Here is a 72,089-nt window from a genome sequence, read left to right on the forward strand (position 1 = left end):
CATCTGCCTTTTGGGGCTCCACTCCTAGACTGATTGCTAACCAAGGCTGGAGAGCCCAGTCCACCCTGCCATGGCAACTACCTTTTGGTGGCATTTCCTCCACCAGGGGTAAGGACTAGTACCTGCTTTAGAGTGCTCCTCTGCCCAAAGACATTGGCATCATAGATATTGCTACCTTATTTCCCACACCCAGCTCTTGGCATTAATAGCTGCAGGTAGTACCTTCTACTGTCATAACAGTAGCAGACTTGGCCTGGTCTGACCTAACAAGTCTAGGACACAACCCTGAAAATAAAAAAAACATTTTAAGCAGTGAGGATAATTAACTTGCTCAATTTACCAAGGACTGCAGTCAGTTCACCATCAACTAGAGAATTTACAGACTGTATAGCTACCTAAAAGATATGCTTTTGTTCCACTACAAATTATTAGTTTGTATATAGATATCATTGGTTGAAGTCTGATGACCTCTCATGCTGAGAATCTAACTAGATTATTTTAATGATTTTTTATGGCCTAAAATCATTATATATAGGATATTTTAAAATGCTTATGGCTTTCAAGGGTCTTTCAATAGGTTCAAGGTTCAGTTGTTTATGAAGTAACAGGTTCAGGGAGATTAGGGGGAGGTTAGATCATATTAAAAATGGTCACCTAATCTAACTTAGTTCACCCAGGGGGAGACCTTACTTTATACTTAGATCCCTAGTTAAGTCAATCTAAGTGCAAACTGTACAGAAGTTCAGGAAGTTAGATCTCTCTGAAACTGAGTGACCTGCCCTAAGTTAACTGTACCTTGGAGGTAGCTTCATTTAGATGGGGTGTGGCAAAAGTGATCTAACTGAACTTCTGTACAGTTCCCAGCATAGCCCCAGGGCTTGGTTTGCCAGGGGGTTGTTCATTTGGGGGTAGGGGATTTCATAGAAATCACAGAATCATTTGTGGGGTTAAAAAAAGCTCCTGGTGGGGAGGAGAAGTAGAGAGAGCCTCCCTATCCCCTCAAGCCCCCCCCACAGACCCAGCTAGCCCCCCGATCCTGTCAAACCCTTCCAGACCCCACCAATACCCCCACAGACCCTGTTTTCCCCCTCCCTCCAATCTACCCAAGCCTCCTATAAACACTGTTTTCCCACCTGATCCCTCCAAATCCTCCTGGTCCCTGCAACCCTCACAGACCCCACTAGCCATCCAGTCCCTCCAGTGGACCCTGCTAGCTCTTCTGATCCCCCCAGTCTGTCCTGTAGACCCTGTTTGCTCCTCCAATCCCTCTAAGCGCCCCCATCCACAGACTCCACTTGCCCCTCCAATCCCAACAAGCCTCTCCGCTAGTCACTGCCATCTTGATTTACCTTAGATTGGGAAGCCATTTTTAACTCAGTCTAACCTCCCCCTAAGCTCCTTGAATGTCTGTATACACCCTCAGAAATTTGGATGATTAGACAACAAGGTAGCATTTAATGCCAGAGGACATTAATAACTAGAGGGAGGATTTTCTAAGATGCAGGTGTGTTCTTTCTGAGATTTTCAAAAAACATTTTTACAGTTTGGAATCCCAGCTAGCTAGATAACAGTCTAGCTTAGGGATGGCCAACCTGTGGCATGGGTACCACAAGTGGCATGGGCAGCCTTTGTGTGTGGCACTCAATAGATTGGGGAGGGGACAGACAGCACAGTGGCAGGTAGGGCAGAGAGCAGAAAGCAGAGGATCAGTGAAAAAGGGTAACAATTCATCTTATCCACATGCATACCCAAACACTTAAAGTCTACTTCTCATCTCCTTGTATTACAAAATCACTCCTGTGTTGGCTTTATATTGTACTTGAGGTAAGACTAATATTGATATATTTAAAAACTCTGTAAATTAATTCTCTGGATGAATTTATGTAGCATAACCCTTGATTCTACAACTCTTACATTTAGTGGGTGCGCAGCTGAACTCACAGTAAGGCATAAAGGGATTTTTGGATACTTTTTCACTTATGTCTGTAAATATACCATATAAATAATATGCTAGGTCATCATGTCAGTATCTAATGGAGAGGCAAACCTGAAGCTGTTCAACGTTTTTTTATGGGTTTATGCATTTAAACTGAACAGTTCTCCATAGGGAATCCAGTTATGCTTTCATTTCCCTCTCAATTATTCCTCATTTAAAAACACCTCTTTTACTTCCCAAGCCTTTTTTGCACCACATGAATTTGAGTGTAGATATCTTTCTTTCATGAAATAACTGTTTTAAAAGATAGGCTTACCTCCTGCAGACTTCAATCTTCAGCATAATTATTGTGTTCAGCAGGGGAACTTTAAGCTTCACTGTTGATAGTTTTGATTTGCCATTTGGGAAATGTAACTGGACTGCCACCAGCAGCCTTTCTGAGAAGAAACGAGTTGGAATTAAAATACCTGACACATTCACCCTGGTAATTACATAGTTAGAAGTCTGTATATATATTTTTGTCTGCTATAGAACTGTGACCTCATGAAACAAACACTTAACTATATTATATACACAAAAAAGGCTCATCAAAGAACTACAAACTGTACCTCCTGGAAACACTGGGTGTGTCTACATGAGATGCTTTACTGCACATTAGATTAATATAATGCACAGTAAAGCATCACTGTCTACACATGAATAGCAATTATTGCACAGTACATTAGTCTAATGCATCATTTTCTAGTACCTGTAAATACAGGTACTAGAAATTGGCTTATTAAACTAATGTGCTGAAGCCCACATGTAAAGACATTGACTGGAAGCAAATTGCTCCTGGTCAGCCTAGGCAGCAGGGGATCACAGGGGGTGGGGAGAGCTGTCTGAACTTGGTGGGACATTGCCTGCCTGCCAAGTGGAGATTGGGACCCACTCAGGATGGGTGAAAAAATGTGAAACAAAGTGTTTTAGTTGATTTTAAAAAAAGGGAGAGACCCAAATTTTGCAATAAAGTGGGAATGAGAATGTTTGTAGAATTTTTGTTCACGTTTTTTCTGATCAACAGTATGTATGGCTGTTTGAATTGACAGGGCATTCTGCTCACGAGGGACAGGACAAGTAGTAATGGGATTAAATATTAACAAAGGAGAATAACTTTCTAACTATGAAGGTGGTTAAATGTTGAAACAGATTACCTAGGGAAGTTACAGAATCTCTGTCAATGGAAGTTTTTAAGTGCAGGTTGGACAAATATTTGTCTGGGCTGATTTAGACAAGATGATCCTGCCTCATGCAGGGGGTTGGACTAAATGACCGCCTGGAGGTTCCTTCTAGTCTTATTTTTCTTATTTCTGTTGCAGAATTTCACATAATAAAGCATTGTCCCTGGACACAAGCTCAGTATACAACAGAACATGTATTAACAAATGAGGTAGAACAGCAATTCTCAAACAGAGTGCCACACAACCCTTTTGAATGTGCCATGCAATATTAACTCTGTTAAGCATGCACTTCCTTGCACCAGAGATTTCAAATAAAAGTCTGTGGACTGTGTCCAGACGTTCAGGGCCATGTGCTTGCAGTGGCACAAATTGCCGCAGTGCATGGCCCTGCATGTACACTTAATTGTGGGACAAATTGTCCCATAACAGGCAAACTCCCTTTTCCCAGCTCCTCCTGGCTCTTCAGTCAGGGGGAGTTGGAGGCTGTGCACAACATCAGTGCTGGCCCCAGCAGTCGTACTTGGTGGCCTGGAGCCAGGGTTGGTCCAACCATTAGGCTAACTAGGCGGTTGCCAACATTATATGCAGAATAAAATAACAGGAACATCATTCTAGATAACAGCCCTGGCTGGCTATGGCTCTACCTTGGTCTAAGACCTTTGGTTTGGTAAGGGGAGAAAAACTTTTAATGAAAAGTGTGAAGAAATCAATTAAAAAAAATTGTTTTTATTATTTATTGTTCATTTTGAATATCAAATAAGTACATGTAAAAATTCATTCTAGACTTCTTATTTTCCTCTATATTGCCAGTGGTGGAGGCGCCGAGGCACCCAGTTTGCCTAGGGCACCAATTACCCTTGGACTGCCCCTGCCTGGAGCAGCAGGAACATAGGTCGGGTAGCACAGAGGCCTGGTTGGCAGCCAGAGTGTTGCGCTGGATGGTCTGGCCTCTGTGTGTGCTGGTCAGTGTACACTTGTTGCACCACTTTTTGCGCAGGGTTTTGGAGGGTTTTTTTGCTACTGGGAAATCCTGGTAGCAAATTTTGGCCCTGTGTTGCACAAAGAAGTTTGAGCAGCTACAAACCACACGTGCCTGCATGTCTGGATGTGCCCATAGTTTCAAAAACGTTCTGACCTGTTGTAGTCTTTATAAGTTCTTTGCAACAGAATAATTGCCCTTTTATTTTTCCTTAGTTAAGAAATGATTGAAAGCTAAGAACTGACATTTTCCAAGGGGTACCTTAAGTTTAACAAGGGGTGCTTTTAAAAAGCTTGAGAACCACTAGTATACAAGCAGATTCCCCCTTGTGGGTGGTATAGCTGGATCCAGAAACCATTGTTGCTTTAAAGTATACAGCCTCTCAATTAACTTCCTGGGAGTGGAGCCCTTCTCTGGAAAGAGCTACAATCTTAAGGAAGTATCTGAGCTGCAAGCACATGCCCAGCTAGCATGCTAACTCTGTAACGCCATTTAACTCTAAAGTGGGACCTACAGGACTTCTTCACTATTGTAGTCAACATTCATAACTGAAGCTTCTGTCAATACTAACTGTTGATGAAAGGGTTACTTCAGTGTGGGTGTGTCTACATGTGCAATTAATGCGAAGCAGTAAACTCTGGAGTTTATTGCTCCCAGCCACGCTGTTTAAACGTGTGCCCAGGAGCAATAAACTCTGGAGCACATTGAGCTGGGTTGGAGCAGCCCTAGCTGGCAGGGGTCCCTGGGGTTCAGCCTGCCAGCCCGGGACTGTTGCTCCCCACCCGGCTCAACATACTATAGAGGTGCTGGCTGGGGCATGAAGGTGCTTCAGCACAGGGTTAGCTGGTAAACAACCCCCACACTGAAGCACCCTTATGTCCCAGCCAGGTAGGGCAGTGTCTACACGTGTGCTGCTGTGCAGTTTTTTACTCTACAGCAGGACAGTCCTTGTAAATACAAGGACTATCCTGCTATGGAGTAAATTCGTTTTATTCCAACCTAATAGGAACACACACATAGACACCGAGACATTTATTGTGCAGCTAATTAGCCTACTGCGCAGTAAACATCTCACGTGGATGTGCCCTGTAAGGGCCACTTAGTTGTCCCTTTAGCTCTGTAGGCAAAACATAACCACAGAGAGGAAGCCTATATAACCATCACAGAATAGATTGTCATGAAAGGAGCTGCTGGACATTAATGACATGAAATTAGTAAACTAGTAAGTCCATAGAAGGGGCAACTTTAACCTGTCCACAGATCCAGCTTGTTTGGGATGGAGTTCAACTACTCAAACCTTTTTGAGTAAATGGTGAATTGTACCCTCTTTGCCTTTAAAAAGTTAACAATAATAATAATAATAATAATAATGTTTGTTGAATAACATTCCTTATCTGATAGAAAAGGGGAAGAGCAGGAATGAACCTCGACATATATACCATAAATTTCATAGCAGAAATAGAGACTAGTTTGTGGGTGTGCACTAGTTTGCTTTTTAACCTCACCCTGTCCATCTTCAAAATGGGATAAGCTTTATTCTGCCACACTGTTGCTGTGTTATATTGGAAAAGGTCTTGTGACATTACATGGCTAATCATGGCTCCCTGCTAAATAGGATCTGCCCTTTCAGCCCTACTCTGAATGTGCTACTGACTTACTGACAGGAAGCCCTGTTGCAATAACAAAGAAACAAATGATTCAGCCATCACAGGAAAGCTTCCCTTGATTCCACATCCATCCAATTCCATGAAGATAAAGTGACCTTCATATTTGGGGAAAGTCCAGTATTTTTTTGCCTTTAATTCTTTCCTCATTTGTGTGTGCACCTTCAAATGTCACAGATTTTCCACATTCAGTACTAAAGAAAAAAGAAGCAGAAGACAACAAATCACACATTGGGATGTCCAAAAAAATTAACTGCTACTCTGGTGTGATAGCAAATAAATAGCTCAGGACTAAGCCCTTTTTATGAATGTCAAGACAATTTACATAATTACTCTTAGAAAGTCTGTAGGGTTGGGTTACCCTCCTACTGATTTGCTGTAGAATTGTCATCGCCTCTAGGGAGAATTAAAGACAGTACTGATATATATATATATATTAATTTATATATCATTTTTAAAACATTGCTTTAAAAAAATCTTTTTTCATTTGTCTAAACAAGTACCTATTATCAGCTCCTGCTATAAATTATCAAAAAGCGACAGATAGCAAAGCACTAAGAAATAGTGTTATAAAGAGATTGCAATCTATTTGCTAATACATTTTTTAATTAGCGCAACATATTGTAATAGGCTTAACATTGCTATGACCATAGTTTTGCTTTATTTGGGCAACATACAATTGGCCAATTTTTTATACTTATCTGACTTAAGAGGAAATTAATTGAATGTTCTTGTCCTGACTTTGGAATCCATCCAAAATTAAGACGTATGCTATGCAATAGGCTCTTCTACATTATTATAAGACAAACTGTGCATCTATGCCAGCAATGGTATAAATCCTGTAAGCCAGAGCTAGGATTAAAAATGATTATTGTAAGAAATGTGTGACTGCTATCAAACCCTAGTGACAGTCAGGTCCAAGCATGTTATAAAATAGTTATGATATAGTAATATATGAATTTCTATATGTGGCAGCTGAAAACTATGTCTGTGTGATAAAAGTGCTTGCTGAAGGCTCTATGAAGATTAGACCAAGCGTTTTTTTGTATTTGTTTAGATATTAAGCTGTAAGTTGTTGCTAAAAGCCTAATTATAGTTTAAGATGTAGTGAGGCCTTGTATAAAGTAAGGCCTAGTAAATTTAGCAAAGCCTAGAAGTAGTAAGGCCCTGTGGCGCAGTTAAAATTACCTTATCAAAGGAATGCAAGGCTTGTATTGCTATTAGTCAGTCTATGGACAGTTGAAGAAAAAGGAATCTAAGTGGTTGTACGTTATCAGTGTCCTTCAGAAGCTATAAATTAACTGAAATATCTGGAAACCATTCAGAAGGAAGATGCAGCTCTGTGAAAAGGATTAGTTAGCTGTTGCCCGGATCAGTGGGCCCATGGACCTTGAGGAGCCCAAGAACTGCATTCCAGGATCCTTCCCGGCACCCCTCAGACAGCGTTGCTTGAGGACGCCTGACCTCGCTGAACTTTGTGGAAAGGGAAGCTTGCTGTGTATCAGGCATCAGAGGGACTGACGATAAGTTGCTGACGCGAATTGTTTTTGTCTGTCATCGTTTGTCTTGTTACTACGTGTAGTTGTGTTTTTTTTAAGTCAATAAATCTTTCTTACCTTTCTACCCTTGACCACACTCTCAATCTAAACCCTCCACAGGCGGCTGGGACATAAACTGACGTCACGAACAGGATTGAGAGGCTCTGGTCCGAAGAGAAAGGTCAGAATGGAGGGAGTTACATGGGCTCTATTAGTGGCTTTGCTTAAGGAGGTGATGGGGATGAAGAATCCTGGGTGAGATAAGGATAGATTGAGACCTGCCTGAAATGACCCAGGAGCTGTACCCATTCATTGGGCTAGGTTTGCTGCTGCTGCCCAGGGTAAACCCAGGAAGGGGTGCCTGTCATGGCTGCTGGCCACATGCCTGCAGTTAGGGGCCAAAGAGAATGCCCAGCTCCAGGAAGAGGTCACCCGGCTGAGTAAGGAGTTAGAAGACGTGAGAGATTCCAACAATGCGGTGTGCGAGGCAGCGCAAGCGGCGCAGAGCTGTTTGTAAACATTAGAATGGAGGAAAGGAAAAATTACAATTGCATGCATAGCCGCTTCCCCCTAGAAGAAATGCAATTAGCACAGGCTGTGAAGCCATCCTCCCACAAGTGTCTGTATAGAGATAAACCAGAAGTTGAACTTTGAGAAGATCAAAGGAATAAGATTAATGGAGAGGAGAAAATTAATGATAAGCTTGGTGCTGAAACACCTCTGTATGTTCCTGCCCAGAGGGAGGAACCTAGCCAGGCTTTCCCCACCTCAAGGGAGAAACTCAGACAGGTTTTTCCCATGGTAATAACTTATTCAAGGCCACAAGGAGAAAATCCCTGAGCAGAGCTGCAATCCTTTACCTATGCGAAGATTAAAAATATTCAAAAGCAGCAAAAGTCCAAGCTAGAAGAGCCAGTAATAAACTAGCTAGTTCAAATGCAGAAGCCAAGGCTTACCAAGCTGATGAAAATTGCCAAGACCATGGCAGTAGCCTCACTGAAAGATAAACCCCTGACCCCACCAAATTGTTGAGAAAAGCTGGAAAAGGCCGGCCAAAGACTCCGCAAACAAAACTGTGGAAAGGCTTGTTAGCTGCCTGTTTCAATAAAGTGCAAAGCAATAGACTGCCTTCCAATGTCTTGAGAGGGCTGAGGGCTAAACGCTGTATCAAAGGAGCAAGACCAAAAGCAAAGCCTTCTGTCCCACCAACTGTGTCACCAAAGAGATTCTCTGCCCTAAGGGCAGAACTGTCGACATTGTCCCAGGTACCTGCAGGGCCGCCAGACTCTACCCTGCCTGATCACATGGCCTAGGGAGTCTGGCCGGCCCAACCCCCAATGGGGGCAGTAGGGAGTCCAGCTGCCCCAACCCCCAGTGGGGCAGTAGCCAGCCGGGGACCAGTATCTAAAGTGAATATTGGCCCCTTAATTCAGATACCTACAGATTCAATTAGGTAAAAGTAAAAAGTCAATTGATATGCTATTAGACACTGGTGCCCAGATTTGCATTTTAGATTCTGCAAATTAAAAGGGGAAGAAAGGAACCCCTTATCAAGTAATTGGAGTCAGAGACACCAGATGACTAGGACATCTGGTCCAAGCAACAGAAGAAACCACTATAACAGCTGTAATTCAATGTAGCATGATCCCACTAACCCTGCCTCCCATGAAAGGAGTACACAGACCCCAGTATTGAACTCCCCTCAAGGCCACCCAACCTATCCAATGTATCATAAGTCAGCAGCTGGAAGATGGAACTATTATCAGAACCCACTCTCCGTATAACAATCCAGTGTGGCCAGTGCACAAGCCAAATGGAGGGTGACAGCTGACTATTGACTTTCGAGCTTTGAATGCTAATACTGGCCCCTTAACAGCTACTGTGTATCCACCACCTATAGAAATACAGAGTGATAATGGCACTCACTTCTGCAACCATCTTGTGTATGACTGGACTGCCAAACATAGCATGTTATGGACCTATCACATCCCATACCATCCGCAGTATAACAGATTGGGAGAGCAAGCCAATGGCATCCTCAAATGCAATTTGTGGTTAGCCACTGGCCCAGCTCTTAAAGACTGGGACTTGCACCTAGATTGAGCTATCAATTGAACCAATAACCGACCCCGTCTGGGAGGTAGCCCCATGCAGCAAGCCTTTGGATTGGGTGGTCCACACGAGCTGGCAGTAGAGCGACCTAGAGGTGGTGACCTGGGAAAGCTCCAGGCAGGAGATCAGGCAGTAGAAGCATCCTCAGGGAGATAAATGAGAGGGAACATTATTAGCCAGAGGTAAGCATAATACATGGTGGGTATTTAAGTCAGCTTCACCTAATGAGAGCCAAGCTCCTTGTTGTCTTGTTCCTACAGATTGGATTTGTCCACAAGTGCAGCCATAACCATTCCTAATTGAGCCTGCCACTGAAGACGAGTCCTGCTCTGTCAGTGGTCTGAATCGACTGGCACCATGAAGTGGTGGACTGTTATGAATGTACTCTTTTTATTAATGCCTTATTGTGTTTCCTGGGTAGGGTGTGTCTACTATCCTCCTTATTACCCAGATATTAATGAACTTGCTCCTGAAGACCTCAAGGAGTGGCCTGACTCTGAAGAGCATCCCCCAGAAATGCGCTCAGATAGCCTTCACATGGTCCAGCTGCAGTATCCATACTGGAAGAAACCTGCCACCCTGGAGCAAGTGAAGTCCTGGTCTCTGAGTAAAACAAACAGGATAGTTGACTGGCAAGGTGGTAACTGTCAGTGCACCTGTGGCACCAGTTATTATCTTGGGTTCATTTCTTACCTGAAGGCTGGAATGGCTGACTGTGGAAGGGGAGGTGATTGTTGTAGCTCTGCTCATTTGGGAATTCGTTATTACATACTTCCTGAAGGGAACCCTGTTAAGCTCAACGCCCCTGAGTTTGTTTCCCCAATAGTGCATTCTGCATCTGTTCAGCCTCTCAAGCCACTGCGTTTATAGGAGAATCTGCCCCCTCCCATTCCTATGGTTGATCGCACTCTCCAGCGGTGGTGTGAAGCCCACCGTGTGGAAGAGCACATTACAAGTCGAAACAGTTATTACATGGTTTGTGACTCATACCTACACAGAGGCATGGTGGAATAGTACCCACTTTAATACAACCAGCAAAAGGCTGTATCTGCAATTCTCTACCACTTATCCTCATCCTTTCATACCAGTGGGATTATTAAAGCAAATCAGTGCTATGATTCTGCCAGGACAATGCTGTTTCATCAATCCAATACAGCATCATCCCCATGAGCGACAATAGGAGCTCTTTCGCTCTCTGGAAGGTGAAGCATGGCTACAAGCTCTGTGAGAGGGAAGGATAAATGTAACTTGTAAAAAAACAGGTTGCTCACTACTATCTCTGGCCGTTCCCCCACGAGAGGCCCCGACATCGCCCGTGTATAACTCCACACCCTAGTGGAGGTCACAAGTTAAAATTGCAACCTTCCTAAATGCTTCATTGTTCACTGCCTGAGTGTTGTTCAAACCAGAACAATGGTATGTCCAAATAACTTTTCCAAACTGCTCAGCAGAAGCCCGAGTAGCTGAAGGGTTGCTCAGATGGGAATGGCCAGTCATGTTCCGTTCCATTAGTGCACTTAAGTCCCGCAGACAAAGAGATACTCCAGGTTATCTTTGGGACGGACTTAACTCAGCTATGAATATATGAAACTTGAATAAATCCCAGAAAAACACTGAAGGAGTAGCCAATCTCCGACAGGCGGTAGGGCTACTCACTAGAAAAGTCATGCTCAAAGAAAAAATGTTAAAGCACACTGACGAATTGCTAACTGATGTAGAATTAAAGACAGCCCATCTTGCCCAGGTCATGATGAACACTGCTTTTAAAGTAAACAAAAATCAAATTTGAAGTACTGCTTGTGCACAAGTCCAGTTATCATTGAATATGCATTTTTCCCAAGTAATAAACAACGTTAAAAATAAAGAATGGCCCCCTGGCTTAAAGCATCATGGGATGCCTGCAACAGTTAAAAAGAAATACCCCTATCAAAGTACCTGGGTTACTACTTGGGAAGGCTGTGATAAAAAAAAAAAGGTCATTCCTGGTGCAGGGGGTAAAAGAGAGAAACTGGACCACTGCTTATTTGCTAAACATGGAGCTAGGAGGAGGATGCCTTTGGGACTGGAATTTGCATCACCCCATATAGAAAATAGTTACCCCCAATAACCCATGGTATATGGCACAGTCCCCCTTGGTTCAAATTAGTAGCACCTTGATTGGATTAGAGACCCTTTGGAGAGGCTGGCCTCTCAGCCCACCTAACATTACCTATGTATATGAGTTACCTAATGTGTTATATGTAACAATAGGGCAACGTGTTTGTTGGGAGGGACCAGGTGGTTTGCTGCATAAAAATGGTACCACCTGGACTCTGTGTAATTCGTGTTGCTTAGGAGCTAAAAGTGGAGTTGTTGCTTTACTGCAATTAAGTAACTGCACTATTGCCCTAAAATGGCCAGCAATTTCCTCTGAAACTATATCTCTCAACTTCACGATACCCACTTCATGGGTATCAAATGTAAACATGCCACGGTTAGAAAACTGAAATAATGTAAAAAATAAGCTGCAAAGCCTTGAAGCAAAGGCACAGCGAGGCACTCAGTTAGCTCTCCTTGCTTGAAAGGATGGGTGAATCATCAGTCTGGCTGTCAACGTGCCTGAGCCATGTAAATGGTATGACGTAATCTGTGCTATTCGTGTGTCACCAAGTGTCACCTCAACTATGTGGCTAACCATCTTGAGCATCATAGTATTCTGCATTGCCCTAGTGACAACCACTAAATGGTGTTTCAACTGTTGTTGTCGTAAATCTGTTCATGCTATGCATGTTAAATTTATAGATCCCTCCCCATTTCCCAATGTAGCACATGTGGCTTTGGCATCTCAGTTGTAGCTATCATAGTGCTTCAGCAAGCAGGTGGTGGAGTGTGGCAGCTAAAAAGTATGTCTGTGTGATAAAAGTGCTTGCTGAAGGCTCTATGAAGATTAGACCAAGCGTTTTTTTGTATTTGTTTAGATATTAAGCTGTAAGTTGTTGCTAAAAGCCTAATTATAGTTTAAGATGTAGTGAGGCCTTGTATAAAGTAAGGCCTAGTAAATTTAGCAAAGCCTAGAAGTAGTAAGGCCCTGTGGCGCAGTTAAAATTACCTTATCAAAGGAATGCAAGGCTTGTATTGCTATTAGTCAGTCTATGGACAGTTGAAGAAAAAGGAATCTAAGTGGTTGTACGTTATCAGTGTCCTTCAGAAGCTATAAATTAACTGAAATATCTGGAAACCATTCAGAAGGAAGATGTAGCTCTGTGAAAAGGATTAGTTAGCTGTTGCCTGGATCAGTGGGCCCATGGACCTTGAGGAGCCCAAGAACTGCATTCCAGGATCCTTCCCAGCACCCCTCAGACAGCATTGCTTGAGGACGCCTGACCTCGCTGAACTTTGTGGAAAGAGAAGCTTGCTGTGTATCAGGCATCAGAGGGACTGCTGATAAGTTGACGACACGAATTACTTCTGTCTGTCATTGTTTGTCTTGTTATTACGTGTAGTTGTGTTTTTTTTAAGTCAATAAACCTTTCTTATCTTTCTACCCCTGACCACACTCTCAATCTAAACCCTCCGCAGGCGGCTGGGGCTCTATACTATATGACAGCAGCTATCCACTAGATTTGGCATCTTGTGCCTGCCAGAGACCCATATCTTCCTGTACTTGCTCATCCACAGGATTCGCTATCCAGTTACTGTTCACTATTAAAATGAAAAGCTCCACACTGCTCACGTCTACATGTTCATTAATGCACTTTTGCTAATGCACGTGAAATTTAGTACTGCCATGGAGTGGTACTAGAATAGGGGTGGGCAAAATGCGGCCCACCTGGCCATTCTATCTGGCCCATGGGGCACCTAAAAAAATTAGAACATTAATATTTATCTGCCCCTGGCTGCCTGTCATGTGGCCCTCGATGGCTTGACAAAACTCAGTAGGCGGCCCTCTGCCCGAAATAATTGCCCACCCCTGTACTAGAAAAAGGTATGTTAGACTATTTTAATGTGAATTAGCAAAAGTGCAGTTTTTTATGATGCTTTAATTTGCATTAAAAATAGGCTAATACACATTAAAGTGCACAGGTAGATGTGCCCACTGAAATGTGGATTACTCTAATGGACTTTTTTCCCCCTAATTAAATCAAAGGAAATCTTCCTTCCTACTCAGCCTACCTATTTACAGAATGCACTGCTCGATTCAAGGACAATCTGGTCTAACCCAATGCATAGATTCAGGAAAGGCACAGGTGCCTTCTACTGCATTTAACTGCTTTCCATTTTTTGATGGCTTGAGTGACCTCTTGTACCACGCAGTATTCAACCATTCTGTCTTTTTCTTATACTCTGGGTTCCCTTTTATGCCTTCTGTAGATAGATATAAGGATAAGACACTATTATGCACATGCAACTGATAGGGAGGACATGCGGGGGGGGGCACATGCCCCTCCTAAGATTGGTCTCCAATTTGGCACCACTCAGGACAGGGCACTTTTTTTGCTGTGTGGGCTGGCGGCAGAATCAAAGGCTTTAGTGAAGTCTAAGTAGATGACATCAACCTTGTGTCCCTCGTCCAGATGGTTAGTTACCTGGTCATAGAAGGACATCAGGCATGATCTACTCTTGACAAAGTGATGCTGGTTGCTTCTTAGCACCTGTAGTTGATGGCCTCCTTAACTAACTTTTCAAAGATTTTACCCAGGACCGAGGTCAGACTGACTGGTCTGTAGTTTGTGGGGTCATACCTCTTCCTTTTCTTAAAGATGTGCACCACACTGGCCCTCTTCCAGTCATCTGGGATGACTCCCAAGTTCCATGATGCTTCTGACAGCTTGGCCAGCGGTGCTGCTATAAGTTCGGCCAGTTCTTTCAGGACTCTCAAGTGCAGGTTGTCTGGCTCAGCCTTGAAAATGTCCAAGCATAGTAAAATATCCCTCACCTGTTCTGGGCTGATTTCATGCAGGCTGCTACCTTCTCCCTGTTCCCTGGGCCTCTGGTCAGGTGAGCAGCCCCCATTGGATTTCAGAAATAATGATGCAAAATATGTATCCAGGAGTTTTGTCTTTTCGCGGGCATCAACTGTGGGCTAACCCTGGGTATTCAGTAGGGATCCCACAGTGGAGCCTGCTTTTTTCTTGCTCCCTATATATCTGTAGAAGGACTTTTTGTTGTTTTTTATACTGGGTGCTAGTTTGATCTCCATGTCTGCCTTTGCTTTCTGTATTTTGTATCTTCAGGCCCTGTCGATACAGGTGTATTCTTCCCTGGTTGCTGAGCTGTTCCTCCATTCCATATACACTTTTTTCTTTTTCAGCAGTTCCCTAATGTCCCTGGTGAGCCAAATGGTCTCCTGGCTCCTTTCCCACTTTTTGCCCATGTGGGGATGGCTTTTTTTGAACCATGAGAATTGCCTCCTTAAAGAAGCACCATTGTTCCTGCACTCCCAAATCATCCAATTGCTGGCTGTAGAGGGCCTCTCCAAAGAGCCTCTTAAGTTTGCCAACATCTGCTTGCTTGAAATTTAGGACTTGTGTTCTGGTGACTAACTTTCCAGTCTTATGGTGGATGGTGAACCTTATCAGGTTGTGGTCACTGTTGCCCAGAGTACCACCAATCCTCAGGTTGCCTATGATGTCCTCCCCTTTGGTCAGCACTAAATCCAGAGTGGCCTTACCTCTAGTAGGCCCTTCCACAACCTGTGTCAGAAACAGATCATATATCATTGCGAGGAAGTTGTCTGACTTGCTGGAGGCAGCTGAAAGATCTTCCCAACAGATGTCTGGGTAGTTGAATGATGATCATGTCTTTAGTGCTAGCTGCCTCTGTCAGTTATCCTGAGAATGCTTGACTGCTCTCCTCCTCTTGGGAGGGAGGCCTGTAGTTGACTCCCACCATCAGGTCTCCCTCTCCTGGTCCCCTTTGTAGCCTGACCGAGAGGGTCTGAAGGAACCGTTCCTTGCTGTCAAAGGTGACCTGAAAGGAGGGGTACTGCTCTTTCATGTGGAGGGCCACACCTTCCCCCTTCTTCCCAATCTGATCCTTCTTATAAAACCTGCAACTCTCAATATCCGCTGCCCAGTCATGAATATCATACCACCAGGTCTCTGTCAGTCCAATCAAGTTAAATTTCTTCTCAGCCAGAAGGAGTGCCAGTTCCTCCAGTTTATTTCCCATGCTTCTGGCATTCCCATAAAGACATGAGCACTCTCCTAGTCACCTCAGGTTTTCCGTCATGTTGTCTCTGCCTCAAGATGTCAGTACTCATCTGGACATCCATTGTTGAATGCCCTCCTGTGTGATTGTGGCTAGTGGATTCTGCTTCAGTAGTGGAACCTTCTCCCCAGCCCCTAGACATGCCTAGTTTAAAGCCCTCTTCAGTAAATCAGCAGCTTTTGTGCCAAAGAGCTTCTTCCCTCTGCTTGTGAGATGAATACAGTCCCTTGCGTGGAGGCCACTGTAGTTAAACTGCGTATCAAGATCAAGGTATCCAAAGCCCATGTGGTGACACCATCTTCTAAGCCTATGGTTGACCTCTTTGACACACTTCTCCCTCCAACGGCCACAGCCCCTGACTGGGAGGATTGTGGAGAAGACAGTTTGTGTTCTTAGGTCCTTGAGCTTTGCCCCCATGATCCTGTAGTCTCTCATGATCCTCCCAGGGCTACTTTGTGCTGTGTCATTGGTGCCCACATGGACAAGAAGCATGGGGTAGCGGTCAGTAGGGGGGACCGGTTTAGGGATAGTTTCTGTAACATCATGGATCTTGGCTCCTGGAAGGCAGCAGACCTCTCGAGCAAAGGGGTCTGGCTGACAGATGGCTCCCTCTGTGCCTGGCAGCACAGAGTTTCCTGCAACTATCACTCCATGTAGTTTCCTTTCTGGGGTTGGTTAATCCCGCATGAGTGCATCATCCACTGATGGTGAGAGGGCTTCCTAACTGTTGTACAATGTTATTGGTGGGACAATTGATGCACATCACGGCTTCAGTCCTCACACGACCAATTTCCACTGGCTATCGGTTGGGGTATCTTGTTCAGGCCCTTGATCCCAGCATCCAATAGATGTGCCAGGCAGTTGCAGCAGGCTGAGTCAAGGGTTCTGTCTGCATGGAGGCTGGGGCCATACGCTCTGTCTAGGTGGAGGCCTCCAAGGCACTGGGGAAGGTGGGGGTGGGCTCCAGTCCAGGAAGCCTAGGGGTGTGGTATGTACTCATCACCATAATGCAGGGTGACCCTGGTTGCATGGCTGCCTGAGTGTTTATATGAGTAGGAGACAAGGTGGGTGCTCCCATGAGGTCCTAACCAGCTGCTGCTGCTGCTGCTGCTGTTGCTGCTGCTATGGTTAGGCAAGCCGGCTTGACCAGCTGCCTGTAGGGGGATCCCCTAGGTTCCCGGCTTCCTGAGTGGCCAGGGGGTTCCCAAGGTCCTCAGGGAGTGGGGAGGGTTGAGCCTTGGGTGGGGGAGGGTTGAGCCCCTGTCCCCTTTACCTAGTGTCCAGCCTTGGAGCACTGGAGGACTTCCTGCAGCATGAGGTGGGGCTTCAGCTGCCTGGGGTGCAGGGATGATGCATAGGGGGTATAAGTGGGTGTACGTGCACCCCCTGAGTTTGGAGGTGCACCGCTACAAAAAGTGCCAACACTGTCATGGGGTTGGGACAGACTGCCCTTAGAGCAGGCTGCAGTGATGCTGGGAGGGAGGCTTGGGAGGATATGGCAAATTTTCGGGTTGCTGCAGCCCTCCCCGTAGTCCCCCTTCCAGTGCCACTGCCACCTGCCCCGAGCCAGGCCAGCCCAGTCCCACACTGGGAAGAGCTCGGTGCAGCCCTGACCCCAGCCCACAGCCACAGTCCACCCCACCTCACACGCAGATCTGGTGGCACACACCCCCGTACCTCCTGGGGTGCACATAGCAGCAGAAGCCATGGCCCCCGGATGAGCTGCTTGCAGCTCAGTCCTATGCCCCACCCCAGGTATGCAGTGCCTGCCTGCCCCAGCCCCAGCCCCACTCTCCTTCACCACTGTGCATGCACCCCTCCTCACCCCTGCTGCAGCCACCAGAAGCCTGCAGGCGGGCTGCTTTGTGGCCCTACATCTACCCTGCATTCAGGATAATAAGCCCCTTTAGCCTCCCCTCCGCCTATGCCTTACATCCAGCACGTGCAACATAATTGAATCCATCTTTTATAATCTAAAATAATATAGAAATATTATGTAATTTTCCTCTGGTTTGGGCCCCAACAGCCCTCTTCCCAAGGAGGGCTCCAGTTTGGGCACATATGGCAGGAGGAATCAAAGTACAGGCTTGGTCTGCAAGAATCTGGAAGGCATAGAGAATTTTCTACCTGTGAACTATCACAGCTCCCAACAGGACTCTCATACAAGAAGCTGTGTTTACAAAAAGCATTATGAAACAATGGCAAAATCCTTGCCAAAGTTTTAAAGAGGACAATGTGAAAAAGGAATAGAAACCTCCATTCAAGGACATCTTCAAGCTCTGGCTTTGTTAATTAGAGTGCAAAAAGCATAATTTTTATGCACTTTGGGACTTATTTCATGGTATCTACAGGGGTTTTGCTTGAAGTACCTAGGCTCCTTCATGGAGTCTCACATCACATCGTAAATGTGATTCTTCCTTGCCCCATATTTTGTGTAGTCATTTATATCTGTTTGTTAGCATGTCCGTGCAGAGTACCGCCTAATTCCTTGGTTCTCGCCTGCCACAACTTTGATCTTGTTAAAAAAATAGGGAGGGAAGAGATATTACCCTGATTAGTACCCGTGGAAGGACCACGCTTGGTCTAATTTACAATCCAGGTGCTTTATTATTCTGTCTTTTACGGGTAACTGGATGGGAGGCAGCAGCTCATCTGGATTGTTCCTCTCTTCTCTTGTGGTGCCAGAGCTCCTCTCTTCTCTTGTGGTGCCCATAGGCGCACTTCTCTAGACTTCCTCCTCTTCATATTCCTAGGCGCCAAGTCCCATTGGCTCTCAGTGGGCATGGGGCATCTCCTTGCCCCACCGGGCCGTAATTGCTTCCAGCTGCAAGATCTCTCAAGTAACAGGGTTTCAGTTGGGAACCCTGTTACACTGTACAAAAGAAGGGGAAGGGAGCAAAATGCTAGCAGATTAAAACAGCAATATTTTGTCTCCACACTAAGCAGGTGCACAAGACCATTCAAGGGTTAGGAAATGAAGAATCAAGCTTTTAAGCTCTTCCTTGAGCTGCAAAGGTTTATCCAAAGGAGGTATAATTTAATACTGCTCTTAGGTGAATCTGGGGAGAAACAGAACTTTGCCAAATCTACTCATAAGGAACTTACTAGCTGAGCTGGTGCTTTACTCACAGCGCACTCTCAGACCTAGACACTAGATGGCAATGCTAGTACTGTTGCACACCACCATTAGCTGCCAAGCCACCCTAAACTCTTGAGATTGTGTGAAACAGAAATAAGTTAGCTGAAAAAACTCTTAAAATTAACAGTGCTAACAATGCTATAATTAGCCCCTTGCTCTAAAATGTTACAAAATGCTGCACTGCTGAGTCATTTTCGTACTTTAATGGAAAATGATATTTTTAATTTTTCCCCCTCTTTCTCAAGCACTCTAATTACACCTTGGGGAGGAAAACAGTAGCAATGGCACTAACAATACAGGAACAATTGTAAGTTTTAACACTGGACTGTAACTGTTAGAGCACCGTACCACCTTTTAATGATCTCACTTTTGCAAGCATAATGTCTCCACCAGATGATGACTTTGGAGCTGTTGGAACCTGTCAGCTGCATTCCTCAGATTGCCTAGAATGGGTCTGAGTATGATGCTTTGTGCTGGGGCAGAGATGAATAGACAATCTGTGAATCAGTCTATTGATTGACTATTGACTCTCCCTTATATTAATAGATTGACTATTGATCAATACACTCACATGTAAAGAAGGCTCTTACCACTGGAACACTGCCCTGTCCCTTGATGTACATGTCTTGGCCATGTCCAATTTTTTTTAATGATATAGGTAACTAAATCTATAGAGACTACTGTGTTCTGTATTTCTTGTTCCTGTGTTCTTCAAGATCATATTTCTAGCAGCCTACAATTTGCTGGAGGTAGCTGCCATCTTGTGCTTCCTTTCATACACAGTCTATTCATAGACTCTTTACTTTTTGTTCTCTTATTCTGCTGCTTTTCCATTAATCCCAAATAAGTCATTTGGCTGAATGTTTAAGGCTGGTTCTGATAAACAAGAAACATTACACAGTTCAGTGTCCATTTGTTCCACTGCACAGGTTTTCTTTGCTTATCCTTTTTGATGAATATGCATCATCAAAATGATAGGTTGGTTATTCAGTTGTACTGTACAGCTTCCTTTCTGTACCTTTGTTGTGTGTGGTCTTGTAACTTCATGTAGAGGAACTGAGGCCCACTTGCCACAAATACCCTGAATTTCTTAGGTAGTTGAAGGTTCCTATCCATATCCTATTGAAAGAAGGTTATTAAGGATGAAGGTTAATGACCCCAGCTGACTTCCTGCCCTTAGGGCAGGGGGCTGGACTCAAAGATTTTCTGAGGTCTCTTCCAGCCCTAATGTCTATGAAATCATTAAAATTACATTTTTAACCAGTGTTTCATTAATATTCAGCTAAGCTCTATTCTTTCCTTGCTACCCTGGTGCAGGAAAAGGCAATAACGTTGTAGACCTAGTAACATCTTTGGACTATTTTCTATAGAAGTAATTGTTACATTTAAGCACCCTGTGTTTCTGAGACTGCTCTTGCATATGTCTTTCTTTTTTTCTCTTGCTGGATATTTTATCTGTTTTTAACGTTTTGTGGTATGCACCCTCTTCACCTTAAAGTGTAGCTATGTGAAATTCTTTCCATTTCTACATTTGTTAAGGTCAATCAGTCCTCAGTGCATTCAGTTTATATGTTTGGGAAGGAATTATTCTCTTGGCTACTGCTTACTATTAACAGTATTAACTCAAATGTCTATAAACCCCCCTATTTTTGAGAGAAATCTGATCGACTGACTACAGGCCTGTAGTCAGTGTAAGTATGTGTAAGGTTTACTTATATTAGTAAGGTTCTGTAGGAATAAGATGTGCTCCCTGTCTCCTTTTTTTAGCCAGTAAATGAGTTACTCATTCTCATACATACTGTAACAGGGCACCCTTTAAGCCCTATTGCAATGGAGGGAGCTTGCATTGGCAGTTGCTGAGAAGTGGGTAAATTACCTGTACCTACTAAAGACGTTAAAGGAATGTGAAGCAAAATGGTCAAGTCCTGGTATCATTAGTTAACATTGGAGGTCATGGTGGGAGGCTGCACAGAGATGAAGCCTGCCCTTATTGGTGCCAGTTGATGAACCAGAAGTTAAAACCCACATGGGTCATTGCCCCAGGGAGGAAGCGCACACAAGAGCTCAGGCTTGTGCAAGCCACATGGAGGTATGGTGATTTACCTGGTTCCAGGTGGGAAGTTAGCTGAACTTAATTAGGGGGAGAAGGAAGGGGAAACGTACCACAAATGAAACTCAGCAGGAGCTCTGGATGTGGAGTCAATGTTGCACCTGTCGGCTAGTAACCTGCAGAGAAGGGAGAATCATGTGAGCACTAGTGAGGACAAGCCTGTCTGGGTGATCTTGTTGACACTGGTGAAGTTCCCTGCAGCCATGAATTGGAATAAACATTGTGGCTAGGGACAGAAATTACACATAAACCAATTTAAGTGATAAGAAACTGGCTTAAACCTGTAACAGACCAGATGTTCAGTGCACATAAACCAGTTTGAAAATGGCTAAACCCAGTTTGAGGTAAACCTGGTTGAATGTAGTATCAGACTTAACTGATTTGGCTCAAACCTGTTTATGCAATGTCTGTCCCAGACCTCTTGCTGGTTTAAGATAAACCAGACACCCCCAGCATCCTGGCATACTCTCTGGGCTGGGTGGGGCTCTTTGTTTCACAGTAGGGTTGGCCCTTCCCCTCTGCTTCCTGGACAGAGCTCCTCTGGCACATACTTGCAGACACAGCAGGGTCTGCTGGCTTCCCTGTATCCTGCTCCCCTTTCACCACTTACTGCTTAAGCAGGGATCTCTTCCTCCCCTCTCCCACAGCATGGACAATAGCCAGTATGTGATATGTTAGCTAGTGCTGTATAAGGCTCCAGCAGAGACTGCAGACACAGCAGGGTCTGCTGGCTTCCCCCTGGCCTCCCTGTCCTCGCTGCTCAAGCAGGAAATCCCCTCTTCCATCTCCCACAGCATGGACCCCAGCCCCACAGACCCTAGGCATGTGGTGTGCTAGCTAATGCCAAGAGGTGTCTGTGTTTGTGTCTCTCCAATTTCATTGGGATAGGCAGGCAGACAGAACAGGGCTTTTGGAGCTAATCAACAGGTCACCCCTGTAAGCCATTTAAGAAGAGTTTGAAGTAATGGAAGAGAAGGTATTGGTTTGCTAAATGGGTGATGAAGACTCTTATCAGCTCTGGGCTACCTTGCTCTCCTGTGAGTTTGCTGCAGACAGTCTGACAAGCAGGGAGGGAGACTAAAAATTCTGTATCATCAACAGATGCATTCACTGCACACACACCCCTCCTTGCCTCAGAGTGCTAGCAAGGGTCTGGGGACTGACAACTCTCCTACCCCTTGAGCAGCCAGCAGGGAAAAGCCTGGGATGGTGCAGGCAGACCTCCCTAATGAGAAAGTCCTGTGGGGCCTGGCCATGCCCCCCTCAGCTCAGCTCCATGCAGAAGGGAAGGGAAGGCTGCTCTAGCGCTCCCCTGGCTTCTAGCCTGAGCCACTGCAGGCATATGCCTGAATTTCCTCAGTCCAGAGGGATTGTCTGTATGGCTGGAAACCGGTTCAGCCTAGCCAGGTTAGACTAACCTGCAAATATTGAATCAGTTCAGGCTCAGGCTTTTTGAATGTCTGTCCCTAGCCTGTTTGAAGTCTATTAAGAAGCAAAGATGCTTGGTTGGGTAGTGGCTATGGAAAGGAGCTGTGGTAAAGATCCAGTGCAGGGATCAAAACTCATTTACCAAGCACAAGGCATGAGCCTGGGAGATTACAGTATCTGATTCAAGCAAGATCTGGAACTGAGTTCTGTGTGACTGGTTACGAGTAACTAGATGTCTCCTTTTAGTGTGTATAGATGCACTTGGGAGAGAGACTGATAGGTATTCCATCTATGATCATCCGTGGCATGGTATAGGCAAGCTGTGGGGGATGGAGGAACCCTGTGAAGAGCTTAGAAGCCATTTTTTGGTTTGGAGTGGGGCAGAAGATCATACCTCCCAATATTTACTTTCTCTCTTTGTTATTTTTTTTTAGCATAAAAGGCATGGCAGATGAGTACAAAGGAGAACAGTAGAGAACTGGGCAGAACAGACTCAACCTCATTTTTTTTTAAAGTAGCTTTGGACTATCACACATACAAACTATACTATATGGATCAGACCTGTTCATACACTTTGGTGTCTAGAGACAGGAAACTGATTATATGCTTGCACTTCAGAACTCAAGTTCCATCTTAAACAATATGCAGTTGTTTTCTTTGATTTGAGAATATTATAGTAATACTTCATTCTTATGTTGTGCTTTTCATCAGTAGATCTCAATGTGTTTTATAGAGGAGGTCAGTATCATCCCCATTTACAGATGTGTCAACTGAGGGACAAAAACGTGAAGTAGCTGCCTTAAGGTTATCCAACAGGCTGGTAGCTGAACATGGAACAAAACACAAATCTCCTAAGTACTAGTTCAGGACTCTACCCTAAAGGCAGGCTGCTTCCCCTGTATTAAAACAAATAAGGCTTTTTTAAACAGTGATGTTTAACCTCTGGCCCACTGAGCCATGTCATCCATCCCATGCAGCTCTCTATGGGGTGGGAAATAGGGCAGTGGGGAAGCAGTGGCAGCATTAATTGTTTCTATCTTGCTGCCAAATTTCCAGACCCCTGGGGACCCCTGTGGGCTGGATAATGTTTCCCTACCCCCTCACTCAGGGTTGCTCCATGGCTGGATCTAGCCTGTTCATGGGATCAGGCTAGTGTGGCAGGATTGGGCTAGTGTGCAGCTATATCCAGCATAGGAGATCAGACTGGTGTGTGACTGGATCTGGTGTGCAGGATCTGGCTGGCATGCAGGATTGTACCAGCAGACTGATCCAACATATTGACTCATTTGGCCTGAAGAATCAGAAGGTTAAGCCCCACTGTTTTAAAACATGTGAGTTGGACACTTGCGAAAGGAATTATTTTCCTGATTTACTTGATGTATGTATTTGACTCCACCAGGAAAGTGACAGAAGAAAACTTGTAACAAAATTGAATATTTCATGAATTGCCAATAATTTTAACAGTGGACTGTCAAGAATGGAGGAAGTGTGAAGGACCAGGAACACAGAATGGAAATGAAAGGAAGTAAGGATCAGGAATAAAGATGTCAATAATCCAAAAGTGAAAGGCTATTGTTATTTATACTGTTAAATTCACTGTTATTTTCAACGTATTTTTACTTGATCTATTCAGTATATATAGTTAATCCAACAAAGCTTCTTAAACAAATATGAAAGAAAACAGAGCTATGATTAGGGTTCATTTAATAGGCACCTGTCTGGGCATTTGATAATTTTCCATCACTTCTTTATTACCATATAGTAGTTCACAAAGATTTGAGTCTTTCTGTCCCACCTGCCTCCATGGTGGGTGGTCCCACAACTAGAATTTGCTCTTAAGACCTAAGGAACCTATTTACAGAAGGGCAGGTGCCATAAAGCACTTGCTTATCTACTGGTATTGAATAAGGCTTTTGATCCTAGGGTAGCACATTTTCCCTTTGAACATGCAGGCCAGGGAGACTCTGCCTGGCTATTTAGACTCCTCCAAAGCTGTCTTTTATGAAAACATAACACCCACTTCATACTTTAGAAGATCACAGGTGTGCTAGTGGAGACTGAAAGTAGATATTTTCTTTGTTGGTCTGACTCTGTCCTTATAGGTCATAGCAGTGATTGTTTTCTTTTTTAGTTTCTCTGTTTGCTACCCAAAACTAGTTTTTTAAAAAAGAATTTCTGAGATTTTTCTGTGGTAAAGAGCTTCTTTAGGACTTCTAGCCCATCTTACAAATATTTGCTCACTGCAGTAACCGTCACCACTGCTCAACCACAGGGTGGTTGATGCAGTTGTGATTCAGGGGAAAGCTATGTTGCAATGCATGTTTATACACCCATATAAGCTCAAGCCATCAGGGCCAGATTAATGCATAGGCAAACTAGGCACATGCCTAAGGCCCTAAGTGAAGAAGGGGCCCAGTTGTACTTATTTTACATATTATAATTATTGGGTGAAAAAGTAGGGCCCATGAGTTTGTTTGCCTAGGGCCCACTAAAGGGGGTTAATCTGACCATGCAAAACCAGGCAACCCACTTCCAACAGTTCACATTGCATTGCTGTGCTTCCAGAGCAGTCTGGATACATTACAACCTGTATACCTGCATCAACATCCTCACTCCAGTTAGCTGTGCCTGGTTCTAGCATTTGTGGGGGTGTATCTCAAGTCTCCTAGCACAACAGCAAGTAGAGATCTGCTAAGAACTGGCTTCAGGGACAACTGTTTTTTCCTTCTGTCTGGGTCCAACACATTTGGACAAAGGCTAGGGACAGACATTCAAAAAGCACCTTGCCAGGGTCATCTGACCCCGGTGCTCTTTCCTGCCAAGGCAGGGGGTCGGACTAGATGATCTACCTAGGTCCCTTCCAACTCTAGCTACTATGAAACTATGAAACTATAAGCCTAAACCTAAATTGATTACATCTTTGAAGATTAGTTTAACTTGCCTAGATTGAATCAGTTTGCAACTGTATAGACATTCCCTCCGGACTAAGGAAATGTAGGCACTTGCCTGCAGTGGCTCAGGCTAGAAGCCGGGGGGTGCTAGAGCAGCCCTCCCTTCCCTTTTATAGTGCTGAGCCGAGGGGGGGCATGGCCAGGCCTCTGCAGGACCTTATATTTGGGAGGGATTTAAACCCCTACCCTGGCCTGCACAGTCCCAGGCTTTTCTCTGTTCATTGCTCAAGGGATGGGAGTGTTTCCAGACCCCAGACCTTGGCTAGCACTCTGAGGCAAAGCGGGGTGAGGGGTGTGTGAAGTGCATGCATCTGTTGATGATACTGAGCCTTCCTCCCTCTCCCTGCTTCTTCATAGTGTTTGCAAACCTGACAGGTGAGGGAGCCAGCAGGGAGCTGATAATGCAGTGTTTATCAGCCCATCAACAAAACAAAACCCTGTCTCATTGGCTCAAGCTCTTCTTACACAGCTTTTTCCAGAATGAAGGGATGTTACCAGCTCACCTGGTGATTAGTTCTAAAAAGCCCTTGGTGGATATTGTTCTGTCTGCCTGTCCCAGTGAAATTAGAGACACATACACATAGACACCTCTCAGCATTAGCTAGCATATCACATGTTTAGGGTCTGTGGGGCTGGGGTCCATGCTGTGGGAGATGGGAGGGAGGAAGGGGGGGAATCCCTGCTTCAGCAGTAAGCAATGAAGGCAGGGGGAGGAGGGGCGGGGGGGAGGCGGGGTGCAGATGCTGTAGTACCTGCAGTCTCTGCTGGAGCTCCTGCTAGGAAGCAGAGAGCACAGCCCAGCCCAGCCCAGCCCAGGGCTGCAAAGCACCTGGGATGCTGGGGGACTCTGGTTTAACTGAAATCAGGAAGGGGTCTGGGACAGAGATTGTATAAACCAGTTTGACCCAAATCAGTTAAGTCTGATATTACATTCAGTCAGGTTTATCTTAAACTAGTTTCAGCCATTTTGAAACTGGTTTATGTATAGTGAACTTATGTTCAGTTACAGGTTTAAACCTGTTTCTGATCACTTAAATTGGTTTATGTGTAATGTCTGTCCCTAGCTAAAATGTTCAGCTCTAATAGCAGTCATTCTAGATGAGGAGAGCGAGTTTAACAAATATTTAATAATAATAATTTGCATTCAAGTAGCACATAGAGTCCCTGGCTAAAATTAGGATTCCACGCTAGAGACAACTTTAAAGAAAGAATCCATTTTGGCTATTTTATCACTGTCAGGAGAAGGAAACAAATTTGAACTTAGAAGACAGTGAGGAAGGGTTAAGTCAGACTGCAGCAGTTTGGGCACATGAAGTATGCCTCAAATAATCATGATAGCTGGATTGCAGAGAGTAGGATTCCCAAATTGCTTGGAGGTCACTGATGGCACATATGTGCCTCTAGTCTGTTTTCCTGGAGCAATAAGTGAAATTGACCACAAAGGGGACTGCATCATGATCCTGTAGGGCTTGGTGAATTACAAGAACAAGTTCATACACACCAATGTAAGAAATACAGGACAGTTGTTGGATACCAGGGTACTGAGGAGAACTGGCATTAACATTAACCCCTCCTCAGTGCCTACCTTCCGTGCTGCCTGCCCCCCTACACGTGCCTCCCTGCTACCTGCCATGGCTCATGAAGTTATACTCTGACTTCAGAGAGGCCAGGAAAGAAAATTCAGTTACAGTCTTAGCATTTGCAAGATGGTAGCAGAGGACACATTTAACAGACAGGGCTGTGTGCTGAACTGTTTGGTGCCAGTATATCAAATATAATCTGCTGATTGCAGCCTGCTGTGCCTTGCAGATCTGCAAAACTAAAGGCAAGTATTTTCATATATTTTTGCCCTAGGATGCAGTGTGATTTCTTACTGGGTTCAGGCAGCCAACCAGTGTGCCCATCAACAATGACACATGTTCAAATCAGGCAAGGACTATTAGGGATACTATATATTCTCATATCTTGGCAATACAGGATGATATTAATGAATAATTGATTGGAAAGGCATATGATGATTTCCTGGTTAACTTTGACAGGGACCTGTTGTATTAATTTTTTAAGTATAGGAGTCTATTAGCTTGTACTTGCTATTAATTAAAAATGCATGGTGTAGCTTGCTGCAACTATTTTGGGAATAACTTATAACTTGAATTTTTGTTCTGTATCGCTGGTAGACATTTTGCTTGACTTAGGTGCTTGGAGAGCCTGCTGAATAAGTTTTATTTAAAATCTCTTTGTTTAAGGGTTTTACAGAGAGGAGTCTGTGTATCTTTGATTTCTGAATGATCTGCTTATTCTTCTATTTTTATAAAACCTTTCTCTTTGGTCTGTAAATACTTTCCAAACAACTGTAACTACATAGCAGAAACAAAGGCTTATTAAAGAAAAAAGAGAGCAAGGAACAGAAAAAGAAAACAAAAAAATATTGCAGGCAAACCAACTGCCTGGGAATAATTCAAAAGTATATATTTTTTAAATAGATCAGTACAAATTTGTGCATGTGTTTGTGCTAGTGTGCTTTCTCAGTGACTCTTTGCTAAATATTCCACAGCAGTAGCCTCAAACCAAGTAAACTAAGCTAAACCAACGCCCCCAACCCAACTAACCTTAACAAAACCCTTGAAAGTAACACCAGTTAAAGTGGTATTGGTTGCCTATGGTGCCTGTCTTCTCTCCCTTCCTCTAGCATATGCTGCATACAGCTGGCCAGGGACCATAGGGTGTACAGGGGTTGAATTAATAGTTTTACCTGTCCACCTGATTTCCTTGACTTGTGTTGCTCAAATAACTTCAGGGGCATGATTTGCAATGCATGATGACATGGAGGAGGGTCTGGAGAACTGGCACTGGAGCATGCACAGGTGCAGATGCTGGAGACGGGTGCTGGGACCTGCTGAGAACTATTCCAGATAGATGCTTTGTGAACTTATAGTCCTGATCCTGTTGTGACTTCTGCCCGAGGAATCTCTCTATCAGTCTCTGCATACATCAACAGTAGGTCAAAAGTACCAACTTATGTTGACACAGACGAACTAAATTTGAACTAGCAAGCTTAGGTACCAATAACAGTGCAGTCAACAGTACATTGCTCAGAGAATGCTGTAAAACCTGCCTGAGAAGCTGGATAAATACTGGGGTGCTAAACGTGTGCTGAACTCTATGCTACCATAGCTACATTTCTGAATTGGATACTATAAAACAAGCATGGGTAGTTACATGAACTTCAGCCCAACTTTTGACTGCTGTTTAGATGTGCCCTCTGTTTCAGCTCCTCCTTTGTCTGCTGAAGATCTTTGTATTCCTTATTTCTCTGTTGCATCTCTGCAGCTATGGTTCCTGTATGACTTTCTTTTTATTTTTTTTCTGGCAGCTGAATTCCTTGTTCACACAGCTTTCTGAGAAGGATGGTCAGCCCTCCAGGTGATGAAGTGCCTACCAATGCAACCAAAGATCAAACTTTTTTTTTTTTACAATGCAAAATAAGTAAATATAAAGGAAGCTCTTATCTAATTTTCTGCATCAACACAAGGCCACAGGTTGCAACTCTTTGATATGCCTATCTTTCTCATTTGTGAGAGCTGCTACTCAAAACAATCTTGGGTAAATATTGCAACAGTTCAGCACAACATGGAAAAAGCATGCTACCCTCCTGAAAACAGATAGGCCTTCTGGCAGGTCTAACATACACCAGTGAGTGTACTAGTGCCAGTTCAGCCCCAGGATTGGGAGAACATAAGCATGGCTTCCAGCCTACTGTCCTCCCTTCCTAGACTTTCAGTAGAGCACTGCTCAACCTGGCCAAAGAATCCATTGGATTTCATCCAAACTTCCCTCCTTTTAGGGGTTTGGCATTACTCCTAACTTAAAGACCAAAACAATACATATACTTCTTTTTAAGCTTGGCTGCTTTATGGTTCAAGATGAAACTTTATTTTGTCTAGAGACATACTCTTCTGTAAAGAGTCACATCTGCCACAGATGACGGTCCTACACCAGAACATGTAGCTATTTTCCAGAAATGAGGCAGCTGCCACTGTGCTTGCAGATTTTTTAGGCTGTCATGGCACACGGCAAAAAAACAGACTGAAACAGGGTACATCTACACATGCATTTTTCTGTGGAATTGACTATTTAGCTCTGCAGTAAAGTATCATCATCTATACATGCACCAGTAATAGGGTGCAGTAAACTAATTAACTCTGCTGTAAGATAGTACTGTCCAGGACAGTACTATCTTAGGGTGGAGACATTAAGTGTGTTCAAAAGCATGTGTAGATGCTGACCATGGATCTTTGAGAGCTTTTGGCGCTCTGGTGAAGTGCCCAAATATTGGAAGAGGGCCAATGTCATGCCTATCTTCAAGAAAGGGAGGAAAGTAGATCTGGCAAACTACAGACCTGTATCCTGGGGAAGGTCTTCGAAAAGATTATCAAAGAGGCCATCCTTAACAGACTAGCTGAAGGCAATATCCTGAGGGATACCCAGCATGGGTTTGTTGCGGGTAGCTCTTGCTTGACCAACCTCATTTCCTTTTATGACCAGGTGACCTATCACCTGGACAATGGCGAAGAGATTGATGTTGTATATCTTGACTTTAAAAAAGCCTTCGATCTGGTAGCCCATGATCACCTTTTGGCTAAACTGGCTAACCGCCTCTTCGACCTCACCACGATCTGCTGGCTGGGGTTTTGGCTCTGCGGTAGGACCCAGAGGGTGGTGGTTGATAGAAACCAGTCATCTTGGTGCACAGTTACCAGTGGGGTCCCACAAGGCTCTTTATGGTTCAAGGGCCTATACTATTTAACATCTTCATCAATGATGTGGACATTGGTGTCAGAAGTGGACTGGCCAAGTTTACCGATGACACCAAACTCTGGGGTAAAGCATCCACACCTGAGGACAGGAGGGCGATCCAGGCAGATCTTGACAGGCTCATGAAATGGGTGGATGAGAACTTGATGGTGTTTAACACCAAAAAATGCAAGGTTCTCCACCTTGGGAGGAAAAACCTGCAGCATGCTTATAGGCTCAGCAGTGCTACGCTGGCTAGCACTACAGATGAAAGGGACTTGGGGGTCATGATGGACCACAAGATGAACATGAGTCTGCAATGTGATGCTGCAGCCAGTTAAGCAAGCAAAATGCTGGGTTGCATCCATAGATGCTTCACAAGCAAATCCCAATGCGTCATTCTCCCATTGTACTTGGCCTTGGTGAGGTTGTAGCTGGAGTACCGTGTCCAGTTTTGGGCTCCACAATTCAAAAGGGATGTGGAGAAGCTTGAGAGAGTCCAGAGGAGAGCCTGAGTAGAGGTCAGGAAAACAAGCCTTATGAAGAAAAGCTGAGAGCCATGGGACTCTTTAGCCTGGAAAAGCGTAGGCCCAGGGGTGATCTGATGGCCACCTATAAGTTTATTAGGGGTGCTCATCAGGATCTGGGGGAATGTCTGTTCACCAAAGTGTCCCAAGGGATGACAAGATTGAATGGTCACAAACTCCGCCGTGACCTATTCAGGCTGGACATAAGAAAGAACTTCTTCACTGTCTGGGCCCCCAAGGTTTGGAATAGACTGCTGCCAGAGGTGGTTCAAGCACCTACATTAACACCTTCAAGATACATTTGGAAACTTATTTTGCTGGGATCCTATTATCCCTGCTGACTTCCTGCCCCTGAGGCAGGGGGCTGGACTCGATGATCCTCCAGGGTCCATTCCAGCCCAAATGTCTATGAAATCTATGAAACCATCAGGTGCAAATTGCGCCCAGTCAGCCCAGGGAGCTGGGGTTCAGACCCCCAGCTCCTGCCTGCCCCTCTACTGCCAGATGCCACCACCCAGAGCCTGGGGCTGACCCCCATGGATCCTGCCAGCCCAGGACTGCTCCACCCTCACTCACATTTCTGCAGACCCAGGCCCACTGCACCCAGGAGCAGTTGGATCTGGCTTGAACTGCTCCAGAGTTTATTGCTGAGCATTAATAGCACAAGTAGGTATACCCACAGAGTTACAAACAGTAAAAAGAATGTGGCAGCTGGCTTACATGAAAATTTCTACTGCTGCCAACTCTAGTATACCTATACTAGTATACTAGCCTTTCCATGCAGAGATACCCTTTTCCATAATAAGCCTTCTCTTGCCTGTCCATAATCTGGACCCTCCCTAATAAAGGCAATAAAAATAGCAGGGTGGCTTCTTTCAAGATTTATGTTGCTGATATATTTGTGAGTATGCTTAAGAATGGCTCTCCCTGGCAGTGCTGCTGATGTTATTTTGGCATATCAAGAGATGGAGCTTATATGGAGTTGGCTGCAAGGAGGATTCTGGGCTTGCTTAGAGAAAATTCTTACAGCCTTGTTCCTCTAATCGAAGCACATTACACCCTTTAAAGAGCTTCAGACATTATGGTTAACAAACAGGAGGGCTCAGGAAGCAGTACTTCTGCTTGGTAAACAATTTGTCACTGCTTGTTTCTGTTGTAGCAAGTGCCTCTTAAAACTTCATATAGTGGGCTGTCACAGTCAGCTCCATATATAGTGACACCTCTAGCAGGGCATGGAACCGTCCTTTAGTAGAGACTTCAAAAATTGTGCTAGCTTCTTCCACATAGGTTTATTAAAACATTTTGGTCATAGTCCCCAACATCATTGCTAATCCCAATTTTAGGCTTCCTTTGAATGGGTTAATGTTCAGTCATGCTGAACAAATAGTTGGTTTAGCACCATAAAGCAAGACTAGGTTACATAGTACCATACAGAGGTCTCAGAAATTTTCGGTAGGGATTTTCACGAACAATGAAAGCTGTCATTACCAAATGAAAGCAGCCAGTCAAAACACAGCCTATTCTTGTCTCTGGGGAAAACAGGAAGATAGTTAACATCACTGATATACCGCCACAGGAAGCTAGAGTTCCTGTGAACTATGCATCTCTGTGGTTAAGCAGCATGGGCACATGATACCAAGATGTAATACCTGTTTTAAACTTGAAAAGATCTAAGTGAACCACTTTCCTGGGACTTGCCAGCAGATTTGTCCTTGTGAATGGCCCTTATTTTAAGTGACCCTGAGATAGCTATACTTACTGTTATTTCTTGCATTTGAAAACAAGACCCTATGCATGACAGGTCTATGCCTCAATCTGCTCTGTTAGCTTCTGGGTTTGAGATTATTGATCTAATAATGTATAATGTTGTAGTAGAAGGCTTGGTGTTTTTGCTACTTTAAGAGAAGGCAGACTGTGTGAGAAGCAGCCTGCAGGTGTGGAGGTGCTAGGAGCTACGTGATCTAAAGGGGCTAGGCTAGCAGGATATAAACTAGGGGAAGGCAAAATGTGGCCTGCCTGCATTCTACTGGTCCGCGTGTGCCCTAAAAAATTTAGAAAATTAATATTTATCTGCCCCTGGCTGCCTATTATGTGGCCCTTGATAGCTTGCCAAAACTCAGTAAGTGGCCATCTGCTGCAGCAAGGCTTCTCACTAACACCTGCATGGGTGTAAGCAAGACCGGTGGTTTAGAGACTGGGAGGATAGCAGCAATGGAGGTCTCAACTGATCTGGAAGTGGTGCCAGGGCCCAAGTGGTGCCAGGGGCCAAGGCTGAGGAGACGGGCCACAGCTGCAGTGATAGGAGCAGGCAGGGTCAGGTACCTGCACCCTGTGAAGGGCAAGAACCAGGGGCCTGCAGCTCAATAGGGGTGAGAGCAGATAGGGCCAGGGAGCCTGTAGGTCTCAACTGGCCTAGGAGCGAGGCCATGGCCCAGGACCCAGTGATAGGGGCCAAAGGCCGAGGAGGGCCAAAGCCAGAGACTGGCAGGGCCAGGGAGCCCAGAGATCTCAACTGGCCTAGGAGCAGGGCCTAGGGATAGGAGTCAAAGTTTGAGGAGTGCCACAGCTGGAGACTGACAGGGACAGGGAGCACAGGGATACAGAGAGGGGCTTGGATGGTCAGTGGCACTGGGGCTGGGAGCCCAGCAGTGCTGGAGGCTGTTCCTGGTGTGTAGGCTCATAGGGAAGAGAAGCCTGAGCCCAGGAAGGGGCTGAGACTGCAGGCCTGAGCTCCGGGGGGTAATTCCCCACGATGATGAGGGAGTAATTGGAAATGTCTGCAAGCCTTGAGCATGGCTAAAAGGGAGCATGAGGAGGCTACATCATGGGTGACTGGTGCCTCCTGAGTCAGGGGGCACTTGCTCCCCCAATAGACAGTCAGCAACTGGGGGGTGGTAGTCTCCCCATGGCTGATCCTGCTGAACTGCAACTGGCAGCAGTGTGCTGCTGGCACTTCCAGGCACGCCGCTGGCACTTCTGGGTCTGTGGGATTGACCACGGGGGAAATGCTTCTCCTGGTGCACTCCCTGGCCAGTGCTCCAGGAGAGGCACTAGCGCTCTCACCTGCCCCCCTGCCTGGGAACTCTGGCTTACAGGGTGTACCAGTGCACCTACATGTCACCACTGGGCCACATGATTAGCCTTATGGTGATAAGCAGTGACACCTGGGATTGTCAGTGTGAGATCTTGCTTGGGGAACCCTGGGGCAGCCTCCTCTTTCTAATGACATAATCACATCAATGCAAGTTAGTTGAAGGGGAGATGGCCCCAAAGAAAGTAAAGAGGACAAGAGCTTAGGGGGTCCAGGGTTGTCACAGCCACCAAGGGCAGGACCCTATTACAGTTGTGTATTGTGGAAGGAACAGGAAAGTCTGTGGTGGAGAAAACGTTTAGAGTAGATGATCAGACTAATATCTAAACTTCTGAAAAGATTCATGACCCTAACTATGACCCTAAGAAACCTGAAAACAAGACTATTCCTATGACACAATGACAAAAACAATTATCCAGTATGAGCCCTATGAGCCCTATGTAAAACCAGAGTCCTAGTGTGCTAGGTACTGTAAAAACACAAAGTAAAAAAAAAAAACACAAAACAATTTTTGCTGTGAAAAATGCACTCAGAGACATAGGCAATGAGTAGGGGGGCACATGCCCCTCCCCCCAAAATTGGCCCTCACTGGCCAGGAAGTGGGGAGTGCTGGCTGGTGTCCTCCTTCCCCCGAGAAGTGCCAGGACTTCCGGTTTTGCCGGCAGCACTTCTGGTTTGCAGCTGGCGCTTCTGGGGTCAGCAATCAGTCACTGGTACCCCTCACAGAGCTAGAAGGCACCAGTCACCCACGCATAGAGACAACTCTGAGTGCTGCCCTCAACCAAGCTGAGCCATATGAACCATAACTCTCTGTTATACATCTTATCTTGGGGCCACTGCACATTCCTTTTCTTATACTTGCCTGCTCCAGCTTCTGGTATAAGGGCTGGGAGCTGGTGTAAGCTCTGGAGACATGCTGTGGCTGCAGAACCATTCGCTTGCAGGGGGAGGCAGACAGAGAAGGTGGGCGCTGCCCACCCCCTGCCAACAATGAGTGGTGGCAGCTGGTGCTGGGCCAGAGTACACTTCCTAGTGCTGGAGCCCTTCTGCTGGAGCCCTTCTGAATCTTGTGCCAGGTCTGCCCTGTGGCTCCTCCCTGCTGCCACTGCCCAGTGGGCCCAAGGGAGGCCCAGAAGTGGTGCTGCTGGTGGTGGCTGCAACGGCAGAGATGAGCTGCAGAGAAACCCCAGTGCAGGCTCCAGACAGTCACAGCCAGAAGGGCCTCAGCAGTGGTAAGCATGCCTGTTGCAAGGCCCTGGTTTTTCTTGGCACCCAGCCCTGGCTACCCAGCTCATCATAGGCAGAGGGGTGAGCAGGGCTGCCTCTGTCTGCCTCTCCCTCCCCCCACCTGAACTGCCCTGCATATATAGCACATCTCCACAGCTTATATCAGATCCCAGCCCACATGCTGGAAGCAGTGCCATGTGGGTGCCAACATCAGCTGTGTGATTTGCATGTGGGACTCCTGTTAATACAATCCAGTGTACTGTTGGCCTTTTCTACAACAAGGGTACACTCTTGGTTCAATTTCAGCTTATAGTCATTGTGATTCCTAGGTCCTTATCTGCAGTGCTGCACTCTAGTCAGTCATTCCCCAATCTATACTTGTGCATGCAATTATTCCATCTCTAGTGCAGGATTTTGCATTTCTCCTTGTTAAATATCATCTGATCAATTGCAGAGCATTTTTTCAGTCTATCCTGGTCATTCTGGATCCAACCTTACCTTCCAGGGTGTCCGTGATGCCACCCAACTTGGTGTTATCTACAAATGTGCTAAGCATGCACCCAATCCCATTATCCAAATCATCAGTGAAGATATTAAACAATATCAAACTCAGGACAAACCCTACGGGACCCACACTTGATACCAGCTCCCAACTAGACACTGAGGCATAAATTGAGCATGACGATCCAGCCATTTATGTATCCATGTTACATGTATTTTGTCTAATCTGTATTTCCTTACCTCATTAGTAAGGATGTCATGGGAGACAGTGTCAAAAGCCTGGATTAAGTCAAGGTATGTCACAGCCTCTGCTCACTCCATCCACAGTGCCTGTCATCTTATCACAGAAGAAGATAAGGCTGGCCGGGTATGACTTGCTCTTGGTGAATCTATGCTCACTGTTCTTGATCACCTTGCTTTCATCTAAGTGCATCCCAATGGATTCCTTGAGCACGGCTCCATTAATTGTCCAGGTATTAAGATAAAATTCATAGGTCTGTAATTCCCTGGATCCTCCTTTTTTCCTTTCTTAAAGGTGGGCCCTATATTTGCCTTTTTCCAATCACCTGGGACCTCATTTGACCTCCATAAGTTCTCTAAAAAAGTACTTAATGACTCCAAAAATACCTCAGCCAATTCCTTCAGTACTATAGGGTGCATCCCACCTGACCCTGCCCATTTGAAAGCATCTACCTTCTTTAAGTAATCCTTAGCCTGTTCGGTCACTACTTTGGTTTGTCTGACTCCTCCCCTCATACCGTAACCAAGTTTTCACATTTTTAGGATTCCTTTTCGAGTTTCAGCTCATTGAAGAGATTGCTGTTTAGCCAGGTTGGTGTCCTATTGCATTTTCCCATTCTTATGTCACATCAGCATAGTTTTATTCTGTACCCTTAAAAGGCCTTCTTAAAGTACATCCAGCTCTCCTGGACTCCTTTTCCCCTCAGAGATGCCTCCCAGGGGATCCTGCCCATCAATTTCCTGGGTTTGTTAAAGTCAGCTTTTCTTAAGTCCAGCGTCTTTATTGTGCTGCTCCCTTTCCTTTCTCCCATTAGGACCTTGAACTTTATCATTTTGTGGTTGCTGTCACCCAAGTTTTTGAACACCTTGTTTGTGGGCATCAAGTCAAGAGGAACTTCCCCTCTTGCTGGCCTCTCACATTAGTATCAAAGTTATCCCCAGCACACTCCAGAAATGTACTGGGCTGCTTGCGCACTGTTGTGTTTCTCTCCCAGCAGATGTCCTGATAACTAAATTTCCTCATGAGAACCAAATCCTGCAATTTGGAAGCTTTCATCAGTTGTTTAAAGAAGGCCTCGTTCACTTCTTCCTTCTGATTTGGAGGCTAATAGCAGATGATCATCATGACATACATGAATGACTGGTGCCTACTGCAACTGGAGGGGCACCATGGCAGCAAGGGGCCAACAGGGACTGCCTGCAGCTGCTGCTAGTGGTGTTAGCAGTGGCACACAGCCAGCAAGGACCACCTGCAGCCACCGCCAGCCGTGTTGGTGGCGGCAGGGAGGGGAGGGGGCAAGTGGGAACCACCCACAGCTGCCTCTTGTTGCGTTGATGGTGAGGGAGGGGCGGGTGCGGGCTGCAACTGCCCACAGAAGCCAGTGGTGGCTTCAGCGATGGCCAATCTCAGAGGGGGCATGTACCCCTGCTACGTGTTGCCTATGATGACATACCCCCTGCTGATCTCTCCTCTGACCTTCACTCAGAGGCTTTCAATAAGGCTACCTTCCACTTGGTACTGTAACTTAGAACACATGGACACCTCCTTTATATACAGGGCAACATCTCTTTTTTTCCCTGTCTATCCTTCTTGAACAAGTTATATCTATCCAATCAGTTGAATCTGTATTTCCTTACCTTGTTAGTGAGAATGTAATGGGAGATGGTATCAAAAGCCTTGCTCAAGTCAAAGTATATCCGTACTAGAGACCTATCAAATTCAGGGCAGCTGCCCTGATTTTGTGGTCTGAGCACAGCAGCCGTCATGAAAATCTCTGCCCCCTTCTCCATAATCCCCATAACGTCATCATTCCTCAATAGTACTGGGACCTCTCCCTGCTTATTCCCCATGTTTCTTGCATTAGTATATAAACATTTCAGGTATCTAACTGATAGTCCTATCATCTACCTCAGAGCATTACTAAGGCTTTTGCTGTTGCTTCCCCTTACTAAGATTTTTGGCCAGGTCCCCTCGCTCTTTACTTACCTCTAAGCTTTTTTCCTTCATTCCCCAGTGAACCTAGTTTAAACCTTCTCTACTAAGTTAGCAATCCCATACACAAAGACACTATTCCCTGTTTTCATTACGTGGACCCCATCTCTTTTCAGTAGTCCTTCTTGAAACATCACCCCATAGTTGAAGAAGCTAAAGCCCTACTTGTAACACCATCTATGCACCCAGGGGTTGATCTCTAAAATGTGCCTGTTCCTTGCTGGGTCTTTACCCTTTAGTGGAAGGATGTATGAGAAACTCCACCTGGACGCTTATCCCCTTTACCCTTGCACCGAGAGCCACCTAGTCAGTTTTGATCTGTTCAAAGTTACCCCGGAAGTGTAATTACTGTGTACACAGATGAGCGTCATGGATAGTAATCAGGGTACAGATTAGTTTTGGCAACTTTTCCATACCATCTTTGATGGGCTTCTGGTGGACAACAGACCTTCGGAGTCAACAGGTCAGACTGGCAGAAAGATGCCTCTATGCCCTGTAAGAGGGAGTTACCTATTTATAAAATGATATAAACATACATTTTATGTATACATACTATATTTACCCAAATACAAGGTAAGGATTTTTTTCCAAATTGGCATGGGGGAAAAAAGCCCCTTGTCTTATAACCACATACAAAGAAATCTCACTAAGTTCACTGCCTGTCATTAAACTGCTGCCAAAAGCAGCATGTGCTCAGCAATGGAAACCAACTGTGAAGTTGACTGAATGCAGCCAACACGGAGCATGACCATAAAACACGTGGCCCACATTAGGCAAACATGATGATAAAATAGGTTAGTGTAGCCCATCTAAATGAGACATATGATAGTGCCCATTAAGTGCAGTTCCTCTCACCATTGACTCTTTTTCAAGATAAAGAAGTTCACCCAGAATCCCTCTGTCACCCTCTCTGTCATCCTGATACATCTGACTAGTGTGGCCCTACCCTCCATGAGTTGAAGCTGGACTGGGATGTCTTGTGCCTCATCTGCATATACAGTCAGACCCCGAGTTACACAGGGGATACGTTACTGAAAAACACTGTGTAAGTTGAAACCATGTAACTCAAGGCATTAAGTCAATGGAAAACAGGGGGATAGGGACCTGGGACCAAGATTTGATAACATTATTTCATAATAAAAGGATATTTAAATACAAAATAATGACATTAATATCCTTATTAAAACCTTTACTCCTAGCTACATGCTCATACAGAGACAAAGCTTTAGCCCTAATTGCCGTGCCGTCGACAACTGCTCCTTTTGTATTGGTTATTTCATTGATCCAAAGATTAAGGAGTTTCTCAACCTTATCTAAATGAGGAATTCCAGTCACCAATGACACTTTCAAACTCACAGAGGTTGTCGTTTTCACAGTCTCTAATTTTTTGCTCTCTTTTTTTTAATGGTACGCACAGTCAATTCACTTAAACTGTATTGACAAGCAATCGACGCAGCACTATTGCCTTCTAATTTATCAAGGATTTCTATTTTTTTGGGTGATAGATTTACCCACTCTTTTGGGCATAACATCAAAGGCTTTCTTGGATTCTGTTTTCACAAATATTCAGGGATTAACATAACCAAAAATGACGGACAATCTTGAAGGAGATGACAAGTGATGCTAACACTATGTAAGCAGACTCCAAACTAACAACCGCTCTACCACAAACAGTGTAAATGTGAAGCAGGGTATCACGTAAGTTGAAACATGGTCATGTTATATAAAGCGTGTATGTGTGAATCAGGGTAACTCTAAGCTGTGTGACTGGGGGTCCGACTGTACATTTTTGGAGGATCCCATGGGTGCTTCCAGAAGAGCATTCACTTGTGGTTTGCTGCACCACAGACTACATGCACCACACATGCAGGCATTTGCCTCATTGCTAATTTGTAGCATGACAGGTTTTTTTTGACACTGGGAGATCCTGGTGTCAAAAAAAACCTGAGCCAGAAAAAAGCAGGCTGGCACATGTGGAAGCAGCATGCAACTGCCTGAAACTGGAGCCTGGCTGGCCAGAGCCATGCTCCAGCTGCCAGCCAGGCTCTGCATACCCAGATTGCTGCTGCTGGAGCCCTGGGAGGGCCCTATAGGCCCAGGTGCTGGCCCCAGCCTCCTGTGCCTCACCCAGAGCATTTTTCCCCATGCTAACCCCATGTGTAGGGGTGTGCGTCAGGACAAAACGCAGTGGCATAAATTTGTGGTGCTGCTTTTTTCCCCATGGCAACCACATGTCTCTGCTTGAGGGGACATGGCCCAGGACTTGTGACAAGAACACCGAGCTCCAATTATGTGTGGGAGCTAATTAGCACATGGTCCTTTGTGGGGGGATCTGGAGTACACACACATACTGAGCAATGCTGAGCTGTGGGGTCACCATGTCTTGAAATGCTGTTGACTCAGCCCAGCTCAGCCCAATGAACTAGATGTTAAAACACGACCCTTTGGCTTTGGAGTAATATCATGCATAGTTTGTATAACATACATGCAGGTGCCAAACTACTGCTCAAAAATGTATTTATGACATGTCTGTGTTAAAACTTGCATTAGTTTCAAAAAAAGGTAACATGCATAAATTCTGGATAAACTAAATGCACAGCTATTGGGTACTACGTGTTGCTACAGTCATGGTTAATGTCAAGGTAATTGTTTTCAAATTTCCTCCTTGCTTCTATGTGCTCAGGGAGAGCAGGGTGTGACAGGAGGGAGGGAAGCAGCTGCCAGGGGAAAAAGCTGGTGGGGAAGCAGAGAGCAAATGGCTGCCTGACCCTCCCTCCCCCAGATTTATTTTCCCTTCTGTAGCAGTGGGAAAGGGACAAATTCAAGGCAAGTATCCAATAATTAGATCCTAAATCTGGAAACCTATAGAAAATGTATACGTTTTCCAGATCTAGAATCTAATTATTGGGGGGGGGGTCTTATAATCAGGACTACGTTCTAGTCAAGTAAATATTGTAAATATATAAAAATTGTATGTATATAATGCATACATACACACACAGGCTCAGAGATTGTTCTTTTTAGTGATTTAATATTAATTAGATGATATTATTAGATGATATACTTTAGGGAATGCTCCAGTCCTAATCCCATCCTTCTGACCTACCTCTAAGAACATGTTGCAGGCTTAATTTAGTGTTTTTTTCTGTAGGCCTACTATGTGTGCGTGTGCGTGTGCACATGCTTTAGGTTGTTGCTAAGCAGGGAATCTAACATTTTTTGAGATAGTTTGCCAATATTCCCCCTTGTCAAGAACTTTGAAATCTTAATGTAGTTTCTTTGGAATATTTTCTCAATAGTTTCTTGCTAGCCAAGTGATGAGACAGTGATAGTGGAGTTCAGTCAAAGGTCTTTGATATACTTTTGTCTGAGTAGTTTTTACCAATAAAATATTTGGGTTTAAGGAAAATATTTGAGATCTTTGTAAGGAAATAATAACCATCCCTGTACAAAAATTATTAACAATCGAAACTCAAAAAGTTCAGGTCAACAAAGCATCCCAATGTTTCAATACTTATAAGTAGTTTTTCCTATCCAGAAGAGCCTGCAATTTTGGCCTATAAGTTTTTTTTAGAACAGGCCTCCCTGAGATTTATACACCTTCCTACTTCCAGACAGGCTGAAAACTATAAGAACATCTTGTCTGATGGCATTTCAGCACATCTATTTCTGGAATGTAGAGTCCTGATCTTGCTCCACTGAAGTCAGTATCAAAGCTCGCATTAGCCTTCTTGGAGCAAGATTGGATTCTAGAAGCACAGAGGAACATAATATTAAAAGTAATTAAAAAAATAAAATAACTTGTTGAAGTATGAGAATTAAGAAGACAAGGGAATTTCTTTTGTTAACCAAACTTGTTTATTTTACCTGTTTTTTTATAAGTGGGTGTTAAACCCAGTAGTGGGCAAAGGAGGGGTATGTACTTCCGGCTGGCACAATGCCAAGTGTACAATGTGTGAAGGGAAAAGAACATGAGAAAGTAAAGGAAATTTTCTCTGAACTTGCTTCGGTGCAATCAGGATTGTAGGCAATGCTTTCCAGAGCTGGGAATCAAGATGCCAAATTCTGACACTTTTGTAGTTAGGGGACTTATAACTTGTGAGAGTACCTGTGCATCAAAGCAGTCTGAAATACATCCTGCATCCAGCTTTGCATTTTGGTAGGCATTAAACCTACAGTAGAGTCGCTCCCTACTGTTAGTACTGGAAGTTGCTGTATTCAAATTCTGGAGGAACATTTAGATAGGAAAAGAGAAAGGTTGCTGCGAATAGTTTATATTGAAAAATGCTGAAATTATTTCTGTGTTATCTTAAAGAAAAAGCCTTGCCGAATATGAAGCAATATAATTATGTGGATGCCCCAACACCATTGTGATGATTCAAAGTGGGAGAGACTGAGCTTTCTAAAGCATTCATTTATTGTCTTTTTTAAAAATAGGTTCAAATTTCCATTCAGCTCATGTACTTGCACATGCTTCACTATCCCTGTCTATTTTTACATTTGTTTGTTTGTTAAATGCCAATGGGTTGCTTGTAAGTCATCACGTGACCCATCACACTGAATCAGGAGTCCAGTTTTGAGGTAATAGCAGGGCATTCACCATAATCGCCTTTCCTAAAAAACCCTCAAATATAAAGGACTATGAATATCTTCCAGATGATGGCTCCTGTGTCATATAAACACATCAAAGGTCATAAAATACACAGTGGTAACTTTAGCTTCTGTGTTTTAGTCTCTGGTGACCACATCTGCCTTAGATGGTGAATCAGTATAATTGGCCTTGACAACCATGAGAGGCCTAACATTTGATAGTTTCTGTAATGAGAGATCTGTTTTCACTTAATTGTTGTTGGTGGTTTCCCCACCCCCCATCAGTGCTGAAAACAGTCATAGGAAGGTTTCTGACCAGTGCTTTGCTTATGTAGATAAAAGACTCTTCAATTCAATAGGAAGAGCTGCTTTCACACACCACATTCACTCTATACAGTCAGAGCTCATCCCATTCTGGTATTTGACTTTATTAATGAAAAACAACAGTAGTAAAATCATGGGGTATGACTCCAATTTATACCCAGGCTGCTTTATTCTTTCTGACAACATAAAGGGAGCTTTGTGTACCCTGCAAGCAATTTGTATACCCTTTGAAAGGTTGTATTAAGAGCTTGGACCACTGGAGTTAACTGGGTGAAGGGGCTTACCCAAGAGTGGCTGATTCACAGTGCTGTCCATGTGCCTGCAAGTTGCCCCACAGCAGGTGAATGCTAAATATGGGCAACTTGCCCCTAAATGAAACAGAGCTAAATTGCTCTAAGCTTTCACTTACTATAGGGTAATTATGGACATATGGGCAGTTACTGCTCATCAGCTGTGCAAGTAAGTCCCTTCCCTTTTTCAGCTCTCTTTAATCTGATTGTCCATACCCAAACAGTGCTTTAGAGTGGTGTAAAGTATCCACAGTGTGAATCAGTTTTTCCTGGTATGACAAGCACTAGGCTTCTGACTTAAAGATTCTTCAAGCTATGCCCTGCATCCTATTTCATGCCTTGCTGAAGTAATGAGCGCACCTGTCTCAGGGAATAAAAAGATCCCATTTTGCCACTAATGGAGTGCTATGTTTCAAGCAAATACTTGCAGCAAATTTGCAAATTCCAGACTCTAAGAATGTCTAGGTTACATAATAGGGGGCAAGAAATCTTGTATTGGACCTACTGTATTGTTGGTATAGGCAAGGGACGGACAATTATTTTGGCTTGAGGGCCACTTAAGGAGTTTTAGTGAGCTGTCATGGGCCAGGTCAGCACCACCTGCCCTCCACAACAGCTCACCAAAATGCCCGAAGTGGTCCCTGTGTGTGACTGGGATGAGGAGCAGCATCTGGGAGGACGATGGAGCCAGGGCAGGGCTAGGATTGGAATTGCAGGATGGTGACAGTACAGGGCTGGGGCCTGGGGCAGAGCTGTGATCTGCTCCTGGCACGTCCCTGCAATGGGTGCCGGTTCCACAGGCAAGAGCATGCAGGGAACAGATTGCAGCTCTGCCCCAGGCCCCAGACCTCCATTGTCATTGCCCAGTGATCCCAGGATCTCCATGAATACTGGCCAAGACCCACACAGGCAGGGTGAGTGGCTGGACAGATGGGATGGGGTGACAGGTGGATGGGAAGCGGTGTCTGGGAGTTGGATAGGCAGGGCCAGAGATGGGGATCTTGGGGCAATGACAGCATGGGGCTGGGGTCTGGGGCAGAACCATGATCTGTTCCCTGCATGCCTGTGCCTGTTGCAGGGATGTGCAGGTAGCAGATTGCAGCTCTACCCTGGGCTCTGGCCCAGCACTGTCACCACTTCGGGATCCTGATCCCTGGCCTTACTGACTCATCCCAGTCCCAGGTGCCCCATCCTATCTGTCTGGCTGCCTGCCCTGCCCATGTAGGTGCCAGCTGATCTCCATGGAGACTCTGCCTTTCTGCTCCATCTGGCACTCCCTTCAGTGGGTGCAGAATGGATGGGCTGGGATGCCCAGGCATCAGGGCCAGGTCTGGCAGCAGCCTTTGCCAGGTCTAGAAGAAGCCATCGCTGGGACTGCTGGGAAATGGAGCCTGGCTGCTGCACCACCTCAGACCGGTTGTGCACCTGGAAGTAGTAGGACTGGTTGCACGTGCCATGGTTGTGCACCTGGAAGTAGTAGGACTGGTTGCACTGTCTTTGCTTGGCTAGGTGGGGCCTTAGCAGGATGGATCTGGCCCACGGGCTGGCTGTATTTTGCCCACCCTGGTATGGATATAGGCAAGCATTTGGTATCACAGTACCCTTCCTCAGGCCTCTGAGACAGAAGCAGACACAGCTGAGCTGAACAGCAGATGGAACAAAAGCTTGTTAAGTCGGGTCATTATCATCTGTGAAGTGCAGGGGTTAGCGAGTTTCAGAAAGATTATAATGGGCCATGAAGTCATTGTCTATGCTATGTCCCTGGTGCTTAGTGTCCTATAGGCTGATGAATTTCTGTTCCCACGCTCTCTCTTGTAAAGGCATTAGGAAGATTTCCTTTGAGCACTAGAACTGTGAGGTCAGAAAAGGAGTGATTTTTCTGTGAAAAATGTTCTCCTACCTGTGTTTTAGTGTCTCTTGTGCATTACCTTTTTTCCAGGTAACATAACATGATTTTTTTAAATTAGGTTTTAAATCAGATGGATGAGGAGAAATAGTAAGGAATATAAATAGCTGTCCCTGTTCTTATTAAGATCTTATTCTTAGCTGGGAAGGTCTTCTATAATCTTCTCTTTAGGGCCTGAGCCTTGCCCTATGGGAATAAGTTCAGAGTGGCCAGTCTGATATCTCCCCATTCTACCTTGGCCCTGAGCACCTGCACTTCCAGCTGTGCTAAGTGGGAAGGGTCTTAAGTTTAGTTCCCTACATAGATGTAGTCAGAATCAGTGGCTGAATTAGAAAACATTAGGTTCAATGACTAATATTGAAGTGGAATTTGGGAAACATATAGCAATGTTTTATTTAGGGTTTTAATACTTAAAAAAAAATCCCTCTCAATCCAAGGTCTCAATCCTTTTCCTATTACGATCAATGACCAAACTTTGATTTCACTGAGATCTGGATAGGACTCCAAATAGTCTGTCAGACCCACACAGGTAGGTTTAATCTAGGTCACTTATCTATCATATTATGTATTTTCTCCATCTTCCCTCCCCCTTCACATTTGTTTTTCCAAAGGGAAAAAGCAGTGTGTTATAATTAAAATGTCATAGATTTTTAAAAAAAATTCTGGTTTAAAAAAAAAAGGACTATTAAGCACACTGAGTGTTGTATTCAGCTGCTGTATGGGCTGTTAGGAGAAGCTTAAATGCACAGGATGAAAGTTTATTAGCCTGATAGCATGCCATGTCAGTATAACTTATTCATCTTTATTTTACTGCATTGAGAATAAGATGCACTATTAGGAAAAAGGACAATATAAAGGAAACACTTTTCAGATTACTTTTAAACATTTTTTCTTAATAGTCAATTTGTATTTTATCAGGGTATGAGAGTATAGTCTGAGAGGGGCTACAGAGAATTAGATCAAATGGATAAATCAGATCAAACAGACAAACTTTCATTTAGCCTTGGTGAAACAACCAGTAATCCCTTCTGATACAGCTCCTCTACCTGTGTACTAATTGACTTACCCAGACAAATGAGGTCCCCTCCATGGACTGTGGCCCTGTGCCTTTAAAACTTGCCATGCACGCTTACTGTTAAGTAAAGGGCCAGCTCAACTGACTGTGCGATATACCATTACTAATCATTGTAGTTTTATGGAGTCTGACAAGGGACACTTGCTTTTCACCCGTCTACAGCAACAGGCAGGTTTCTCCCAGTTTATTGCTCCCAGGCTCCATGTTTACATGTGCACCCAGGATCATAGCATGCTGACCCAGGTTGAATTAGCTCCAGGTGGCAGGGCCCCATGTTGTGGGGGGGTTCAGCCTGCCAGCCCAGGGCTGCTTCAACCCAGCACAATGTATTGCAGAGGGGCTGTGGGGTGTGTGTGAGGAGTTACCATATTTCCAGTATCAAAAAAGAGGACACCTGGGAGGGGGAGGAGAGGTCCATGGGGCATATGATTGTAGGGAGGCAGTGATCTGCCCATGCCCTGCCTCACCCTCACTCCTAAGCCCCTGCCCCTGCAGCCCTGCCAGCCCTCCCTCACTCCCAACCTACAGCCCTCTGCCTTCCCCCAGAACTGCTAGTACCCCTCAGTCCCAACCCACAGCTACCTGCCCCCCAGCACTGCCGGTGCCCTTCACTCCTGACCCATGGACCCCTGCCCCTGCCAGCCCTGCTGCTCAAGCAGCTCCCAAGTTGCATGCACATCCACTCACACACACATTCACACAGTGTCTCTTTACCTTGCCAGGGCCCATGCAGGGAGCATGTGACCCCTGACAGCCAATCACCTTGCCCGCTGCTCCCAGCCCCAAGCAGCCAGCCTGGGAGAGCAGAGGAAGAGCAAAAAACCCAGACATTTGCTCTTATTTTAAAAACTTACCCAGATGCAGCACAGGGAGCCAAAAAAAGAAGACATGTCCAGGAAAACCCAAACATATGGTACCCTAAGGAGGGTACTCCAGTGCAGGGCTAGCCAGCAGACAGCCCCAGCAATGAAGCACCCTTGTCCCCCAGGCAACCCCATCAGCTTCTACACGTGTGGTGCTACAAAGTAAAGAACTCCACTGCAGGATAGTACATGTATTTATAAGTACTATCCTGGGGCAGAGTTAGTTAGTTTACTCTGTCCTAATGTTATCACACATGTCAGTGGCAATGTTTTACTGTGCAGCTGATTAGGCAGGTCTGCATTAAATGTCTTGTGTAGACACACCCAATTATTTTACAATTTGTTCTGAGCAATGGGTAGCACATAGTTGCATTGACTCAAGAGCAGAGCAGAGAACAAACTAAGTCAGAGACACTTTCCTCCTTTGCTCCCACTCTCCCATTGCTGGAGAGCAAGTTACTATTTCCCTCACATGCCTGGCTAACTACTCTGGCTGAATAAAACTTTGTCTATACGCTAAATATATGGTCTCTGATGGTAGTCTTGTCAAGGGCACCAAGATACTCTTAGTGGGTTGCCTTCTAAACTGGAAGTGGCAGAGCCATAGCCCTTCTCATTTTCTGCCTCTTCTCCTGAACACAAACAGTTCCTCCTCTTTCTCCTGCACTCACTGGCAATATGTGAGCTGGGAAACAAGGTGTATTTGGCTCCTCATGGTTCCCCTTGTAGCAGAGTGAGAATTGTGACAATCTAGCCTGCAGTAAGGATTGGTGTCATTATCAGCAATAGTATGATGCATACAAACCAGGCTATGCTTCTATTTTCACATAACCCTTTGCTGTAACTTTTCCTCCAAAGTCACTGAAGAGGGATGACTTGCCATAACTAAACCTTGTTGTGAGGTTTTCCCACTGTATTTCATCCAGTTGCTAAGTTTTTGGGTACAACTCAGTCTCTTCCTTGGTGCAATTATTTATCTTTGTTTTCCTTTTTCTTCCTCTCTTCTCCTATTAGGCTGACTTGAAATTTAGACTACTAGATACCACTGCTTCGGTTTATAACTTCACCCCTCCCCTTAAAATTCTTTTATTGCCTTTTTTCTGCACTGGAAATAAAGACAGCCCATAAAAAAGTGAATTTACTTAATGTAACTCAATCTTCAGCTTCCTCTGATCCTCAGCTCCTAAGTGTACTTTCACTGTTTGTGATGTCAAAAAAACCCTTTAAGATCAAAATCTTGCATCATATTTCACTAGGTAGTTTAATGTTATCCCATTTAGAAGTGTTGCAGATACTTTCCCCACTGCCAAGTAAAACCTTTATAGGTTAAGAATAAATAGCTGGAGAACAAATCAAGGCTTCATTTGGGATTGAGGGTCTCATTAGGTCTGCTAATATAGCTCCAGATCTTATTTTCTTCTTGCCTCAAGTAAAATACTGAAGCAAGTTATGGAAAGTCTTCACAAATGTTCCCCATCCCACCTTTCTTTTGTATCTTTTCCCTAGACCATTAATAATTAATCACATTACTCTTGTAGTACTTATTGATGCAGAAATCCATGAGCTCTTCTTTCTTGGAATCACTGAAAAAACCTGTTTCATCTTACAGAAAGTCCATAGAGCTTGCTTATACATATAATAGAAACTAAATCACTGCTCACATTTCTTAAGGTCTCCTCTTAAATATGTGATAAACTTGAACATAGGGGGAGGGGGAGGGGGAGGGGCAGGGGCAGGGACCAGGACAGAACATTCATTAACTCTTAATGGGATCAAAACTGACCAAGCTGTGCCTTCAATCAACCACTCCATCATAAAGGAAACTTGATGTCTCCATCTTGTGTATGTGCCCAAGGCCTATTTGCTGTTACTAATTTTCTCATTTATTTCTTCTCCATCTGTTCTTTCATATATAGTATACATAAATATATCATATCATGAAGGGTGGGGGGCAGTGTCTAATGTTATACTGTTAGGTTTAACACACCAGTAAGTTCTCCTAGGAACTACGGTCAGTTCCCTTCACAAATTTAATACTGATGTGATTTGAGTGGCATGGTATGTTCTGTGGCAAATCAGTGTTTGGCCTTACAGTGGTGCCAATTGATTCCTGTTGTGAAACTAGCACTAGTATACTATATCTCACTGTGGCTTAAATAGGTCCCTAGTCAAAGGGTTTTATGTAGCTGGCTTGCAGCGTGCAGAGCCAATTTTATGGATGTTTTGCCACAGTCCTAACCATTTGCTGCCAATTGGTGGAAGGGCCCCAGGAGCCCTAGCCCTTGGTGTTGATTGGTTGAGAGGCAAAACCTGCATAATTAAACTCCCCTGAAATACCTTATAGATTTATAATAACACAGTAATTTAAGTATTAAATTTAAATCTTTGTATTCTAGTAAATATTTTTTAAAATAAATTCCATAGGAAGTCATGGCCAATGACATTTTTTGCAGCGATTATAGTTTTTCCACAGTTTCCATGAATATCACAAAACTGCAATTTAATTAGGTCCTTAACTGTGACTTGCACTGAGACCCACCAACTCATTTGACATGAGCCACTAAGCAACCATTACGTGGTAACACATTTTGACCTCCAGCAAATATGACAAGGTTTGTAGTAATGTCATAAGAAGAGAATACATGGCACCTGACTTTCTTTAAAGTTTCCTTTGAGCAGCTGTCAAAACTTCAGAGCCACTTTAGTTTAACCCTTCATCCAAGGTTAAAGGAGATGTATGATGGAGGTCTGGCATGGCACATACACGCTCAAACAAAGGAGAGTAGCTCATACTGGAACCTGGTAATATTCTGGCTTTAAAATGCTTGGTTTCATTGCACTAATAAGATTCTGATTTGATATCTGATCTAGACTTTCCTTTTGGTGAACAGTATTTTTGTAAGAGTTTTTACTGCCACCCAACGCAGTAAAAGGTGGAGTTCCGCTTCTCTTCCGCTTATAAGTGGCAATTTTCTAGCTCTGCAATTAGTATTTTTTGTACTCCCTGGCCCTGGTCTCACCTCTTCTTGGGGTCTGGACCCCCTGGTCCTCTCTCTCAGACCACCTCTTGCCCATTTATGGCTTAGGCTTTGGCCCTCTCAGCCTCAGCTACCCACATTTTGTACCCCTTCCCCTGGCAAGGCTCAAAGGCTTGGTGTGCCACTCCAGTGCCTCTATAACCTCCTCATCACCCTTTACAGCCACACCTAGTCTGGTGGTATAAGCTAGAACAAAAAGGCAAGCAACCACTTCACTTTAAAAAAAAAACCTCCCCCGCTCTGGGGAAAACAAATGTTTGGCCAGCCAGAACAAATTGAGCTTGCACCTGTCCTCCCTCAAGGTATTTGGGTATATGCCAGGGTATCTCTCTTGAACAATCTGCTCCCTCCAATACACCAGACCCAACTGACTACCTTCCTCCCTGCACCCTGGGCTTTTATCCCCCAGAGTCCTGCCCCTTGGGTCAGGTGACTCCCTTATCCCGGTTGTTCCTCCTTAGGTCTAATGGGCAGCCTGCTGCAGCTTGGCTCTGCTGCTGCTGCTTGCAGCCTTTGTCTTATGGCTGTGCTCTATTCCTCCAGCCTTTTGTTGTTCACCTAGTGTTGTCTCAGCTGCCTGGCTAGCCACACAACTAGGCAAGCCTGCTGTGCCTTCCCCTTTCTAGGAAAAGGCTCCCTGCAGTGACCATTGCTGCTTTTGCACCCCCATTTTCAAAATCCTGGATCTGCCTGTGTGCACTACAGAGCATATATTTTTGGGATTAACTCAATTTTCATGTTAACTTTTTAAAAATCTGGCCCATGTGGTGGGAGTTATTTTGTATTTGCACCAGAGCCAGAGCCCATGTGCTTTCAGGAGTGCTGTAAGATTTCTATTTGGGCAGGTATTTAGCAAACAAAGCTTGGCTGGGATATTGTTTAGTGGGTTTCTGTGCTATGTTTTCTCCTGTTCTACCATCATTTTTCCTGTTTTATAGGTTGTTCTGAGCTGCCCTGAGCCTCTTTTGGGAAGGTGGCAAATCAATCAAATCAAATCAATCAAATAAATACATATTACATTCCAATCCAAAACTAACTTTTTATGTTAGTATAGCCATCCTTGTCAAGTTGTCATTAATTGAGATCTAAAACATGCAAATATATTTTGCCTTCATTCTAATAGTCATATTACATTATCAATGTTTAATTAAAGAAGCTTCATATACAATACATTATAACAATACCTTGTTTTTATATAGCTTCTGTTGTTCCAAAGCCCTTTAAAAATTGTGCACACAGAAAGAAAATGCTTTATCCTTTACTTATATGTAATGTACTCAGAGGTAGATTATGCTCTCTATGTAATGTCATACAGTGACACTGCACACACTGCACAGGGTGTAATCTCACTGAAGTGAAAATACAAAGAAAACATAGATCAAAATTAACAGGTACATTGCAGACAGACTAAATGCAGGTACCCAAACTGAAATTTGCAGAGTATTCTATAGCTTTCCCTGTTTCTCTTATAAGTGCAATGTGAATTTTAAGTACTGTAGCCAATCATTACTTTACTTTTATGTTTCATTTCAGGAGTCACTTTAATAAATCTTACCAAATTGTAAGTTTCCACTGCTATTATTTTTGTCCTATTCATCAGGGTAACACTGTATCCAAGAACTGAAAATTGGCAGTTTGAATGTGAGGAATATGAACTCAGACTCAGTTTATATTTGTCTAGTCTTGTTATGAAGTGTGTTGACAAATTTACATGACAGAATCTGTCAGTAAGTGATATTGTTAAACTTCACTTACTTTAAATCACTTGTTTAATTTTCCCTTCTTTGCAATTAGAGATTTATCCTGTCAATCATGGATAAGGTTCTTTTCTAGCACAGAAATACATGCTTCACAGCTGAAAAAATATTGGATATCCTCAACACAGAATTACAGTAGCAGACATTTGGATTGGGACATCCATTTCATTGCTTCATTATTTGGATCACTGGTCATCACAATGATCGAAGATTCAACAAGATGGATTTGATTTTTTTCATACAACTGTTAGCAAGAGATCTTGATTATACAAGAAATAAACCTCCTTGTTGTCCTCCTCAGTGTGGCCCGAAAACTTTGAGTTTAGAGAAAACAGTGCTTAGCTAAGCCTTTAGCAAATGGCATCAAGTATAGCCAAACATGAGAGTGATCTTAGAATATTGTAATCAGGACTTGTAGTAGAGATGGTATCTCTTATTAGACCAACAGGATTTTTGCAGAAAAAATTCTCTAATTGACAGCTTTTGGGCACAAACACCCTTCATCAGGCATGAGAGGATTCATACCAGCTATGAACTGACTACCCAGAGGAGTTTTCAATCTATTGACTGAATGGAGGTAGGAACAGGTGGCAACAGGTATGCAGGTAGGCTGGTGGATGGGGAACTGCAGTATTCAGCCAAGCAAATGGTATGGGGGCTGGGGAGCAGTTCCCTGGGGCCCATGATGGATCACCTGCTACCATGGAGCATGCAGGCCCAGGGGCTCCTAGGGAAGTTGGGGGACCTGCTCTGACCAATGATGAACAGGTAGCTGAGCTTCTTCCACACATGGCCAAAACCGTCACCTAGGCAGGGCTGCATAGACCCCTATGGAAGGCTAGCATGGGGACCAAGCCAGCCAAGAGTCATATCCTGTGTGTGTGTGCATGCATATATGTGCACTCTGCATGTGTGCATATGCTCTAGCCTGTTGTAGGATTTATCTGTACTAATTTGGCTTGCAGCTAGTGAAAGGTTGTCAACCTCCAAACTAGACAATACACTGAATAGATACATTTTAAATTCCACTCCCTCATCCCTTCTTTTAAAAGAGACTTCAGAGTGGGGAAGAACTGTATACAATACAGCTCTACCAAATACCACTGATAGTGTGGCTCAGGGTAGCATTTAGCACATTCTTGGGCTTCACTCCACTTTAATTTTGACTTTGTGGTTCAGTTTTAATAAAGGGTTTCTAACTGCGAATGAGCTAGTATCTGGTAATCTTTATCCAGCAGTCTCAAGAAGACATACTGAGAGGAAAATTAGGCTTGGATCTTGGTTAAAAAACATTGTGAGTTTAAAGAGACTATGCTCCTTCCAGCTGCAGTGAAAAAAAGATGAAAGGCAAAGAAGTGCACCCTGTGACATCTTGGCTTTCCTGGTATCTTCAAGAATTTCCCTCAACCTGCCCCAGTCTGTTGCCTATGATAATTAAAAATGCTTATGTTTTTCATTAACAGTGGCAGTGGAAAATGTGCAGAAATTTAGGGTTAAAGTACCCAAAGCGGATGAAGTCAGTGTGTGGTCTGTGTTTGTTGCAGCAATTCCCCTTGTGTCTGAACATTGAATATTTGGTAATTACCGTTACTTTTAAAAACATATGGGTGGGGAAAAGAGGAAGAAAGAAACTAATGTTGCTTAGTAAGACAATATGTTCTTATTAATACTGATAAAATAATTCAAGAAGGCCTTTGCAAAGGGAAACACATAACTAACTGACATTATTATGAAGCAGGTTGTTTATGTTTCTGTCACAGCCTGGTCTTGATTCTTTCGTGTGGATTTTTTTCATGGTATTGCATTCTAAAGCACCCTTGTATTTATTAAATTACATTTTAAGCCAAATGCTTGTGGGCTATGAAAAAATGCTGAACAATCATAGGTCTTATCCCATTGGAAATTCCATCTCTTTTGAGTCCTAGAATAAGTGGACTTCTTTTGGCTCATTTTAAGGCAGTATCTCAATTCCTGTACACTTCCCAGACCTGTGAAGCTCAGTAAGCCTTTCAGGTGGAGATTGTTCACTAGAATATGACCACTGGAACACTGGACAGATTTTTACAATGCTATGCAGTTATAAAGCAATCTTCATCTAAATGGAAGGAAGCTGATTTAAAAAGAGAGAGGGAGAGAATGTGCAAAACCATACATTTTGGTTTTAATATCTTCCTTCAGGGCTGTCTCAGCTACAGCAGTCAAACTGTGGTATTTGGCCCTTTATTTGAGAAGACATTTGGGAGTTCTTGCCGTGTGTGTGTGTGTGTGTGTGTGGCTGCAGTGCTTCCTGAGAGATTCTCCAGAGATCTTAATAAATGTCCATTTTTCTGATGGATCAGGCAGTGCAACCCTTGGACTCAGTTCTGCCTCCTAGGCAAACTGTTGCTTGTCTGCCTCTCCAAAAACCGGGATGCCTGGTTATAAATGGTATAGGTCCTTGGTCCAGGTTACAAGGCATCTACTCTAGTGCCTCAAATGAGGGCCTATTCTCCAAAGGAAGTCTTTTCTTTGGACTGCTGGTCTGCTACAGCCATAGCCTGCACTCAGGGCTTCCTCCTGCTTTATCCATAATCTATCCTTGGGTTCTGGACCTTTACGGCAATAGTTCAGCTTTACACTTATTCCAGGATTCCTGCCTGCTATACTTGGCCTTTGGCTCACTTGGCCGGTAAGCTAACCTCCGGGCTCCCAGTCTGCTCTATTAACAGTCCAGTCTTGGTCTCTGGCTCACTATGTCCATTGTCTGCTGTCAGCTACTCAACTGGAAAAGTCCACTTGTAGAGCCACTCCTGCTCTTCCAAGTCCCCTGTCCGGCTATTGCCCACAATGGCAATAGTCCACTAGCAGGGGCTGCTGCCAACCCCCCAAAGTAGGCTAGGCTCATGTTTTTCCAAGTGTATTCTCTGATTATAATGGAATTCCCCCCTGCAGCCTCCCTACTTCCCTCCAGCTGCTCCATGCCATGCAGTTCAATGGAATCTATGACCCAACTCAAGAGTTTTGCCCACAGTTCACAAACATTAAATCAACCCAGTCTCTAAGGGGGTTGTCTTCTCTTTCAGGGCTGAGTCCTTCCCAGGATTAGTTTTGCACAGCAGAGCCCTTTCTGTCTCCTGTACCTAGCAGCATTGCTTACCCCCGCCCACATTTGTTGGAAAAGACGTTGGTCCAATTCCAACTCAGGTTCCTCACTCGGATGCGGGCTCCTTCATCCAAGCATCCCTAAGAGCAAATTGAGCTGTTCATCCTATTGCAAGAGTTTTATATAGCCCAGAAGGAAGGCAGGGCCTACCTGGCACCGCTGGTTTTTTTTAAAGGTACAGACTCCCTTTTTCCTCTCCAGTTCCATGATGAGGCCCCAGGTTTCCCATTACAATATACAAATTTAACTTTTGTTTCTCAGGCCCTGGGCATGTAGTTCTTCAGGGCCAATTCTATTAATGCTGTACTGTACTTGTTTATGCAATGGCCTCCATTCTCCCATACCTGTTGGATCATACCAGAATTCTGTATTATACACTCTGTAAGGACGAGGGCTTTATCTTTGCACAGTACCGAGGGCAACCAGACCTTAGTCTTTGATTTGTTTATTCAGATGCTATTGCATTATAGCATTTCATTTCCATTTAATTTTCTTTCATAAATCAATATGTAGTTTTACTGTCTAGCCACAACAATGCAATTATTCTCCTTCTCATTGTTAAATCTGAGGGCTTTATTGAATCGTACTTTGTATAGAGTACCTTAAGTTCTGTAATCTGATTTCCTTTTTTTCACCACCGTGGCGGCCAGTATCTCTTATATTTGTATCCTCTCCCCCATTTGTTTTCTCTGTTTTTCCTTTGTTTTATTGTGAGGAAGACTGAACTGAAGTAGTGAGCTTTACCCTTTCTTCCAAGATCAGAGAGGCTTGTGGCAATTCTAATATACCCTACTGCACAATTTCACCATTGGGCTGCCTGTTGAAGATACCCTGTTCCTGGCTGCAAAGCAGCTATTGCAGTCTACCCCAGAGCTGATTGCATTTTGGGAAAAATACTCCATCTTTTTGGCACAAGGACAAACACATATGTGCATGCTTCCTTGTAAAATGCTTTAGGACCCTTCAAAATGAAAGGCACCTATCAAAAGGAAAGGCATATTCCATATTAAGTATCCTGTATAAACCTTCCTTTTAAATCAAATAGCTGAATAAAAGAAGTACAAGATGTCTTTAAAGCAGACTATTTTCTGTGTAACCATCTTCTCTACTGATGCCATAAATACTGTATCAAAGTTGCTTGACTAGTGCTTGAATGTTTTCATACCTACTGTGTTGACCATAATTAATGCATTATATTACAGTAAGGTGATGTCATACAGTTGTGACATTTAAGTTAGTATTTTCAGGTGCCTTCTTAGACCTATGAGACAAAAATCTAGCTGTTTCATATGAATGCTGTCGGGCATTTCATATGAAAACATTCAGCAGGTGATGTATCATATATTAGAGGAGATCCTTAGCTGGTCCAAACAGGGGACTTCCATCAACTGAAGATTTTGCTGCTTTGTTTGTTTTTTTTACTGGTGTGGCTTGGTTTTTAAATATTGACCTTGACTTGCAGTTGCATTAATGTGCCTGTATGCTGCTCTGGAAGAGTAAATGAAATTTACACCTATTTTAAGACTCCTTTACACAGTCAGAAAAGTGTAAAAGAGCCTTATAAAAATGAGAATCAGGCCTGTGATTTTGAGAACTGAGTATACTTAAAAACAAGACATGTGGGCTTCATTTGTGACATTGCATAGATTTGCCTGCCTTGCACTTTGGAGTAAACTCAGCTAGGGTGCAAACTGCAACTAAGAATTAATTCCCATTTAGTGAGAATTAATTTAGTGATGTATTAATTCCTGCTTAGTGACTTTAGTGAGGCCAAGCTTTCACCCCTGAATTCTTCCAAGCCATTTTTGTAGAAGGAACATAAGTAATTTTAGAATGGAACAGCACTCCTTCCATTGTTCATGTCCCTTTCTCACATTTGGCATCAATTCAAGCAGCTTTGTAGCATCTATCCTATTTAAAATTGTGGATCATTCAGCAAGGACCCTCCTAAGGAATACAAATAGAAGTTCTTTCCACTGCTACAGAGAGATTAATGACACTGCTACTATTTTTTTTTTTACTTTACTCTTTGTCCTGTAAATCTGAGATCTATTGAACTCAACTAGCCCTTAGCGAGAACAGTGTTACCAAACTGAAGCTGGCTAAGTTCCCGTGAGGCAGAATCCAAGTGGCTGTGTTCTGCAGAAGTTGTTTGATGTGCCCAACTCCTGTTGCCTTCAATGGGACTTTTGTATACAAATGCTGTGCAGGATTGGGGCCCATGCTGGCAGAGACTATTGGTGTCTCTTCTAGGAACACAGTTTCGCAGGAGAAGGGAGCCATATGTCAGCTGATGCTGCTGATGTGGTGATGGATTAGTGTGATGACAAGAACTTGTTTTGTTCTGAAAACAGGAGAATGCCCCTGCTCCTATTGACTGGTTACTGGGAGGAGAAGGAGGTGACAGAGCACTTTTTAACTTTTTTAACCTTTGGTGATAGTTTCTGTTAGGTTCATACTGGCGGACCTCAAACTATTTTTTGCATCTTATTGCTCTAGATTACCTTCCAAACATACAGTACTTAGAAAATAGTCTAAAAGGATATGCGGATGCAATTTGTTGCGTTGCGCTTGTCTTGAATAAAACAAATAATGCGCTAATTTGCCTTTTGTTTCCATGGAGAAACAAGAGCAGATTGCTTAGTTGCAATGCAACAAATGTTGTTGGTGATACTTTGATTTTTAGGGGGCTCTATTTTCCTATTTCCTAAACTGATATAGCTTAGCTGGATACTGGAGCAGGAGCCCTACTTCAGGCATGTGCAAAAGATGTGACACTAGTAATAAAAGTTAGGAGTATTCGTTAATGCCTTGCTGAATTAGAATCTCTGACTCTCCAAGCTTCCTGTAGGCTTCCAGTACTATTTAATCAATTAAATATATATTACTCAAGAAAGTAAGTAACCAGTTAGTCTGTAAGGGCACCTATATAAAAGAAGTGAGGCTGCTCCAATGTGCTGTAATTAAAGTGCATTGAAGCAGGCTTGATTAATCAAGTCTGCTGGAGCATGGTAATTACCGCGCTCCAGGAGATTCTAATGTCTCTTGAATTGGCATCCCTGTGCTTAAAAATGGTGGTGGGGGTACTCTCATAGCACTTCAAATTATTCCTCTAATTGGAAGAAATCAATCATAATATAGAGAGGAGTGCAATAGGAAGTATGATTTTGCACTAAGTTCTGCAAACCATATAGCAGCACCTCTTTTTCCTGAGAATACTTTTTTTACATAAGGTGTAGTTAATTTATGGAATTCATTGCCACAGGAGGTTGTGGAGACAGATAGCATAGCCAGGTTCAAAAAGGGACTGGATAAATTCATGGATGATAGATCTATTAATACCTATTGAATAGAATGGTTGGAGATGTTTCTTCTGGTATCTCTGAACCAATAATGGTGGATGCCAGGGAGGATACTGAATAGGGAATACATCATTGAGATATCCAGTTCAATGGTTTCCCTCTATAGCATCCACTTCTATCACTTTTGGAGACAATACTGGGCCAATGAATAGATTATTGGTTTGGCTCAGTATGGCACTCTTTATCTAATAGATCAAACCTGAAATGTTAAAACCAGGGACAGATATTTTGGAGTGCCCCAGATTAGTAGCTTGTGGGCTGTAATTTCCTTCGCCAGAAGTACCTTGCTATTGTAGCTCCAGCATCTTTGAATACCAGAACACTTAATTAAGTGACTAAATCAGGGGTGGCCAACCTGCAGCTCCTGAGCCACATGTGGCTCTTCAGAAATTAATATGCATCTCTTTGAATCTTTGTACAAGCACACGGTGACCAGCTTTGCTTGTGCAAAGATTTAAGGAGAAGGATATTCTCTTCTGAAGAGCCGCATGTGGCTCCGGAGCTGCAGGTTGGCCACCCTTGGTCTAAATGCATATTTAAGTGCTTAATTGGGGGACCAAGTTCAAAGCTTTGGTTTCTACAAAGTCATGTTCGCTCATGTAAAACAATGAATTTAGTGTAAAGGTATATAATCAAAGAAAGGAAAGGTAAGCTTTTATGGTTAAAAGCATTTTGTTTTTAAAAAGTAAATGAAAAGATTAACAAATGAGTCTTTGTTTAGATGAACTAAATTATTTTCCATGCCCTCTGGCAGACCCACCCATTCATAAAGTTGGAGTTCAGTCCAACAGCATCCATTGTACACATTGACTGAGATGCATTGGAAGATGGAATATTCCTTTTTACCTGTTGCACTCATGACATACTGCCTTGCCTTTAATCACATAGCAATGTAAAGAGCTTATGATCACAACAAGAGCGGGGAGGGAGATGGTTTTGCTCATGGCTGCGTACACAAATGACAAATAGTGAGATGAATTTGCTGAGCAACAAGAATAGTTTTTAATTAACTTTTCAAATTGAAAAGTTACTTCATATTACTGGGGAGGAAAAGGCTGTGGAGGACTTGACTGAGGTCAGGTTCTGGATTTTCTTCATTTAGACGGAGGAATTCTTTTAAAAACAGAAGTCCTGGAAATAGGAAAATAGAGATGATCCCTTTTAAAGGAGAAAACCACAAGAATAACCAGTTTCATGCCTCTTAATGATTTTTTTTTACATTGGCCTTGAACTACAACAAATAGAGAAAGGGAGGGGTAGAAGACTAAGTCTTATTGTTCCATGAAGCTAATAGGCCTCAATAGTGGTTAAAATTAACCTTGCCTCAGTGATATGTTGCTGCCAGTACTGTTAAAAGGGCTTTCTACAACATTTCTCCTGATAGAACTAGTAAATCCAACATACATTTATAAAGAGGAAAGCAAGAGACTAAAACATCAATTAAATTGTTTTCTGGGGGTTTTTTTGTCCAAGAATGACTTCTTATAACAATAGCCAAGTGAAGGGGCAAAATCACTGAGCAAATAAACATTATTCAGTTTCACTTGCTTGAATATTCTGGAGTGGGGTGGGTGAGAAGCTTCACAGTTAGCAGCCCAGAGGTTGCAAGTTTGAGGCACTCATGGTGTGGCCCTGTCAGATTCCAGTGAATCTGTGAATTCTGCTAAATCCCTTGTCAAAAGGACACAAGAGGGAAAGAATGTTTTTGAAAACAACTCTATGTTGATAATATTAAGGATTTGCACAGTAAGATACGTGGCCATAAAAAACATGTTTGGAGTTTTCAGGTTTCTTTGCTTGGGCAACTTAAAGAAAATGCCAATCCTTTGGTGCAATCAGTTCCCTTCCTATGACAATGCATTTGTCCTTTTCTAACATTTTTATCAGATTCAAAGATAAACCATTCTTGGCAGTGATGACTTCACAGTATTCAGAAAAGAAGTGATTCAACTGTACCCATCACAAGCAAGAAAATGGCTCAAATTTCAGTTCTGTTTGTTAACAGATTTGAATGAGGTGACTCTATGAGCCAATAAGGACTAGATTCACAGGGGCTAGTGACTGAAGTTACACATAAACCAATTTAAGTTATCAGAAACTGGTTTAAATCTGTAACAGAACAGAAGTTCAGTGCACATAAACCACTTTCAAAATGGCTGAAAATGGTTTAATATAAACGTGGTTGAATGCAGTATCAGACTTAACTGGTGTAGATCAAATCAGTTTATGGAACTTCTGTCCCTGACCCCTTCCTGGTTCAACTTAAATTGCAATCCCCCAGCATCCCAGGATGCTTTGCAGCCCAGGGCTGGGCTATGCTGTCTGCTTGAGCAGAGCAGGGTTGGCTCTGCACCTCTGCTCTCTAGCTGGAGCAATGATGGCTGGATGACAAAGGGTGTTGGTGGGAAACCCAGTTGGGGATGCAGCTCGGTCTGCCTGGCAGGGGCAGAGCAGCCCCTGCTAGACTTTTCCCCCCACTAGAATGGAGGAGGCGTGAGCGTGGGCCAACAGCCTCAGGCAGAGGGGGATTAAAGCACCCTCCCTCTCCTGTCCCACCATCACAGGACCCCAGTTGGGGTCTGCCTGGCTTTTCACCCCTACTCGTCCCCCCTCCATTTCCCCCACCCCCTTTCACTTCAAGCTGCTGCCCAGAGCTGGCATCTGGCCCCCACCACTTGAGTGGTGAGTGGGGCAGGGGGCTAGGCAGACCCTGGCTAAGGTCTCATGCTGGTGGGAGGGGGAAAGGAGGTTTAATCCCCTTCCTTCTCCCCCTTCTTCTCATGCTGCTGCCTGGGGTTGGCATCTGGCCATGCCCTGCTGCTTGGGGACAAGCCTGGCAAGGGCTGCTTCTCCCCTCCCGCTCCAGGGACACCCCAGCTGGGGTCCCTGCAGACCAGAGTGGGGGTTTAAACCCATCCCCAATCATACTCAGTGGCCTGGCCACACCCTTCCCCTGCCCCCCAGCTCAGCTTCCCAGCCACTGTTGAGGGAAAGGGAGGGCTTGCTTTAGCTCCCCTCAGCTTATGGCCTGAGGCACTGCAGGCATGTGGCTGCATTTCCAGAATCAAAACTGAATGTCTATGCACTTGCTTCTTGGTTCAATCTACAGGGGTTAGATTGACGTGCAACAATTGAATCAATTCAGGCTCAGGCTTTTGAATGTCTGTACTTAGTCAAAGGGAACTTGTCCATTGCAATGGTCTGTGTTACAATGTTTAATTTTTAGATGCACTATATTAGCTTTATGGCAGGCCAGCCCATTCACCATGGAGGATGTTTTCAGCCAAGCATTTATCTTGTGTACAGTGACTGAGAAAATAACTGCCAATTATGGATTCACAACACCAAAGTTAAGTTCCTAGACTTTCTAGATAATCCGTGGAGAGAGAAAAGACTCTTTTGCACATGAACATGTTACAGTGAAGTAAGTTAGGCTGAGAATATACAGCACATTAGTTACTCCACAATAATTGCTTGTGTACATGTTCTTATCTTGCTTTTGGTGAAGGGTAAATTGCTTTGCATTTACCGTGGGGTAAGAATGTACATGCACAGTAACCACAGAGTATCTGATGTGCTGTAATTTCATGTCCTAACTTACCTCATTGTAACTTACTCAGGTGCTCATATCATGAAAGGTGTAACACGTGAAAGCAACACACATACTAGCAAACTTTATACTGATTTAGCAATCTATACTTTTTTCAGTCCAACCACAAAAATACGCAAAAAGTTTTTCTTCCTGACTGACTAATAAGACTTGACTGCATTCTGGTCTCATTAACAAAAGAATTTATTGCATTTTTTTTGCCTACTGCATTTATGTCTATATTTACTGTCCTTGGGAAGAACACCCTTGTGATGGTGCCAACTTGTTTACAAAAATATTCAGGTATGTGAGGCTCATTGGGACACTTCTTTGCTTGTGGAGTTAAGGGTTATGAACTAATTAAGATATTTCATCTTTCTTTTCACTGACGATACTAAATTAATCCATTAGAACAAAAGTTACAGTTCTCTCCAGGGACAGAGAATGTATGTATCTGATAATAGGTAAGTTCCTGCAGTTGTAGCTGGGGTCGTTATTAAATCCTGATATATGTATTTTTCAGAGTTTCTTATTGGAGAGAACAAGAAGAGAGGGTTTCTGGCTTGTGATCAGAACTCAGTAATTTGAGTTGATAAAAGCTATCCAACAGAACTCTTCATTTGTTGGAGGAATCTCAGATTCCTTGCTTTAGCTTAGCTCAAGCTGTTTTATAAAGTATCCATGTAAAAATGATGGTTTAAATAAGTTCAAAATGAAAGAAGGTTTACTTAACCCTTTTACTGAGTGTATTCTAACTTTAAATAAGTTTCTTTTTTTCTCAGCAGAATGATAAAATAGCTAAGGAATGGGTTCTTAAAAAAAAAAAAAAAGTATCTGTACAGTGGGGGCCAGGCCTTCTATTTGTTTCTTTTAATACAAATGATGACCACTAAATATATGTCACATTCCAAAAACAAAATCACTCTTCTTTGCTGGATGACTTCTTACTGCTGGCAGTACACTCATTGTGTCTGGGCTGTAGCTGTGCCTGCACTATTCAGGCTGTTCACTTCTTACCCTTATAACAGCCCGAGATAAATAGCACAGATTGTTGCTTCCCTAGCAGTTGACAAAAGCACTTCTAGGTATGGTCCAAAATGCTCTTCAGCCAACTAAGAGGCAAACAATTAATTTAACTTCTTTAATGTATAGCTGACCCAAGGGTACATGAGCACTTCTGGCTCTTTGTGTAAATGGTTCTTTGTATAACTGGCAATTTTAATCCTATCCCAGGTATCGGTACAGCCCATTCAAGAAGACCCCCTCCATCCCACTGTGTTGCTGGATGTACCATCCAGGTCTTAAATTTTTACTGATTTCAGTGGAAAGTTGGGAACTATAGAAGCTACACAGGACAAGCAAGGGTTACTTACATTTGTATTGCCTGTTTTTCTGTCATTTTTAGAGAGGCTTGGGATTTTGGCATAGCCTGTGAAATGTCTGCTGCATGAACTCTGAGAACTTGCCTGGGGCTTTTCTGTTTTATAAGTCCTGATACTGACATGTTAAAAACATATGTTCAATATTTTTGTTTCCCTATAAGGCCATATCCCAAATTGTGGACTTCTTGAAGAATTGTGTTGATGTTCAATCACGGCACCAGTACTGGTAATATTCCAGGATGCTTCTTTTCATTTCAGAACTCTAAGGGTTGCAATATTTGGAATGGCCTTTTTTAAATGGACTGATGGTAACAGGTGATTCTTAAAATGTCTCTTGACTAGAAGCAGTTTATGTCTGTTAGGACCCTTGGGGCATTATCAACACAAAAGACCAATCTATTTGCCAGGAAGCAACCTTTTCTGAATAATTCATAGGTTACAGTTTCTCTTAGCTGAATGAAGATATTAATACATTTATAAAATTTTAGTTGACTTGGTGCATTTGCCAAACCCCTGTCCATGGCCAGTTTCACTTGTATAGTGAGTCATTTCCCTTGTTTGTTTGTGTTTTCTCACTCTAAAAGAAGTGAGAAACATTTTATTTTAAAAAGAATGGACATATAAGCCCACACATAGTAGAGGGACTTGGGAGCTGACATTGTATTTCAAGTTAGTTAGTTTTGAAATTGAATTAATAAAAAAAAGTCAATTTTGTGAAGTTGTTGTCCGTTCTCTCAAAGTCAGTTTTTTCCAGCAAAATATATGTTTTGAGTCATCTATCTGTATTTTCTTCCAAAACAAATACACTGAAATCTAGCTTTCCCTTCTCCTTTTTGTCTATCCGAAAATGAAAGCTGCTCTTGCAGCTTGTGCAGGATTCATAAAAGAGGGGGATACCCCTTCTAAGGCTCTGCCCAGAATTTAAAAATACACTTGGAAGAAAGATTTTTTTCAAATACCTAAATACCTAAAGATTTAGGATCACAAGTTTCACGTCAAAGACTTTTGTTCCTAAGTCACTTAGAGTTTTCAAAATCCTACTCTAAGTGCTTCAAAGCTCAAACAGACTTGACTAAAAACAATTTCTATTTTAAAAATTCAAAGCTTTGAGGGACCAATCAATCATCACATCATGTTGCCGTAGCAGCTTTTTGAGCAAGACTGCAATTTTTTTTTTTGTAAGGATTTAGAACCTGCTGGAATACAAGACTCTGAACCTCTAATATTAGTTCATTGAGTCTGTTTTGTTACTTGCTGTTGATAGACACCACATGGGAAACAAGAAGCTTGTAGGTCCGAATGGACCATGTTTTGAAACAAAATGCACTATGCTACCTTGCCAATGCAAACACCTCCCAGAAACTACTGCCAACGTAATTGGTCTTCTCGGCTATTATTTCATCTGGACTCTTTCATGTGGTGCTGACCTATGCACACCCAACAGTACATGATTTTTTGTGACCCTGATATTTGCCAATCAGCATTCCTTTGCTCTGCTCAGTTTGTTCACATTCCACTTGTGTTACATTGTTCATAGTGAAGGCTTTGTGCATGGGAAAGTTATTTGTACTGATAACTTTTAAAAGAAAGTTTCCTTTAAAAAATTTGTGCCACTGAAGTCATTGAGACTTTGCTAATGAGGGAGGGGCTTAGAGGTATCGATTCCTCTTGCCACATATTCAGGAGTGCATTAAGTGAACTTTAAATGGTGACATTACAAAGAAAATGCCAGTGTCCTGATGTAGCCTGTCCTTTGCTGAAATTTGTTTTTTTTCTTCCCTAAAAGAAAAGTAATCCAGTCTGTGTGCTCTTGTTAGAATTCTAGGGATTGCAGCTACAGATGAATTTACAAATGCTAAAGTGAAATGAGACAACCGATGAGATGAATGAACAGATACTATGCTATATGTCATTATAGTAAGGCACTTATCTGCAGTCACTGTTTTTAGGTGGTTGAAAGACGATTAAACAAAATAATTTGAATCCAAAGCACGCTAAAAGCATCTTAAAATTAAAAGACTTAAGTCATGGGTTGTTCCCCACTGCGTATTTAAATATTGACCTTTATTTAAAGAGAGTCTTGTTTAAACTCTGCTGGAAATCTAAAGACGGTGCTTAGCACCAGTCAGCAATGCTACTGAAGGAATCTGGCTCGGATTCAGGTATGCAGGAACTCAAGACTTCATTTATCCAAAAGCTTGAATCATCTTTGCTTACATCTGAATAGGGCTGGCTGGCAATCAATCAGAAAAGCAGAATTATTTACCAGCAGAATGGAAGAGGTGAAGATCTGCATGCTAAGGATGTGGAGGATGTGAGCAGTCAGTGAAGGGTGAGGAGGGAAGGACGCTATGCTGTTGCCATGATAAAGGAATACAAACAGCTGTGTTAGATCAACAACTTTTGAAAATAATGGCATTACTTTGAACTTAAGAATCTCTACAACCCTGAAAATTCTGTAGTTGCACTCGTCCGCATTTTTCTTCCGCTGCTTTTCTGAGCCTTTGGAGCAGGGAGGGAGGAGAATTGGTTGATGTTCTCTTACCTCCTAATTCAGGCCATATCCTTATCACTACAAACTGTAATTGATGCTGACAGAATTTGCCAGGAAATGGGTCCAGAGCAAACTTCAGGATGTAAATCAAAATGTTTGGTTTTGTAGGCCTTAATGGGGCATGTCTACACTATGTTAGATGCTGCTAGGGAGTGGTGCTATGAAAGTTTGCCCCACCCACTTGCTCCCACGCTGTGTGTACTGCCTGCTGAAAAATGTTATCACTGCTGTGAGAACCTTGCTGGGTGTGCACCAAAGAGTGGCTATGTGCCATAGTTTAGGCATTTAGCACATGTAGAATAGGAGCAACATGGTGCACACTAACACTGCCTGATACAGTATGGCTATGACCAAGTTACTCTGACCATAGGCTAGGGACAGATATTCAAAAAGCCCGAGCCTGAATTGATTCAATCTTTGCAGGTTAGTTTAACTTGCCTAGGCTGAATCAGTTTGTAACTGTACAGACATCTCCTCTGGACAGAAAAAATGTAGGCACATGCCTGCAGTGGCTCAGTCTAGAAGTCGGGGGGCACTAGAGCAGCCATCCCTTCCTTTCTGCAGTGTTGAGCTGAGGAGCTCATGGCTAGGCCCCCCACAGGACACCCTGATTAGGGAGGGGTTCCTCCCTCCCCTCGCTGAGCCAATGGGAGTTTACACAGCATTTATTACCCCATCAGCAAAACAAAAGGATCTTTCATTAGTTCAAGCTCTTCCTTGGAACTAGTTGTTTAATGAGGGTCATTACCAGCTGACCTGTTGATTAGCTTCAAAGAGCCCTAAGCCACTGTCCTTCATCCCATCTCCCACAGCATGGATGGACATAGCCAGTATGTGGTATGCTAGCTAATGCTGAGAAGTGTCTGCATAAAGCAGAGGAGAGGGGGGAATCCCTGCTTACCAAGGAGTGGTGGAGAGAGATGGGGGAACAGGGGGAAGCCAGGCAGACACTTGCAGTCTCTGTTGGAGCTCCAGCCAGGGAGCAGAGGGGAGGGGCCAGCTCTGCTGTGGAGCAGAGAGCCCTGCTCAGCCCAGGGAGCATGCCAGGATGCTGGGGGAGTCTGGTTTAACTTAAACCAGGAAGGGGGTCTGGAATAGACATTGCATAAAACGGTTTGACTGAAATCAATTAAGTCTGATACTACAAATTCAACCAGGTTTATCTCATTTTGAAACTGGTTTATGTACACTGAATTTATGTTCTGTTACAGATTTAAACCAGTTTCTGATCACTTAAACTGGTTTATGTGTAATGTCTGTCGTTAGTGTACGGGTCTAGAGCAGAGAGTCAGTATACTCCTATGTAACTGGGATGCTTTTGTCAGGTGTGATCCTGCCTTGCGCAGGGGCCTGGATTTGATAACTTTGTGAGGTCCCTTCTAGTCCTATTTTCCTATGTTCCTATGCTGATACCAGGGGTGCTTGACAAGAGACCATAATCCAAAAAGATATTAAAAACAGGTGCTAATGGAATTGGCTGCCATCCTTTCCTTCCATATTCCTAAATGACATGAGGGATTGGACGGTTATCACTACATGGAAAAAAGGTTGACACTCACTTGTTTAACTAACCTATGGGGCCTGGGAGCCAGGCCCTAGAATGCCAATCCTGGTTCAGCCCCTGACTTGCTGTGTGGCCTTGGACAAATCAATTTGCAAGTGAGGGCAAGCAAACTGACACAGAAGCATTCTGAAGATTAACCAGTATTTATACAGTGCTCTAGAGAGATGAAAATAATGCAAGTACAAAGCCTCATTAGTATCACACCATTCTTCACACCAGTGTAATGCTACAGAGTGCTTGCTGAAATTGCTCCATAGCAAAGCAATTTGCATACATGTAAAAGAGAAATAATGCCCAGTACAAATTCTAACCAGATACTGAAGTTTTTCTTTGTAATGTCTCTCTACCTTGGGCATGGAGTGCTGAGAAAATAATTGTAATCTTGGTTTAATAAAAGAACCAGTAGGGATTAGATGTACTGATGATACTTAACTGTCCAGTTAAGGTGATATTTATTTTACTGGGAAATTAATTTTGTGTCATAATTATTTTGTCATTTTAAACTTAGCAGCGCCCTTTTCTGGCACTTATTTGTATGAGATTATATTTTCTGTAGATATATCTGGCCATCCTGGTCCTTGCTCTTTCATGGCCTTGGAGGTATTGATGAAAGGCACTGCTAATGGATTGCAGAGGAGCGTTGATTACTGGAGGATTGAAGGTGGACTCCATTTACATTTGCACATTAGAAGCTAACAATTTAATGATGTAATTATATTTAAAATTTGTGACCACTTGTCTCTCTTCTTGGAGTGATCATACTAATGATGGAATGCAGTACATTCTGACTGCATAGTCACTGCGGGAATGATGTCTTGCTGGTTGATAAATGAGCTGGCCAGTTTAGTGTAACAGGCTATAAAGGGCAGCTATCAGCAGATGAAGGATATGAGAGAATTGTACTAGAGGGAGTGAAGTACAGCTGGTTATTTATATTAAATTAAACAAAATATAAAAGATAGAAGATTGGAAAGATACAGAAGCAGGAATATATAATTACAAACAGACACCATGCCCACACAGAAGAATCAGTGTACACTAACAAAGGAAAACCTTGAAACACACAAGGTTACTGGGAACAGTGTCATGAAGATCATTGTTATTACATTGATTTACTACAGCTCTGGAATTGTTCCATATACAGTAATTCTGGAAACAGTTGGGTGCCTACTTGCTTCTTTAATTGGCACAAGGACCTAGGTACATTTACAGTTCAGAACCGGAAGCAGTGTGGGTCAGAGACCAATTATTAGTAGTTAAAGCGTGCCTTTATTTCATGCTTTGTTTTTCCTCATTGGGCATGTCTACATGTGCAATGAATGTGACTGAATAAACTCCAGTACAATTTGAGCCAGATTAAACTAATCCTGACGTAACCATCTACACGTGTGTGTAAGCACTGTAATTTAGTCCACCATTGGATAGTACCTGTGTCTGATGGGACTATCTGACAGCAATGCAAATTAGTCTACACTGGCCCAGTTGCCATGCACATGTAGACAGTGATGCTTTACTGTATAGTACATTACTGTGCACTAAAGTGCATGTGTAGATGCACCCACTAAGGATGCCCCTTACAAGGCAGCTCTGGCTATCCTATCAAGCAGTGCTGGGACCTAATGTGGCTGGAGCCCTGTGTAGCTTTCTGCAACCTTAATTTTTATTTTACTGCAGTACTGAAATGTAGTTCCACTTTTAATCAATAGGTGGAGTAAACTGGCAATGTCAGAATGCAGAAACCTAAAGAAGGGAAATGGGAAGTTTTTGTATTCTGACAACTGTTTCCTTTCTACCTTTGGACTTCTCAGTGACCAATTCACCATGGGCAATTTTTTCAAACTTGAGTGTTTAAAGTTCAGGATCCAGATAAGCAGGTTTATTTTCATAGGCACTAAGCACTATGTAAATCCTATTTTTTACTTCAGTGGTGTTTGTATGATATTCATCACTTCTGAAAATTAAGCTCTGTTTATTTAGTTGCTTAACTTAAGGCACCAATATTGAAGATGTTTTGACCTGAGTGTCCACAAAACAGTACCTCTTCTTTGGGCTGATATTTGATAACTGATTTCAACTCAAAGCCATAGTACTTGAACCTTTTGAAAACTTCCACTATCTCTATTTCATCCATGGTGTTAATAGGTAAGTGTTTTGCAGACATTAGAGATGGGTAGGCTTGGTTCATTTCCTTTAACTCTCTTATCCTCTATAGTAGGATATAGTGATATATTTCCTGGAAAATTAGAATGGTTGTAGGGGACCACTCTCCTCCTTTTTCCATAAATAAAAGCCTATGAGCAGGAATGTGCATTTCCTTGGAGGCAAACATCAGTGGCATAATATGTGCTGTTGCTGCTTGCTCCCAGGAAACACCTGTGCATGTGTGCTCTGGCGTGTAGCAAATTGCCTTGGGTCTGGTAGGGAAGGTTGTGGCCAACACCAAGGCTGGCCCTAGATACATTACCTGGGGTCCTGAGGGCCTCCGGGTGCTGCCACAGCAATCAGGCTGCTGGCCAGGCTCCACTCTGCCGGAGCTTGGCTTCACCTGGCCAGGCTCCGGTTTCTGCTGATTCATGCTGCTGCCATGTGGACTGTCCCAGGTTTTTAAGGCTTGGGGGGGTGGGGGGTTTGACACCAGGATCCCCTGGTATTACCCGCCCCCCGTGCTGGAAATCAGCAACACGGGGAATGCCTGCATGTGCGGCCCATGTGGTGTGTCACGAGCCTGCGGTGCCACATACCTCACGTCTGCACTCGTCTGGATGCATCTCTTCTGTCCTACTATCCTAGTAGATTTGTTCACATTTTTTCATTCATATTTTCCTTCATGTATCTATTTATCCGGTTTATTTGAGGTGACTTGGTTATGCCTCTCTCTTCCACATCTAGCTACAAAAATGCTGAAACTCCTCCCTAGGACAGCCAACAAAAGAGATACAGAGAATAGATTGGTACTTGCATTTAAGGTATTAGGTCTGCAGCAGCCTTCTAGTTCTTATATACCCATGATATAAACTGGGCTTAGCTTTTGTATCTGGAACTTGACCAAGTACAGTGCTGTACGTGTATTTCTGAGTTCCATTCAGTCCTTGTTCCAGTTAGTATGTAAAGTTATGGCTTGGGATACTACACACTATTATTTTGGAGTCTTGGTCTGATACCCAGAATGAAAACAGGTAATATAAAGTCCAATCCAAAGTAAGAGCTGGTGACTGCGCAGAGCAATTCCTCAGAGTAGTTGAGGGATTTATCCAAGATTCAACAAGGTGTAGTTGGAAGGTGCTGTACTTTACCTCAGGATTCATGAGGCTTTAAGAACAAAAATCTTCTTTGATATGCTCAGTAAGCAAGCACATGGATCTGCCGGTAGTTCAGACAACAGTTCAGTCTCTGCCACATCATGGCTACTCCAGTTTTTATTTTAAGGATGAACTAAAAGAAGCCTAGTATCTTTCACCATCTGATAGATCAGATTTGTTCTTTAATGCATTCATTCAAGTTGGCAGCAATTTGAGTGCCTGGGAGGTTGTGTTCATAGGAGAACTAGAGTTCTGATGTAGCCTACAAGCTTGAACTGACTGGCAGTATTTATTTTTTATTCACATTATGGATGTGTTCAGATGAACACCACTATCCACAAATGCTGCAAATGCAGGTGTTCACTGAGCTGCTAATTTGCAGTGTGGTGGATTTTTTCTGACACCAGACGATCCCAGTTTCAAAAAACCTGCACCAGAAAAAAGTGGGGTGGACCACATGGCAGCAACGTGCGCCACCCAAAACGAGCCTGGCTGGCTAGAGCCATGCTCCCACTGCAGGCCAGGGTCTGCATGCCCAAATTGCTACCGCAAGCCATGGGAGGCCCCCCAGGATCCCAGCTAAGGCTGCTGGAACCTGCCCAGGTACTTTCCCCAGCCTCCCCTACCCCACCCAGGGTAACTTGCTATGTGCCAGTGTGCACATGCAGGGGCATTTTCTGGGGGTGTGCCTTGTAATGTCACCCTTTTACTTCACAACTGGTTCTGTCTTTATTCCCTGATGAATTGTTGTGCATCTTGGGACCTCCAGCCATATATGTTACGTTTATCACCAAACTATCAATAAACTTATGTGTGCAATCAAAACTGGTGTTAAAATAATCTTTCGTGACTGCAGTGGCAGTACAGCTGTAATATGGGGAATGTAATGGGTGTCTTTATGTTAGAAATAGTTTGTATATTATTCTGATCATGAATAACTTACTCTAATCACAAGGCCGGATGATCCAAACATGGGTTTGAATTCATATGCATTGCTATAAGCACTTTACAGCTTTGTTTGCCTGTCTGCTAACATTCTTTGCAGTGTGCCTTTAAAGTCTCTAGATTTGCAAACTGACACTGCCAATGCCCTAACAAAGAGCCCATCAGCTTTAGCAACAATAGCCATGTCTTTGTCTGAGCAGACAAAGTTTTTAGGAGGAGTTTTATGGCTTGATCTTGTTAAATGCTGAGAATCTCTAACTCCCATGGAGTTCAGCAGCAGTGAAGGTGCCCAGGACCTGAGCAGGACAATTAATAAAAAACAAAACTTTTTTTCAATCTGTAACAGAGAGAATCAAATACAGTAACATACCCTTGTCCTTCCATTATTCCACTGGATATCTGATATTGGTTGAATAAAACATAGTTTCTGGCTCTGCTATGACACTAGACTTCAATGAGTTCAAGGAACACCCTAAAGAAAGTTAAGGATGCTTTGGTAGTACTTGCCATTTCTCATATGACTTTTGTTGTTGGGATGCAACAAGTCTGGCTCCAAAAGGGAGGCGTCCTTTGAGTCTCTATTTGCCAATATGACAGAACCTCACCCTGTAAAAATATTCCATGATCTAGTTTTGGGACTTGGCTCTCCTGCTGGAGAATTGCTGAAGTAAGTGTTCTAAGTGAATGAAAAAGAGATAAGCACAGGTTACTTACACTTATTAAGTATTTTCATTTAGCCTGCAACTGGCTTATGTGATATTTACCTCTAA

This window comes from Crocodylus porosus, unplaced genomic scaffold (genome assembly GCF_001723895.1).
Source record: "Crocodylus porosus isolate Cpor-Errol unplaced genomic scaffold, CroPor_comp1, whole genome shotgun sequence".
NCBI classification, from domain to species: domain Eukaryota; kingdom Metazoa; phylum Chordata; order Crocodylia; family Crocodylidae; genus Crocodylus; species Crocodylus porosus.